The sequence below is a fragment of the Melitaea cinxia genome, chromosome 14 (genome assembly GCF_905220565.1).
Source record: "Melitaea cinxia chromosome 14, ilMelCinx1.1, whole genome shotgun sequence".
In the NCBI taxonomy this organism is placed as follows: Eukaryota; Metazoa; Arthropoda; class Insecta; order Lepidoptera; family Nymphalidae; genus Melitaea; species Melitaea cinxia.
This window is the reverse complement of record NC_059407.1, coordinates 8,660,069-8,721,016: the sequence shown is the minus strand read 5'-3', so window position 1 is coordinate 8,721,016 and position 60,948 is coordinate 8,660,069. Positions and strand designations below refer to the sequence as shown.

The window sequence follows — 60,948 nt, the reverse complement described above, 5'->3', positions numbered from 1 at the left end:
TACAATAAAAAAAACCAGTAAAGTACGTCTATAAAAATGAAATGTCGAGAAATAAAAATTTAATTGGCCATCTAGCAACCCTAGCCACCGAATACCTTCGTGCCGCAGTATCAAAGCTTTAAAACGAGCTTTCTCCTCACCTACACTTATCACGTATGTATATCATAATTATACTATACCTTGTCTGTGACGACTGATTTTCATCGTTAGTTTTAATTAACATTATGAATATAAATTATGAAAATTTAAAAATTTTATAATTGTAATTGTGAACAACCACAGTGTATACAAGTTTATTATTATAGATGGAGATGTATTGATGTTTATTATGTAGTGAATTAATATTTATAAAATAAAATAAAAAAATATATTATATATAAATGTGTATTATATTTGAGATGGCTTGGATTTATGTAAAGAATATAATATACGTTCGTTTATTATACAAAATATTATAGATGGAAATATTTTATTACCTTATTATAATTAATGTTTATCGAATTTGTTTTGGTACAAATATATATACTTTACAATTTAAATAAATGCTATAAAAATAGGCCTCATTCAGCACAAACAAGAATATTAATTTATAACTTTTCATATTTTTATCCAAATTTTGTATTACACTAACAGTATGAGAATATAAAAATGACGTCACTTATATTTTTATAAATACATACATATCTTTAGAGTTATCCTTGTTAACACATTCTTACAGTTAAATAAAGATATACAGAATTTTTTTGTATGAATGAGGACTAATTTAAAGAATAACTTATAACAGAAATAATACGAAACATTAATATTATTATCATTATTTGTCTGTACAATATAGAAAGAAATCCAAGATTTGAAGTGGTTTTTATCTTTACTGCGTAAAAACGTATGTAGCTTTTTGATACTCGTGTGAAATTTCGGCAAAGCATTATGAAAGTAGAATTTCGCCTTTTTTCGTGTAACAATAAAACCAAAATCATATCTAATACATATATCTGAACGTATCGTTAGGCTGTCTTATATAAGCCTATATGTTCCATTATTTGTTATGTGACTTTTTATACGCCTACATATTTCTTACTCAGCAAAACCTGTCAAAATTAGAACAAGACCAAGACGTCAATTACTTAAATTAGGATAAACAATTATAAAATCTTTACATGCATTTCAAAGTATGTGTATATTTTTGATCGTATTGCAATTTAATTTTTATACAGCTCACACTTTATTATCCTGCTGCTTTATATACTAATATATGAAAAGATTTTATATTGACAAATTTTGACACTGCAAAAATGAAATGTATTATTCGTTGCAAACAACTAATGAAGTCATAAATGTATTATATTTTCATAAACTATTTATAGACAAATGGTTCTTTAGTCTGATTTTTGTTTAAATAAAATATCCATTCACTTTTAACGGTTTAACAGTACTCGATTCTATATGTGAAAGATAATAATCATTGATGTTTTATTAGTAAAATTTCCTGCATGCGACTTGTTATTATTGTCATTCTTATTAATAGTGGATTTTAAAAATTGTCAGTCAAATGAGTGTACCTTTAGTGACGTGCCGTAGTATTACAATCATGTGTCTGTATTTTTTATTTGAAAAGATTGATGTGTATTGCAATCGTTATGTACATGTTCCTAGCTTTTAATTCTATATATTAATGACTAACTTTTGTTTTGCTGTGGCCAATGAATAAAAGAACAATAAAAAATATATAAATGTGATTTCGTTGTTTCCTTTCTACTCCATTATTATAAAAAATAAATATCTTTTGGTAGTGTGAGGACAATAAAATCTTTTAAAATTTGATACCGTGAGAAGGTGATATTTAGACTAAAATAAAACCGTGGGGCACGTCAATTGTCTACAATCGTTGATTAAAATGTTTGTTTTGTAATGTTACACTATAATTAGGCAGTTGTTCAACCGACAACGATGGACGTGTGATAAGTAGGGCTAGAATGTGGAAACAAGCTAGCAAGCTCGATTATAAGCGAGTTTTAGGGTTTCATAGTGGTGAGCGAGTAGTACTTTTATCATATGTTTTGTCGATTAAAGACAAACTACGAGCAGTAAAACGATTCCTCGCCAGCCAGCAGTGTGAATGTCCAACGATAAACTAGTTGAAACATCTCTTTTATTTACATGAAGTGTATAACTATTGGAATTTCCATGAGCAAGAAAATAGTAAGTAATTTCCTCACCGTCTGCGGGCCAACTGCCTATTTTAACGACGAATTAAACGATTCTTCTATCGCACATTAAGTCGATAATTTGTAGACAATTGACGTGCCCCACGGTTTTATTTTAGTCTAGTCTATGCATATGTTTATAATTCCCACGACTGTATCTATTTTATTATTTTTTGGTTTTTAGTACATTTATCTTAAACATTGCAATGTATGTTTAACATAAAACCGTTTAACTTAAAAAGTTTTTTTACCTATTTTTATTTTCTAGTTTTTAGTTTTTATTTCGCATTCTGTTTAATTCATTTAGTGCTTCATTATTGCAAGGCCCATCTTAAATATTGAGGTTGTATAGTGCACTGTATTCTTCTTGTCAAGCCCTTTTATTTGATACCCATATTGGTGGGATTGATAAAAAATTGTTATCAGACATTTGGTAGCGGCGGCCAGCTTAGATTTCAATTTTGTATAGTAAATTGTATTCTACTTGTTGAGACCTTTCATTTGATACCCATGTTGATGGGATTGATAAAACCTAAGTTATCCGCCATTTTGTAGAGGCCGCCATCTTGGATTTTAATTTTATATAGTACATTGATTATACTGGTTGAGCACTTTCATTTGATACCCATATTGATGGGATCGATAAAACCTACGTTATCCGCCATTTTGTAGCGGCCGCCATCTTGTATTTCAATTTTTTATAGTATATTGTATTCTGCTTGTTGAGCCCTTTCATTTGATACCCATATTGAGGGGATTGATAAAACCTACGTTATCCGCCATTTTGTAGCGGCCGCCATCTTGGATTTCAATTTTTTATAGTATATTGTATTCTGCTTGTTGAGCCCTTTCATTTGATACCCATATTGATGGGATTAATAAAACATAAATTATCCGCCATTTTGTAGCGGCGGCCATCTTGAATTTATAATGATAATGAATAAACATAATTGTATTGTCACCAAAATCCAAAGTGTATACAACATTTCAGATTAATCGGTTGACAGGAAGAGGGTGAAATTTGAATTACTAAATTTGACCCAAGAATAAAAAATAAAACAAACGGGGTGAGCTAAATAAAACCGTTTAAAAAAGACAAATTGCGACTCAAGCCGTAAAAATTTTGTGACGTTTATGAACCTATAATGTAGCACAAAATTGCTTTAAGCATTTTTAGTCAGGAAATTTTGATGTCAAAGATGCATTTCGCTCTAGTAGCCCAGTTACGGATAAACGTAAAACTTTTTTTTTTAAAATAAAGTACTTTTTTTTATGTTAAACGGCTTTATTACAATACAAATGATGTAGTTAGGTTATGTACTAAAAGCTAAAAATAATTCGGTAAGTCGGTTCGGTAAGGCGCAGCGTATCCAGAGTAAATATTATGATAGAAATTTCACGTGCCCAACGATTTTATATTTGTCTGATCCATATCCCAGATTTATGAGAAGATTGGTGCGATCTGTTAGCTAGAACACACCGAATTGTTTTTTAGCTTTTAGCACATAACTTAATTACATCATTTTTATTGTAATAAAACGTTTTACATTAAAAAAATACTTTATTTTATTTTCAAGTTTTAGTTTTATTATTAGTTGATACTTCTCATTCTATTGAGTTCATGTAATGCCTCACTATTACATGACGAACAAATTTCTCTGGGCACGCGTGGTGCCTGTATTTCCTGGTCATTAGATGGTAAATTCAAACTTGACGTTCTAGCTTTACATGAAAAATTGTGTGCACCGTCAAACCCTTTGATTTGACAAGTCGTAGAGCCACAATATTATCTATTTCGAAATGTCGAGCTGTATTTAGGACCAAATCCTATTTATTGCACATGTCTTGAAATGCACGTTTTGCATGCCACACTGCGACACATTCTCTGACGATCCATTCTTTTCATTTTCGTAGTTACTATTATTATTATTATAATCATCATTTCACGTACCGTACCGTAGTCTCTAATTTTTGTCTGTCTGTCTGTCTTTCTGTTAGCTTATCTTCGGAGCGGCTAAACCGATTTTTATGGGATAGTCATTAGAAGACAAAAAAGGTTGGGGGGCAAAACATAGGCTCCTTTTTATCCCGAAATTTCCGCTAAATCGGGGTTTTACGCGGGAAAAACCATGTTTACCGTGTCCGAGTACCTAACGCCCAGATAGATATGAAATACCCAAACATTTTTTATTAAATACGACAATTTTTTGCGATCAAATTCTTTTTATTTAGATAATTGTGTTGAATTTTTATGGGACAATCATTAGAAAATATAGAGATATAGTGATGAAGTTTATAGGCAACTACTTTCCTTAAATTAACGCGGGTGAAACCGCGGTGCACAGCTAGTGTATATATATATAAGACATTAGTTGACTACTTAAAATTGGAATTGGAAAATTATACAATGTGTTGCTCTGAAAAAAAAAACAAAGATTTTAGTACACAATTTTTCTTTATACATTATGATACAAAAATAAATTATAAAAACCCTTAACCTACCTATAAAAACAAAGAAACGACATTAAAGTTATTTACTAATTCCTACACATACAATTAAAATTAAATATTTCTTTTATATGTGACTGTTATGGAGTTTCAAAAATCTCTTTTTAAAACAATACATATTACTACTGCTATAAAAAAAGGTACTATACAAATATTCAAATTCAAAGGAATATATTCCTTTATATATATATATATATCGAAATTAATCAAAATTTCATTTATGAAATTAAATTTGATTCTTGTGATCAAATTAGGACAGTTAACAAAAATTCAATTTAGTTATTTTATTTGGTTATTTAAAACGAAATATGCAGTAAAGTAAAATTGTAAATATAATAATGGATTAAAATGTTTCAAAATTCATATAGCAATGTGAGTTTAAAATAATAATATATCTAGAATACCATAACCACCACAAGGGAACTAAGGACTTATTATTACAATTTAAAAGATAGTAAAATATAAGTATCGATTGAACATTGAAGTAATTAATTTGAACTTACATTAAGTAAACAGCTCTACCTTTTCAAAGCTCGTGAGTTTCAATCTAAATTGCGCATCTAACGAAGGCTTTGTGGCAAACTAAATCAGTAATGAAGTGTGTTGGTGCAGCCTCCCACCCTATATGTGTTAGATTTCGACCCTAACCAATCACAATGGACATATGAAAATATACACGACCTTCGTGGCTTGAAAACGTAAAATATATTGGAACGAAGTTCCTTACGGACAGATTCCTTTAGGCTTGACATTTGGCTGGGCGACCGAACTGAGAAAAATGTGAGGCTAAAACCGTAAGAAAAATATATAACGGAAGTGACGTAACATCAGTTACACGACTGTATAATATGACGTTTGTAAAACTAAAATATTACTAGTAATTTTTTTTAAATTATTTATGTATATACTGTCGACAAAAATAAATAAAGACACATGTTTTTTTTTATTTCACTTAGGGTAAAACCGGTATAGATGCCTCACTTTTTGAAATAGCCACTTAATTTTAAAAATATGATTTTTATACGAATATTTTTTATTAATGTAGCAAGCTCAATTCTTTATGTTAAATTATGACTATTTTTTTTCAACCTAGCCAATGCAGATTAAGCAGAAATTAGCTTTTCGTGAACCCTTTTTTTTGAGGATAGATGCCTACCTATATGGATAGTTGCCCCACCATGAAAATAGTGAGTAGGATAGATGCCCTTTAAACCGTGTAAACGAAAAACCCAAACCAAATGTAAAGTAGTTCTATTCCTAAAACATCGATTGTCTCCAAGAAACATGGGCCATAGTAATGAAAAAAAATTTGTGTTTTTTATATCTTTTAATTTTTATAATTAGAATATAATTTTTATATCACACAGATTACTATACCTAATTAAATTTTTAGAGCTTTTGTTTAACTAAAATATAAATTCTTAAGTTTCAACATGATATATATATATATAAATTTAATTAAATTTTACAAGCATTTATTCAACAAAAGTATAAATTCTTAATTGTTGGTCTAAAATATTCATATCAAGTGTCAACATGCACATTGCACAATAATACTTTCTCATCGAAAGCTGACTGTAAGGTTTTCTATAGTCCAAGAACATAATAATTATACATATAAACTTACTCTGTATATGGTGAATGAAGGGAAGAAGCCCTAAGGGCACCCTAAGCGCACCTATACCTCAAAAAATCAGGGCAACTATCCTTTGTGATTGGGATAGATGCCCACGTATATTTTAAATAAATTATAAACAAAATAGCATTTATTTACAACTATATGCAGACTCAATGACCCAGTATATAGACGTGATAAAAAATATAACGGAATTTATTACTATTTATAAAATTATACAACCTTAAATACTAACCTTTAAAACTTTAACGTGTTTGTAAATTTCGCCACGGAGACATTTACACACACGATCCAAACGTGTCCTTGCCACACGAATATCTGTGGATATCTGAGGTACGGGGTGACTTCGACTCCTACTTATGCGATTAATTTTTATTTGTGAGTTCGGGATGTTAGTTAGGTTTTTAGAACATGAGGCATCTATCCCACTGCGGCATCTCTCCCGGTTTTACCATAATAGTTTGAATGATTATTATTATTATTATCCTGAATGTCACTCCGCCCGCCCAATACATAATAGATACATATATTATTTATTATTATTATTATTATTTTGTTTGATTTATTTTATTTTACGGTATTTGTTATTTTCTAAAATACTAAATTTCCTTAATACTTTTTGGTACTTAATTAAAAAGCAATTAACAAAATTAAAAAAAAAAAATCAAGAACTAGAAAATATATATATAAAATTCAACATTTTTTTTTCAAATTGTGTTGCTTCTATACTATCCGAAGGAACTTCGTTCCTACCTGGTGTCCCATGACCATGACCACATACTTTTTTTTAATTAAAATTTATTTATTGATGTAGGCATTTTTCCAAAATTTAAAGGTGCGCTAAATTTTGCAATGTTTGTAAAATTTGTTCAAAACATATTTCTGTCTGTAAATAATTCACTTTTGTTAAAGAGAACTATGGAGTTTCTTCAGAAGTATTCTGTGACAACCATGAATTTAATACCTACGATTTTATTTTTGTGTTACCCCCACATTAGGAATTCTAAACATTTTTGAATATCATATCAAAAATTGACCGCTCCAGCGGGATTCGAACCCGCGTCTCCGACTGACCGTGTCGACGCTCTAGCCAATTAAGCTATGGAACGATATACCCGCTAGAGCGAAATTTTTGATATGATGATTTTTATTTTCGGTTTAAGCGAACCGTGGCGCCGTCTATAGTGAGTTCTTTACAGAGACCCGTAACTATTCAAAGTTTCATATTACAATGAAAATCTTTGACAGGAGACGACACCATGCTATTATTAATACCTACGATTTTATTTTTGTGTTACCCCCACATTAGGAATTCTAAACATTTTTGAATATCAGCCGTGCAGGAGCAGCGGAGCCGAGCGATTGACCAAAGCTGGTTGGAAACGTGCGAGCTTCCTCATTATTGTGTTTAGTTATTCACAGTACACATCTGCAGTGATGAATTACACCGGCGCTAGACCACCAAACATTGCCATCACTTTCTTAGGGGGTCATTTTTCGTTTAGGGCATTGTTTAGGTACTGAACCAGGATCTAACCAGCTAGCTGAGTAGTCGATTAGAATCCATTTTTCGTCACAAGCAACTATACTATTCAATATGCCTTCGTTTGTAGAGCAGTGCAAGGCACGACTTGGCGTGTATTTCGCGCTGGCGTTCATTTAATTCGTGAGGCACCCATTTGTCGAGCTTCTTTACCATGTCAATTTGACCCAAATGCACCAATATTGTTTTAGTGTCACCTTCGAAAGCTGCTGCTAATTCAGATGTAGTTTGAGAATCATCAGCCTCTACAATCGCCTTTAATTCGTCATTGTCGACCAACATTTTCGGCCGACCACGTGGTTTATTTCTAAGGTCAAAATTTTCGGAACGAAAGCGAGCAAACCAATAAAGGCGTAGTACGATCGTTAGTAATGTTCGCACCCTAAACCTCGTTTATGTTGCGTGCCGCTTCCGCCGCTTTGCTACTACGACGGAACTCATACTCCATAACCACTCGATTTTTTAACATATCCATGATGACGAAAAACGTACAAATGCGATGTAAACAGAACGCTAACCATAAAACAAATGACTAATTATAAAAAAGAATTATATATTTTTAAAATAAAAATAATTTGAAATTCGAGTTCTTAGCGATTTTTTTTTTTTTTTGTTTTGAAATAGCTAGTACGGCAAAACGGCAATTTTATAGGTAAAGACCTAATATATGCTTACTAAAAGCGAATATGTTATTACTAGTATAAAAAATAACAGGATAAGAGAATTTTTAAACATAGTACTATCAATTTTAATATAGGAAAAGACGTACAAAATGACATCATCATCATCTTCACTTCAGCCTATCGCAGTCCACTGCTGGACATAGGTCTCCACAAGTTGGCGCCAAAAATGGCGTGAACTCATGTGTATTGCCCATAGTCACCACGCTGGGCAGGCGGGTTGGTGACCGCAGGGCTGGCTTTGACGCACCGAAGACATTGCTGCCCGTCTTCGACCTGTGTATTTCAAAGACAGCAGTTGGATGGCTACCCCGCCATCGGTCGGCTTTTTAAGTAACAAAATGACATAGGTGAGTAAAATCCACATTGTGTTTCCTGAAAAAACTACAGAGATATTAATTTTTGTAATGACCTCTAGGGGGTCGTTTAGTAACAAATAACAATCTATGTAAAAAGTTAGTAACGTGAACATGTGATGGAGAAACTTGATTGTTTGATCTTTTCAGCCTCGAGATATTATTTCTTCACAATTTTTTTTTTTTTTATATATTTTCTTGTTTTCATTGGCATTACTTTATTATATTATTATTAATTAACTCTACAAATACATTGAATGGTTAAAATTCTTACGATATTTTTAATGATCATTTTTTAATGTTTAGGTTATAAAGTGTAAAAATGGTATTGACAATACCATTTGTTCGGTTAAAATGGTATTACTATGCCGTCTAACCACCATGTTTTCTTCTTTCAGACAATCGAACGAAATCCCGTGCAACCCTGATCCTGTTGATATTTAAGATTATAAGCTACGGTAATTGCTTATCACCAGGTGAGCCATACGCTTGTTTACCGACCTAGCTATATGAAAAAAAATAGTATATAATTTTATACGCCTCTTTCCCCATCTACTAAAGTATACATGTCTCAATAAGAAAATTACTGCATAAATTCATAATAAATTTACCTAGAAGTGAATTTCCTTTATAAAATATATTTAGATGAAAGCTATGCGTATCTTTAAAGTAAATTGCATTACGCTGTCGACGCCGTACACGAATATTCCTAAGATATTTTAACGAAAGATGTTTTTCTTTAAAATCTTACCTTTTTTATGTCGTTGCAAAAAAAGGTGCTTTAGTGTTGTAAAGTTAAAAAAAAAATACTAGACGTCACCAGCGTTTTTACCTACCTTTAGTTAGAATATAGCCTCCCCCTCTCTTCCCGTGAGTGTCGTAAGAGGCGACTGAGGGATAACAAAGGGGGGGGGGGGGGTTTAAAAATAGTTCAAATCGGACCACAGAGTATGAGTACGTTCCTTTAGACACTTACTAACTGCTAAACGTAAATTAGTTCCCATAGCATTTTGAAACAACTATTTTACAATTCTTTATTTGAATTAAGTAAGCAATTCATCCACGTATCTGATAATAATTATAAAGCGAAAGTGATATAAATTATGAAATTAATAATTACTATTGCAATGATAAGACAGATGAAAATTTTTATTCATTTTTATAAATTTTTATTTGTTTAGCACTTTACATACATACACGTTTTTTTTTGTCATGTTATCCTACAACGACACGTACATCATATGGCTAATATGGTTACTTATTTTACAATACAAATTTTTCTACAATTTGCATAATATAATATATCTAATTTAAGCATTTTACTTTTTATATAAATAAAAATAAATTCGAATAAAAAACGTCATCTTCTTATATCTTGAAGGAACATCATGACGTGTTTGTATGAAAATGTGTTTTATATATAAATATAATTAAAACTACAGAATGATTAAGTAAGTAGTCATTATAAGAGATAACTGAAAAAGTAATCATCAGATCTCAATCAAATTTAAATGAGATCACATGACAAGCACCAGCTTTTTAATAAAAAGAAATATCAAACGACGCACCCAGCAAAAAGTTATGAGGTAATTATGTATAATACAACGTAGGTCAGTGAAAGTCACGTAAATACGCATTATTAAATGTAATTCGAAAAGTACTTCAGATCAGATAAGCTTATTGCAATCCACTGCTTGACATAGGCCTTCCCAAGTTCGGGCCAGACCTCCCGGTTTTCTGGACTTTTCGTTCAGCCTCCACCGGCAATCTTATCGTCGGTCCAGCGGACCGGAGGACGTCCAACATTGCGTTTGCTAAGACGCGGTATCCACTTCAGGACATGTCTGCTCCAACGACCATCGGTCCTGCGTCACAGATGTGGCCCACTGCCACTTCAACTTCCTAATTCTGTGGGCTATGTCGGCTATTTTCGTTTTCTCGCGGATATTCCCATTTCTAATCCTAGCTGAGAGAAACCCCAAGCATAGCCCGTTCCATTGCATGTTGAGCGACTTTAAACTTGTGGACCAGTACCTTCATCAGTGTCCACGTCTCGGCTCCGTGTGTTAACACAGACAGGACGAAAACTTGTCTTCAAGATGTCAGATATCAATAAAATATAAATGGGACCACCTGATACGCACCACCTTTCGATTAAAATAAACCTTCGAAATCGCTCAAAAAATTTAAAAGTTCTGAGATTAAAAATAGATACAATTGACTTAAGAACCTCATCCTTTTTTAAGTCAGTTAATATATAATTATATTTGCTAGCAAACGAAAAAAAAAACGACTTCAATTACATAGATAATTAGATAGTAATCAACGTAGAAAAACGAAAAAATAGTCAAGTAAAAACGCGTTATCAAAGTTTACTCGAAAAGTATTCATCAGATCTCGATCAAATCGGTATACACAGTGAAAAGTAATGCGGTATAATACAACATATAGTTCAACAAAAAATAATCAAGCAAATATGCATTATTAGATTTAGCTTGAAAAGAACGTGTCGTGTGTGTGTCTCAATTAAATTGAAAATAGGGTTATATGACACACCGCCTTTCGATTAAAAAAAATCATCGAAATTGGTCCACCCACTCAAAAGCTCTGAGGTAACATATAATAATAAAAAATACAATCGAATTGAGAATCTCCTCATTTTTTGGAAGTTGGTTAAACATACTTATTAACGATATTAGTCATGAATATTTCAATAATTTTTTTCCAATTTCTTCACACACAATACACTTCTAAAAAAACAGACTACCAAATTATTGTTGACATCTTTGCTGACTCAAACAACGATAAAAGGATGTCAAAAACAAACGTGAACTGCCATGAGGCGGCGCCATACCTAACACATATCTAAAACAGACATCCTTTACTAAGGATAATAGGCATTCTTTTCGTTACAATGATTCAGAGAATATTGAGAACTAGTTTTTACCCGCGTCTTCACTCGCATACAACTAAACTTACATTCATATTTATATTATAATATACTAGCGGTGCTGTGCTGTGATATGCTGTATGGTTACGGGAGTAAGAATATAGCCACCCCCTCTCTACCCGTGGGTGTCGGTAGGGGCGACTAAGGGATTAACGCAGTTCCACTACCACCTCGGAACTTAAATAGCCGACCGATGGCGAGATAACCATCAAACTGCTGGCTTTGAAATACACAGGCTGAAGACAGGCATCAGCGTCTTAGGTGCGACAAAGCCAGCCCTGGCGGTCACCAACCCGCCTGCCCAGCGTGATGACTATGGGCAAAACGCGTGAGATCACGCCATTTTTGTATTAAGCTGAAACGATAATGATGATGATACTAGCTGTGCCCGCGACTTCGTCCGCGTGGAATTTAACAAAAAAGTTATTTTTCAGTTCACAGAGTTATAAAATAAATTTCTAAAATAAAAGTAGCCTAAGATACTCCTTATTACATCAGCTATCTGCCAATGAAAGTCTCATCAAAAACTGTCCTGCCGTTTTAAAGATTAGCCGGAACAAACAGACAGACAGACAGACAGACAAAAATTGTAAAAAATGTTATTTTGGTATATGTACCGTGTATGCATCCATATGCATTTAGTAAAAAGCGGTTATTTTAATATTACAAACAGGCACTCCAATTTTCTTTATTTGTATAGATATATAGGTATAGTAGGGATTACAAATTTTCTAACTAATATTCTAGAGTTGTTTTTTTTTTCTCAATTTTATTATTTTACCTTAATAACGATTACATATTATTACGAACGTAATTTACTCGGTTGAAATATTTCAGATAAATATTATCAGTTGATATTATCATCAACAAAACGAAATAATCACATCGGAATTATCATAGATTATTTTAAGTATCTGGCCTCTAATATCTAGCCTGTAATATCCCAGTACTGGGCATAGGCCTCTTTCCCCATGTAGGAGAAGGATCAGAGCTTAATCCACCACGCTGCTCCAATGCGGGTTGGCAGATAAATACCCTACTATGAGTAAAGATCGCTATCAGGTGTACACGATAACAACCGGGACCGACGGCTTAACGTGCTCTCCAAGGCACGGTGGGGACCCACAAGGACTGCACAAACACCCAGACCACGGAAAACACCTGTATGGCCAATACAAATGTTTGTCATGTGCGGGGATCGAACGCGCAACCGCCAGCGCAACAGGTACAATCCATGGCTGTAGCCGTTGCGCCAACGCGGCGTCATAATCAATAAATAATAGGATAGTGAGAAAATGAAATGGAAGAAGAAAATGTACATAATAATATTATATAATTTTATTTCAGCTGACTAGAAGAATTTATTTTCACAAGTAATTTAATGTCATGTTATTCATTTACAGTGAACTAACTTTACTACCGTTCTTTCATCACTGAACAGTATATTATTATCCTTATCAAATGCTATTCCATAACCATCATTCAATGTTAAAAGTTTTAAAGGCTGCTCGTTATCTGTGTCTATCATGTAAATTCCATCTTTAGCGATTACATAAGGATTGCCTTCCGTGTCTGTGGTCATACCACGTATATATTGTACACCGTCACTAAACCTTATTGGTGTCTTAGCATTTTTATGCATATAAAAAAGACCACCCGGATTCGCAAGAATGATATTATCATCGCTATCTATCACAAAATGATGTACTCCATATTCCTCAAGATTGGAAACAATATATTTTTTGTTGTTTCTTAACTCGTATAAATCGAGATTAGTAGTTTCAACAAAATACAAGTAGTCTTTGAAGTACATATCAAATATATCAATACCCTTTAGAATAGCTGGTCTGTTGATATCTTGGGTTTGATAGTTATACTGGTATATTCCGTCACTGCCACCGAGGTACACTGTGCCGGTATTTTGGTCAACGGCACTTGCAAATCCATTGCGTATATTGGGGACAATATTTACTATTTCTGTATTTAAATCTAAAACGACACTTTGAAAACTTTGGTCAGAAAATTTATCGGCATTTATGCAAAAAAATTGTTTGTTTTTCTGTCTATCGAGCGAAAATTTATATGGAATATTAACATCAGCCAAAATAATTTGTTTTCTATGTGGTTTTTGTGGAGCAACATACATGGTCTTTTGTTGCTTGTATTGTTATGTTTTGTTATATTAATTTTCTGTAGATTAATTTAGCAAATCTTTAATTTTTTTTTTTCATGTAATACTTAAATTTTTACATTATTATAACAGATTGAACGACAAAATGACATTTATACAATTTATATTGACTGATTTGACAAGATATTGTAATGTAGGTTTCATTTGAATATTTTGTCAAATCAGTCTACATTCGTTTTTGTTAAAGTATTAACAAAAGCCGTTTTGGCATAACCTTGTGTAATGATGTTGCATCACTTTATCTATCTAATACCTTTAAATAAGCAATTCTTTTAATAATCTGAATCTCGGAAACGGCTCCTACGATTTTCATGAAATTTATTTAGTATGTAGTGGATTTCTGGGGCGATAAATAGATCTAGGTAGGATTCATTTTTAGAAAATGTCGTTTTATCCCTGTTTTTAGGCAATGAAAAAATGGCTACAATATCATTAGAATACGAAGGTAAATTTAGCAGTTGTCTATAAAGTTATTTAAATAAAAAATCACTCGTGATTTAAAAAAAAAAACGCGATTTCCCAGCGAGTCGCCCAGGTACGTTTATTCAAATTGAGACAAATTGAAGTTGATGGGAAAAATCTTTCGCGATAGGTATATATAGCGATCAAATAAATGTGTGTGTTTGTTATACTTTGTCAGTAGTGTTTGCTTAAAAGGCAACTGAGCCAAAGAACTCAAGTTCCCGACGACATTCTTAAACATCGTAGAAAGACTTGGATAAGGCGAGAGAAAAGGTTCTTGGTAAGGTTAGGATTATTAGGCACGGAGAAATTAATATCGTGTGGAAATGTCATACATATGCATATCTTAGATAAATTCTAACACAAGTTCATCTATGAGCAGTAGCAGATAATGCTGTAGTACTGTTATTATACTTCTTTTTCCTTTAGAGAGTTACTAAAAAATACCTATATTTTAAGCTACCCAGCCATCACATTTACAATCTGGCATTTTTAAAACACAGAATGACGTTAAATTTAATCTATAAAAATAGTAAAAAGTTCCATGATATCTGTAAGTTGTAATATAACCACAACTTTCTCATGAAACAAATAACTTTACATTTTAATTATTTTAAGGTTTAGCAAAACAAATAAAAAATTAACCAAGTTAAACAATAATATAGTCAATTTATCTTACAAACATCGCTACTCTAGCGATAAGACCGCCTTTGTATACTGTTTTTTTTATTTGTAATATGTTATCGTGTTGATTGTTGTTGTGTACAATAAAGAGTATAATAATAATAATAATAATAATAACCCGGTTAGCCTCGCTCACCATCTGAGGCAACTGGGGATCCGGGACGGTTCGCTCGCAGCCAGGATGCAGAAGGCGGTGTTACTTGACTCGGCTAGGATTGTCCGCCGGTTTCTCAGCCTACAGCCCTAACCCCCGGCCGTTTGATCTCCCTGCCGGGGCGTATTCCTCCACCCGCTTATATTTATATATGTAAGTATAAGTAAATTTACTATATTATTTATATAAGTAGTTATTATAATATATGTATCTATTATGTATTGGGCGGGCGGAGTGACATTCAGTATAATAATAATAATAATAATAATACTATAAAATTTTATCCATATTTGTGCATAAATCTATTTAATTGTAGAAAAAAATATATCATAAAAATGTTATTTAATTAAATAATCATAAGTTTATACCAAATTAATATTCATATATTAATCAACGAATTTATTTTAAAATTTTACTATTCTATATATGTTTAAAATTTCTTCTTTATATGAATTAATAACAAATACTTATAATTATATAACTTTAGAATCAAGCTAGAATATTAGAAACAAAAAATTAAATAATAATTAATGTGTACAAGTTTTTATTTTACAAACTTATTTAATTTATAGTCTCCATTACTTTCATTAATTGAATAACTCTATCGAATACAAGTGATTTTGCGTCAATACCCCACATAAAGTCTATGTGACTGAATGTTGCCTGTGGAACTCTGAATTTTCCCATCGATCTTCCTAAGCCTCTGTGCAATCTATCAACATCAGCAGGATCAGCCAATGGATCACCATCAGAATAATGAAGAAAAACTGGTGCAGTAATTTGGGATAGATCATATCTTGGTGGGATGACAGAACCATACGTAATAATGTTTTCCAGTAACCCATGATCATATCGTCGAAAATCTTTGTTGGTTATACTTTGTCCATAGTGAGCAAACTGTCTTACAGCAGCTCCTGCGGGGGTGTGTCCCAATATAACCGGCACCATGGTCTATAATAAACATGAGAAATATATGACGTAATAAATTGCTAAATATTTTTTATGAATTTTCGCATGAAAGTATTTTTATTTTGATTTTAAGCATATTAAAATATTATTTTATTTAGTCTTTATTTAATAAAGCTAGGTTTAGGTATCAGTTACTTTTGAAGATATTTAAGATTTTCTAACCAACCCCTTTTCTTTGCGATCTAGTATAATCATCGAAAATATACAGTGGAGCCAGCGGACTAATAGTGAAACTTTTTTCAAAGAAATTACACAATGTTACATTATATTCACTATTTTACTCATTCCCCATAAGCAAATGAAAATTGCTTATTGAAATACCCACAGGTGATCTGTATATATGCCTCAATATTTTATTTTCCACACAATTTTTATAGGTAACTACTATAACTTAACTAATATAAAATTGATTAATATTTTAAGTGTTATTATTATTAATAAGTAGGTACTTACCGCATTATGTTGATTCTCATTCCAACCGCCCATAAAGAAAAAGATACTACTACAGATGGGCTGGGTAATGGCTTGATCAGTACAAAATATTTGTCCCAGTAATGTAAAAATTTCGCTATTAGGCAATACTTCTCCTATACCTATTAATCTTGCCAATGCCTAAAAAATTTCATTTTGTTTACTACTTAATAACTATTAAAATTAAGGGTTAAGGTAAAACATGGAAGTTGGTTCCGTATCACTGTCAAATTTTTAATTCTATATATTTTTAAGATCTCGTAGAAAAAATAGACTGGCAGCAGCGTCTTCGATGCGACAAAGCCAGCTCTGCGATCACCAACCCGCCTGCCCAGCGTGGTGACTATGGTCAAAACACACGCTTTCGCGCCATTTTTGGCGTGAGCTTGTAGAGGCTTATGTCCAACAGTGGACTGTGATAGGCTGGTGTGTGTGTGTGCGTGTGTGTGCAGAAAAAACCAAACTCGTCATAACGAACTTTACTAAACTTTCGACATATGATCGACTTACGACTATATACGGAACCGTATAAAACTTCCTTATTAGCATTCTTTGGATACGGGATGGAAAAAGCTTCAACATACCTCCAAATCATAAGCATAAGGTGCTAGAAAGTTGAACAAAAGATTCCTACTATGTTCCATATATGCTACCGGTGCCATAGCATGCATGGAGATAATTTTCTGATTATATTCTGGTCTAAGTGAAGCCATAACAAAGAATGAAGTTGTGCCCTGAGAAAAGCCAATGTAATGTAATGCTGATTTTCCTGTATGCTGAAGAGCATAATCAATCATTGCGGGCAAATCCAAATTTCCTATTTCGTCCCAGGAGAAATGCCAAAATCCACTTCTTTGGTCTTGGGGGTTTAGTGTTCTGTGCTTGCGTGAAAAGAAGTTTCCACGAGCGTTACCCATCCATACATCATAACCTTCTTCGGCCAAGATATATGCTAAAATATGCAAATCAAGCCTTATATATAGGATACAAAAACTGGCAGAACAATTACTTTTATTCATTTTAAAAAATTAGTTTTAGTTTCCCTTTATATAACTCCTCGATTTAAGAGAAATCCATCTGGTAAACCTAGTTTGCACTTTTACAAGGGCTCCCTTTTTCTATAAATTAGTCTCCCTTTTAATGTAGTTTAGTTTTCTTCGATAAAGATAACGGTACAATTTATAAAGAGAATATAATGTTTTGAGATTAGTATTTCTATATTTATACTTCATTAGTAGTTACTTAAATTTTTAGTATTTAAAAAAAATATTTAACGAAAAAAGAAAATTCACATGGAGTGTGAGACGTTTTGTATGTTGGGGGTAAAACAAAAACCAACACAAATAAATAGCCTACCAAGTCCATTTCCAGGTCCCATAATGACGTGATCTGAAGAAGATGTGGGCAAACCATGCATAAGTAATACAACTGGTTTATCTCCTACAGCGTTATTTGAATCACGTCCATGAGGAATACGATGTAATCCCAATATGTAGCCATCCTCAGTCGTCACAGAGTGCTCTTCGAAGGGGTAGTTATATTTTCTTACTAAACTAGCCTACGTAGGATTAAAACAATTATTAAACAAGGTATTTATGACACATTGTGCAAAGATCATTTAGTACATAAATTATAAATATTTTAAAGGTTAGACTTATTACTCATCCAAGTGATGTTTTTTAATAAAACTTAACGCAGTTCTAATTATTTTGAAATAATGTTTTTGCAGTTTACCAACCATATCAAGAGTTGCATCTTCTAAAATATTGTCTGAAATGCGAGCCCCGAACGCATTGTTTCGGACCAGTTCCTCGATATAGTCAGCGTTCGGCGAGTGACCACATGACACAATTGCCACACAACTTAAGAACACTGTAATTATTAACATCTTTTCTAACACTAATTATTTTCTACCGAAGCGACATAATATATTACCTCCGGCTTATTATCGAAACAATAAAAGCGTCATTTTGTGATATCATTTTAGACAATCATCAAAAATATTAATATCAATAAAATTAAAAATTATTTTTTTGTTTGTCTGACTGGAATAGAATTGCTTAAAACTGCGTCACTGGCTTTATTGCCAATAATGATTTATTATAGGTTTAACTTATAAATCGATGAACACCGGCTGCACGCACGAAAAAGTGTCACGTTCCACCTGAGCCTCAGCGTGCAAGCGAGAGGACGAACAAGCAATAGCAATTATCTCTCTTCTCACGTGACGTCAGAGTTAGTAGTTAAAATAAATAAATGTTCATTTATCGAAAAAAAATGTAAATTTGAATAAACTCCTTTGCATTATTCAAAACTAGCTATGCCCCGAGGTTTCACACGCGCTAATTTCAGAGTAATAAATAGCCTATAGCCATCTTCGGTAAATGGACTATCCAACACAAAAATAATTTTTCAAATCGGACCAGTAGTTCCTGAGATTAGCGCGTTTAAGAAAACAAACAAACATACTCTTCAGCTTTACACGTAAATCTATCGTCCGTAAGCCGACTTAACAGACAACCAATTGATTTTTTCATGACTATATCTTTCTTTTTTCTTTAAATAAACCTCGCCCTGACAATAATGAACACACAAAGAAAATAACTATATTTTCTGCAGTCGTTTGGAAGTTATGCAAAGTTATTATAAATTAATAGATTTTTTTAAAAATACACTTTGTATAAACATGATAGATAGCGTTATTATAACTATCGCTCGAAATTCGGGCGGGAAAATCGGGCGGACTGGCTTAAATTAATATACGAAACGCAACTCTCTCTTTTTAACCGACTCCCAAAAAAGGAGGAGGTTCTCAATTCGACTGTATTTTCTTTTTTAATGTACGTTACATCAGAACTTTTGACCGGGTAGACCGATTTCGACATTTTTTTTTTAATCGAAAGGTGGTGTGTGTCAATTGGTCCCATTTAAACTTATTTGAGATCTAACAACTACTTTTCGAGTTATATCTAAAAATGCGTTTTTACTTGAGGCTTTTTTCGTCGCCTACGTTGTATTATACCGCATAACTTTCTACTGGATGTACCGATTTTGATAATTATTTTTTGTTAGAAAGGAGATATCCTTAGTTTAGTACCATGATAAGGAAATAAGGATCTGATGATGGGATCCTAGAGAAATCGAGGGAAACTCTTGAAAATCCGCAATAACTTTTTACTGGGTGTACCGATTATGATAATTCTTTTTTGTTGGAAAGAAAGTATCCCTAGTTTAGTACCATGATAAGAAAACCAGGATCTGATGATGGGATCCCGGAGAAATCGAGGGAAACTCTTGAAAATCCGCAATAACTTTTTTCTGGGTGTACCGATTTTAATAATTTTTAATTTAATCGAAAGCTGATGTTTGTCATGTGGTTACATATAAATTTTATTGAGATCTGATAACTACTTTTTGAGTAATCTTTGATAACGCGTAGTTACTTGACTATTTTTTCGTCGATCTACGTTGTATTACTCGTCGATGTAATTGAAGTCGGTTTTTTTTTTCGTTTGCGAGCAAACACAATAATTCTTTCTTCACTAACTTATATCTCCCTCTCAACTTCCGTTCGCCTCGTCCGATAAGAGTTTTCATAACGCTCTCTTCGCGCATTCACCAGCTTACTCCCCAAGTGAAGCGTGAGTAAAGAAGTTTTACTTCAACAACAAAAAAGTTAATATGTACAAGATTTTATTTACAGTAACATAGGTTAAGTGTATATTGTAAGTAGAACATATGTTATAACTAGCAAATAAGTGTACATACAGACATAGATAATAAAAATAATAATATGTTCAGAAACTACGAATGAGAATAAATGATGTGTATACTTTTCCATCAAAGAGTAATTGTGAAGAAGAAAAAAAAGATTTTTATTTTACAAAAATATTTAATTTATAGTCTCCATTACTTTCATTAATTGAATAACTCTATCGAATACAAGTTTTTTTGCGTCAATACCCCACATAAAGTCTATGTGACTGAATGTTGCCTGTGGAACTCTGAATTTTCCCATCGATCTTCCTAAGCCTCTGTGCAATCTATCAACATCAGCAGGATCAGCCAATGGGTCACCATCAGAATAATGAAGAAAAACTGGTGCAGTAATTTGGGATAGATCATATCTTGGTGGGATGACAGAACCATACGTAATAATGTTTTCCAGTAACCCATGATCATATCGTCGAAAATCTTTGTTGGTTATACTTTGTCCATAGTGAGCAAACTGTCTCATAGCAGCTCCTGCAGGGGTGTGTCCCAATATTACTGGCAGCATGGTCTATAACAAACATGAGGAATATATGATGTAATAAATATTTAACTGCTAAATATTTTTTATGCATTTTCGCAAATAAATAAAGCTGACAGAGGAATATGTGAATAGTTACAAATTTTTGGTGTAAACATATAAAAATAATTAATGTCATTTTAACCGTCATTAATCAAGTCTCCGCTCGATATTATTTCAAAAAACAACTAAAATCTCCTTACAAAATAAACTGGACCGCAAAGAAAAAGGGTCGGATAGAAAATCATTAATATCTTCAAAAGTACCTGACTACATTTATGAAATAAAGACTAAATTAAAGGATATATTAATTTGATTAAATGAAAAATTAAAAAAAAAATAATTTAAGGTTTTTTTTATTTTAATAAGTGTAAAATAAATAAAAATGCGTAGTTCTTCCAAAAATTTCGTAAAAGTGGTTTGGTTACAGATGTACCACTTTGTCGCATTTTAGTACTTTGAGTTGCCTCCGCAAGGTTGCAATACTGTTGCATGCGTTTTAGCAAACTTTCTACTAGGTATTTGAGGCGATGATTGGCGGCGGATTTCGCTGACGTATGTACGTCGTCCCAGTTCAATTCATGCATGCTCAATGACATTTTAGTCGGGACTGCGTGCTGGTCATTCCATGTGTGTGAAACCAACTTCTTGAAAATAGGCATACATTACTGTATATGGGTGAGCCTTATTTTGCTGAAAACGGCATTTTTGCCCATGTCTACTCAAAATGGACCAATATATCATTCATAATAACAGTCACATATCAGTTAAAGTTCCATTTTATATCGTCACTAGCTCAGTGCGGCTTTCGGATGAAATTCCAACCCACACGTGAACAGAGCCTCCGCTGTACCTTACTTTTTCTTCTTTACATGTTATAGCGCTCCCGGTGGTCGTCTGTGTAATCATTTCCTTGCGTCACGTTTGTTACATACAAACGTGACGCAAGAAACTAGACTCATCTAAAACATAATTCTTGACCAGTCATTCAGGGTCCAATTCTCGTGTTATCTACTATAACTCAACCTTGAATTTTTGTGTTGACTCTCTAGTTTTGGGCCATTTGCGGATCTTAATGGCTTTAAATTTGCTTCAGCCAGACACTGCCTAACTGTATCCGTACTCAGATTGTTTTCTCCAGCTTGTTAATGATAATTCTTTACTTCTAGAGACATTTGGGATATCTCCTTTCCAACAAAAAAGAATTATCAAAATCAGTTCATAAACGACGAAGTTATCCCTTCACTTATATATACCTATATATACGGTCGAATTGAGTAACCTCCTCCTTTTTTGAAGTCGGTAAAAAAAAAGGTCTTTGATGTTATGAATGCACAGGATAAGCTTATAAACCTTATTATACTGGTTTCTCTTTCTGAATGTGCAAAATTGCATAAAAATCTGTCCACCCGTTTCGGAGGAGTATTTTAATTAACATTGTGACACGAGAATTTTATATATAAGATATATTGCACCTGGGTGACCGAGCTTAGCTCGGTATTTTTAGTAAATCGTGCTTTTTGTAAATCATATTTAAATACAAATTACATATTGATAAAATATAAATAATAGTAATTATAATATTTATTGATATATATATTAAATCAATTTTAATATATATATCAATAAATATATATATACCAATAAATAAAATTGAAGTATCTGTATGTAATATTAAAATAGCCGCTTTTTAATAAATGCATAAGAATGTTTTACACGGTATATATACCTAAATAACATTTTTTACAATTTTTGTCTGTCTGTCTGTTTGTTCCGGCTAATCTCTGAAACGGCTGGACCGATTTTTCACGGGACTTTCACTAGCAGATAGCTGATGTAATAAGGAGTAACATAGGCTAATTTGATTTTTGAAATTTATATTATAACTCTGGGAATCGAATAATAACTTTTTTGTTGAATTCCATGCAGGCGAAGTTGCGGGCACAGCTAGTATGTATACAGCTGGTTAACTGGTTGAATTGAGTAACCTCCTTCTTCCTTAAAGTCGGTTAAAAAAAAGCGACACAATTGATTCGGATTTTTGATACTAAATTCAAAACGAGCATTATTTTCATTTTTTTTTATACAATTATCAAAAAAATATTTTTTTTTTTAAATATTATTTTATATTCTTTAATATTTTGTTCTTTAATATTTATAATATTCTTTAATATAATTTTTATATTCTTTAATTTAGCCTTTATTAGATAAAGCTAGATCCAGGTACTTATGAAGATTTTGAAGATTTTTTTCTTACGGTCTAAGTACATAACTTATCGAAAATGTCCTCAGGTACGATGGTATTACTTGTGTTATTTAGTTGAAAAACGTTATATTTACTATTTTACTCATTCTCTTAAGGTAAATGAAATTTAGTAATTGAAATATGAGCAGGTGATCTGTATAGATGCCTCAATGTTTCTTTCTACACAATTTTTATAGGTAGGTAACTACTATAACTTAAATAGTATATAAATTGATCAAAATTTTAACTGTTATTCTTATTAATAAACAGGTACTTACCGCATTGTGTTGATTCTCATTCCAACCGCCAATTAAGAAAAAGATACTACTACAGATGGGCTGGGTAATGGCTTGATCAGTACAAAATATTTGTCCCAGTAATGTAAAAATTTCACTATTAGACATAACTTCTCCTATACCTATTAATCTTGCCAATGCCTGAAAAATAGCATTTTGTTTACTACTTAATAACAATTAAAATTAAGGTTCAAGGTCAAGTATGGAAATCGGTTCCCTATCACTGTCAAGCTTTTAATCTAAAAAAATAAATAAAATTGGAGAGTCTGTTTATAATATTAAAACAACCACTTTTTAATAAATGCATATGGATGTATACACGGTACATATACCACAATAACATTTTTACAACTTTTGTCTGTCTGTCTGTCTGTATGTCTGTTTGTTCCAGCTAATCTCTGAAATGGCTGGACCGATTTTGACGGGACTTTCACTAGCATGTAGCTGATGTAATAAGGAGTAACTTTGGCGACTTTTATTTTAGAAATTTATTTGTTTTATAACTCTGCGAACTGAAAAATAACTTTTTTGTTGAATTCCACGCGGACGAAGTCGCGGACACGCCTAGTTTTATATATTTTTAAGATCTCGCAAAAAAAAAACTAAAATCGTCATAATATACTAAAGTTTCGACATATAATCGCGTATAATATAATATAATAGCGTTCTATGAATACGGAACTGTGGAAAAAGCTTAAACATACCTCCAAATCATTAGAGTAAGGTGCTAGAAGGTGGAAAAAAATATTCCTACTATGTTCCACGTATGCTACTGGTGCCATAGCATGCATGGAGATAATTTTCTGATTATATTCTGGTCGAAGTGAAGCCATAACAAAGAATGAAGTTGTTCCCTGAGAAAAGCCAATGTAATGTAATGCTGATTTTCCTGTATACTGAAGAGCATAATCAATCATTGCGGGCAAATCCAAATTTCCTATTTCGTCCCAGGAGAAACGCCAAAAGCCACTTCTTTGGTTTTGGGGGTTTAGTGTCCGGTGCTTGCGTGAAAAGAAGTTTCCACGAGCATTACCCATCCATACATCATAACCTTCTTCGGCCAAAATATATGCTAAAATATGCAAATATAATTATATGAGACACAAAAACTGGCAGAAAAAAATACTTACCTGTATTAATTTAAAAAAAATTAAATTTATTTATGATATAACTTCTCAATTTAAGAGAAATCCATCTGATAAACCTAATTTCTAATTTTACAAGGGTCCCTTTTTCTATAGGGTTTTATATAGTTTAGTTTGATTTGTTACAGATAACGGTACAATTTATAAAGAGAATATAATGTTTTTAGATTAGTATTTCTATACTTATTAGTATTTACTTAACTTTTTATGCATTTTACAAAAAAATTATTAACGAAAAAAGTTATTTCACGTAGAGTGTGTGACGTTTCGTTGCGTTATGTTGCGTGTAATACAAAAACAAACACAAATCAATAGCCTACCAAGTCCAGTTCCAGGTCCCATAACGACGTGATCTGCAGAAGACGAAAGCAAACCGTGCATAAGGAATACAACTGGTTTATCTCCTGAAACGTTGTTTGAATCACGTCCATGAGGAATTCGATGTAATCCCAATATGTAGCCATCCTCAGTCGTCACAGAGTGCTCTTCGAAGGGGTAGTTATATTTTCTTACTAAACTAGCCTGCGTACAATTAAAACAATTATTAAACAGGATATTGATGACACATTGTGCAAAGATCATCTAGTACATAAATTATAAATATTTTAAAGGTTAGACTTATTACTCGTCCAAATGATGTTTTGTTTAATAAATCTTAACGCAGTTTTAATTATTTTGAAATAATATTTTTGCAGTTAACCAACCATATCAAGAGTTGCATCTTCTAAAATATTGTCTGAAATGCGAGCCCCGAACGCATTGTTTCGGACCAGTTCCTCGATATAGTCAGCGTTCGGCGAGTGACCACATGACACAATTGCCACACAACTTAAGAACACTGTAATTATTAACATCTTTTCTAACACTAATTATTTTCTACCGAAACGACATAATATATTACCTCCGGCTTATTATCGAAACAATAAAAGCGTCATTTTGTGATATCATTTTAGACAATCATAAAAAATATTATTATCAATAAAAGACAAATGCCAATAATTTTTTTTTTGTTTGTATGACTGGAATAGACCTGCTAGAAATTTCTGCACTGGTTTTATTGCCAATAATGATTTATTGTAGCTTGAACCATTTTGTATGAACTCTATTAGTTATAAAATACAATCTAACCCGTCTAACTTTGTACTGAATTTTTTTTTACGTGAATATATTGATTTTTAATAATTTTCTTTTACACTAACCTCGTCCTGACAATAATGAACACTCAAATAAAATAATAATCCAATTAGACGCAGTCGTTCGGAAGTTCGCGAAGTTATTATAAATTAAAAGATTTGTTAATAATAACACTTTAGTATAGACATGATAGCGTTATTATAACTATCGTTCGAAATAATGTGGGCGAACAGTGAGATTAGGATCCGATCGAAAAATGTTGTTGTTATTTTTTATGTTAACTACATTGATAAATTAAACAAATTACAAATCCATGAAACATACGATTGCAAAAAAAAAAACGTGCGAAAATAGTTAATTTTTTAAGTATTAAAGATAATATTTGAAGGATATTTTATCTAAAAAAGGTGACTGCTGCAATTTTTTTAACAAAAACAAAACAATTTTTATTGGTAGCAAAGTTGATTTATTAAATTCTAATTACATAATTATATGACATAAAAAAGCTCGTAATATATAAACGTATTTTTATCCAACTACTGGCTTTCAAATGCAAGACCAAAGACGGGCAGCAGCAACTACTGGCTTTCAAACGCAAGACCAAAGACGGGCAGCAGCGTCTTCGGTCCGACAAAGCCAGCCCTGCGGTCACCAACCCGCCTGCCCAGCGTGATAACTATGGGAAAACTCATGAGTGCGCGTGAAAAATTTTAGCACTTAGTTCCCGGCATCCCCACTATTCCCGGCAATTTTGATTACCGGTGGGGTCGGAATGTTTGGCGCGAATCTGGAGAGTCCTACGTCCAGCAGTGGACTGCGATATACTGATGTGTGTGTACTTTATAGGCTTTATAGGCATTTCAATTTTCAAATCAAGGAAGTAAAGTTATACATAAGTCTTTATAAAATGTTAGTAAGTTTTTTTTCTAAAATTAACGCGGTTGAAAGCGCGGGGCACAGCTGTTAAATAAATATATTAAGTTAACTGAGCCTAAGCTACAGTCATTTGAGTTACAATTAGCTTTTTAAGTAATGAATCGATTTAATAAAATATATAAATGTTACATCTATATCTATAGTAACATTGTTAAGATAATAAATTTTTTTGTTTGTTTAGTAGTAGATAAATTCAAAAACTACTGGACTGATTTAAAAAAATACTATCAGTGAGCATTATAAACTACTCGTATATTTTACTCGTATATTTACGGGAGAAAACGAAGCAACCAAAATCGCGTTATCCACGCGGGTGAAGCCACGGGCGCAAAGCTAGTGTTACGTGTTTTAAAACAATGAAATAAGGATTAACCTCTGTTATATCAAACAGTAGGCACTCATAAATCATAATCAAACGACACTCATATATCGCTTTAGATGATTAAACCACCAAGAATAGTTAATCTATATATATACATATAATAAAATGGTAGGAAAGTCAAAACTGTACATTGAATATTTTTTTAAAAGAATACTTGGGGTGTGATCTACAATCGATACCGAAGCCAAAAATATGGTTTTTAGAATTTTTGTCTCTTTTTCTGTTTGTCTGTATGTATGTCCGGGATAAACTCAAAAAGTACTGTATGGATTTACTTCAAATTTGGCACGAATATTATTAAGAAGTCGGATCAACATATAGGCTACATATTATCACGCTATCACCTATCACCGGGAACGAGCAGTGAACCTTTATTTCCTCAACGCATTCTGTAACAACGCGTAATCTAACGACGCATATTTGAATGTTGTTGTTATTATGTTAATAACTATGCTATAAGCTAGCTTCACACTATAAATAAAGACATTCTGTTGTATATTTAGTATCAGCATTGCACCCGTGCGAAGCCGGAACGGGTCGCTAGTAAATAAATGTGTATTGAAATGAATTTTGACAACGTGATTTAACTAGGCGCCAACAGTGCCATCTATTATGTTAGCGTTCTGTGAACCGTTGTCCGCTTTTCTATTTCTTCATATATTCTTAACATTAATATAAGTAACAACAAAATTGTAGAAGTGTAGCAACAAAATATTTAGTATCACTACCATTTCATACTATAAAGTACTTTAAGGTACGTAAAGTACGGTAAGTACCAAGTTGCCAACTCTTCTCTCTCCCATTCTATATCATGCGCAGTACATTATAAACAGGATATAATTCTACTGGGGCCGTTGAATCTGAAGCGATAATTTATTTATTTATAACAAAAACATATATATCGACTTAAAACTAGCTCAGGTATGCTTTGTGGTTTTCTATACACCCCATACTTTATTCATGAGGCCTATTCGTACAAACACATAAACAAACGGACATTTTTGAAAATATCTTATCTAGGTCCCCCAACGCGATGTATTTTTTTTTTTTTTTTGAATTATTAATACTCGTACATACTTAGGTACTTTAAGAGTGAGTATCTTTAATTATTTTTTACTTTTTAAAGGCAACTCAGGTTATTGTGTCGGGAGTTTTTTTGAATTTTAAATTTTATTTTTTATGCAAGATGTTACTAATATTATACTAAAACACAGTTTATATATTACTAGCTTCTACGCGCGACTTAGTCCGCGTGTCGCGAGGCGCGCGCAGTACTTGATCATTATTTTGCTGCGATGTTATTTTAAATCTGAGATATCTCCTGAGATACTCATTGAAATCGAATTATGCAAAAGGCTATTTTGTTTTAAATTAATTACTTGTGATTAATAACGTATTTATTTAGATAAGGATTAATATCATGTTTATAAAAACATCTTCGCAAATAATACATTATTTTAGAACAAACTTGATTAGCATAAAAAAGCTTATAGTGAGCGAACCTTAAAAGATAGATATATGCTGTCCCGGACTTTTTTTTAGAACTTTTAAAGAGGATCAATTCTGTCACACATAATTTTTGCGAAATTTAAACTGTTTTCACAGCGCACGCAGCGGAAGCTTTCAAAAATCAAATGACAATTCGAAAGTGCTCTTGGAGCCTATTTGAATAAAGCTGTTTTTGATTCTGATTTTGATTTAAAGCATACCTAACATTCCTTATTAAATAGTTTAATTTTTTTAGTTATGGATGCCGGCAAGCAAATATGTATAAAATGATGCATAATTTATGTGGAGTGATTGTAAAGTTTTTTTCTAAAACGGGAGGCAAACATCTAAACTTTAGTGTTTATATGATTATCTTACAAGCTGATCCAACAGATATTGTCCTTTCTTGTAAATGCTAATGATAGTCATCACAGTTTTTATTTCATTTCGTTAGAACTTTCCCTAAATTATTAGAATTTTTAAAATAAAACCTTAATAAAAAATCAGCTCAATTGGTCCGGCCATCTACAAGTTTTGTGCTAGTATTAGAAAACAATTCAAAATGAGTTGCCATTTTATCTTAATGAGTAAATAATTAAATGTTGTTAACATGTCAGTTCCGAAGCTACTTGTTTTAGTTTTTATTTTTATTCGTATATTAAACTTTATGGTGCAACGTATGGATAAAGTCTCGAGGCGAAACCAGGATGTTTTCTCACAAAGAGGCCGAAAAAGTTTACTGAAATAATTGTATGTTATAGTAACAACATATTACTATAATTCGCATAATATGTAAACGTGAGTATCTTAAATAATCTTAATCAAAAACATTTAATAAATTGTACCTTACGCTTATCTTAAAAGCATAAATTCCAAGGACAGCAAAATAGGAATTAATACAGATAATCTATTAGCAAATAATTCTGATTAGCTAATTGTGTAGCTTAATAAAACTGATAATTACCAAATTTTGTCAATAAAACTATCACTTTTATATTACAAGCATTACAAAGGTAATCCATATTTAAAAGTAAATACTTTTAAAATAGGAAAAAGTATCATGAATATTAATGTTTCGAAGTGAACGTAAATGTTCTTATATATTTTCTATTAAATGTGTACTTCTATATCGATAAAAGACTATTTCCTGAAACAGGCTGCGTGGAATAAATTACTTTCCAGTATTAACGCCGCATTTTGTTTAATATTTTTTTATTTCTACGTAATATATATATATATATATATATATATATATATATATATATATATATATATATATATATATATATATATATATATATTAGATAATTTTTCTATTCTACTGTATAATAAAGTATGGAACTCATACATCAATTTTAATTTATGGTAGAAATATGAATATTGAAAAACAAAAATAAATGCACAAATTTTATTCAATATTTTTTTTTCAACTTATAGCCTCCATTACTTTCATGAGTTGAATAACGCTATCGAATAAAAGCGTTTTTGCATCAATGCCCCATATAAAATCTATGTGACTAAATGTTGCCTGTGGAACTCTGAATTTTCCCATCGATCTTCCTAAGCCTCTGTGCAATCTATCAACATCAGCAGGATCAGCCAATGGATCACCATCAGAATAATGAAGAAAAACTGGTGCAGTAATTTGGGATAGATCATATCTTGGTGGGATGGCAGAACCATATGTCACAATGTTTTCCAGTAGCCCATGATCATATCGTCGAAAATCTTTGTTAGTTATACTTTGTCCATAGTGAGCAAACTGTCTTATAGCAGCTCCTGCAGGGGTGTGTCCTAACATTACCGGCAGCATAGTCTATAAAAGTAAACGAGAATTGAATAACTTAAACAATAATTAACAACTCTTAAGACTTAATAATTCTTGTATCGATACTCTCTATACAAATAAATAAAATTCGAGTACCTGTTTGTAATATTAAAATAGCCGCTTTTTATAAATTATACGGATGGAATGATTTTAATATTACAAACAGACATTCCAATTTTATTTATTTGTTAATTATTAATTATTGATTAGCATATCAAATATTTGTAATTCTTCTATACAACGGTACATATACCAAAATAACATTTTTTACAATTTTGGTCTGTCTGTTTGTTCCAGCTAATCTCTGAAACGGCTAGACCGATTTTGACGGGATTTTCACTGGCAGATAGCTGATGTGGCAAGGAGTAACTTAGGCTACTTTTATTTTAGAAATTTATTTACTTTATAACTGGGAACTGATCAATAGTTTTTTTTTTTTGTTAAATTCCACGCGGACGAAGTCGCGGGCACAGCTTTTTGCGGGCAACGATTTTCATTTTAATAAGATCACTTACTTATTTTCCACATACTACAGTTAATAATACTAACTTATCTTGCTTTTGCATATACATATAATATGTCTACGACCTGTTTATGTTTACCGACCTATATATATAATACGAACAATTCAATTTGTAAACAATTCTTTTATATCACACAGTTTCCAATTTTATCATGGATGTCTTAGATATATATGCTCTACATAATAATAATAAAAGATGAGCTATCCTGTTAGCATTCTGCTATTAGAAATGTAAAACAAAAACTATATATTTTATTCCAAATACTCACCGCATTGTGTTGATTCTCATTCCACCCACATATTAAAAATATTATACTACTACAGATGGGCTGTGTAATTGCTTCATCAGCACAAAAAATTTCTCCTACTTTCGTAAAAAGTTCGGTATTGGGAAAGACTTCTCCTAGACCTATTAATCTCGCTAAAGCCTAAAATAAAGTATATTTTTAACATAAAATAATCATTTCAATTAATGATAAAAAGTTCCATGTCATTTTCTAATATTTCAGAACGCGGAAAAAGGAGCAAATTCGAGCCTTATTAACATTTTACGGATACGGAAGTGTGAAAAGGCTGAAACATACCTCTAAATTGTTAGCATGAGGTGCTAGAAGGTGGAACAAAATATTCCTACTATGTTCCATGTATGCTACCGGTGCCAAAGCATGCATTGAGATAATTTTCTGGTTATATTCTGGTCGAAGTGAAGCCATTACAAAGAATGAAGTGGTGCCCTGAGAGAAACCAATGTAATGTAATGCTGATTTTCCTGTATATTGAAGAGTATAATCAATCAATGCGGGCAAATCCATATTTCCTATTTCATCCCAGGAGAAATTCCAAAATCCACTTCTTTGATTATTGGGGTTTAGCGTTCTATGGTTGCGCGAAAAATAATTTCCACGAGCATTACCAAGCCATACATCGTAACCTTCTTCAGCCAAGATATAAGCTGAAATTTAAAAATGAAGAACTTATACATATAACTTAGAACAGGGTAGACACTGTCTCAAATTATATAAATAGAACTAGCTGACCCCGCAAACGTTGTTTTGCCATAAATGTTATTAACCCCTTTAATCCCCCCCCCCCCTCTACTATAGCTTAGGGATATAAAAAATAGATGTTGGCCGATTCTCAGATCTACGATATGCACACAAAATTTCATAAAAATCGGTCCAGCCGTTGCGGAGGAGTATCGTAACTAACATTGTGACACAAGAATGTTATATATAAGATATAATTATGTTATTCGTTGAAGTAATCTACTATACATTCACACCTACATCAAAAAATATTTAAAACAACAAACTAAACAAACTATTAAAAATATTAACAAAATTCGCGGAGTTCATTTCCTATCATCCATTCCATCTTCTAGCCTCACTCTTTACTTCGCTTCTATGATTATAAAGCCTACTGAATGTTTAATGTAACAACAAAGATGAGTAGGTTTAAGTTAACTAGCTATATGCGACCACATACAAGTATGATTGATTTTATAATAGTTATTAAGAAGTAACGATTCTTAAAGGCTTAACTGTTAAGCTTTTTGATCTTTATCAAAATCATTCGTCACAAAATCTACATGTCGAACCAATGTTAGCTTAATATTAATTATTACGAGTATATATACTATGTTAAATGACGATTCAAACAATTTCGAAACCTACTTAAATAAGGAAATATAAGATTTCTTTTATTGTCTCCTTATGTTGATAGAATTTTCAGATAGTTGATAAAATCGGACAAAAATTAGATAAGGTTTGCGATAGGTTCACCATGTGGACGTCTTCACACTGTCATCGTGCGTAGCATGGTACTGTACGGTGCCCCCGTGGTTGCGAATGCTCTCATAGCTCAGAATAAGATCCTCCTGAAGAGACCGATGAAGGTCATTGCGGTGAGAGCTATACGTGGGCACCGCACGGTGTCATGGACGGCGCCAACACTTTTCATATATTTCTTTATATTTCGTCATACGTCAAGCACTCCATCCACTCCACCAGCATTTAGCGTCGTCCGCTCCATGCTGGTGGTGCTGATCAGCCGTGGCCTTCTTCTGCGGGAGACGCCGATATACGCTTCTTCACACACCGCAATAGAGTGAGGGCATAGCACCACCGGGGTAATAGAGCGCTCACGGTGCCCGTAAGTGCTCTTTAGGCGAAGGCGGATCGAACAGGCTGACCAAACGTCGGAGTTTCATGGTTGCATACGTTAACGATCTCGGGGTACTCCCTGTGTATTTTGTCCGCACCGGGAGCCCCACACACTCGTCACCTTCGAGCGGTGGGGCTAGTGCGTAAATGCGTTTCCCAACGTTAAAAAAAAGTTTTTTTGTAAAACGTTGGCAACACAATCCAAATAAATTAAAATAAATAACCTACCAAGTCCACTTCCAGGTCCCATAATAATGTGATCCGAGGAGGCCGAAGTCAAACCATGCATAAGGAATACAACTGGTTTGTCTCCTCCAGTGTTGTTTGAGTCACGTCCATGGGGAATTCGGTGTAATCCCAATATGTAGCCATCCTCAGTCGTCACAGAGTGCTCTTCGAAGGGATAGTTATATTTTCTTACTAAACTAGCCTAATACAAAACAGTTATCAAATATAGTAAATAGTTTATATATTTTTAAAGACTTAATTCGTTATTTAACTTTCGAAGAATACTTAATATGAAACACAATATTTAAATGGATATGATATTTTTTGAGTAAACAAACCAAATCAAGAGTTGCATCTTCCATAATATTGTCCGAAATCCGAGCCCCGAAGGCATTATTGCGGACCAGTTCCTCGATATATTCAGCGTTCGGCGAGTGGCCACATGACACAATTGCCACACAACTTAAGAACACTGTAATTATTAACATCTTTTCTAAAACTAATTATTTCCTACTGAAACAACATAATATATAACTCCTAATTCCTTATCAATAGATGTAATTAAATGTTAATAACGTCATTTTGTGATATGATTTCAGAGAAGATGAATCGTAAAAACATATCGATAAAATACAAATACACTACATACTAAACAATGAATATACTTTGAAAACTTTCTAGAATGATCTTAGTAACAAAATAACCATACACATTGGTGTATTATTGCTTCAGCCTGTAATATCCCACTACTGAGCATAGGCCTCTTTCCCCATGTAGGAGAAGGATCAGAGCTTAATCCACCACGCTGCTCCAATGCGGGTTTGCGGATATATTCCCTACTATGAGTAACGATCGCTATCAGGTGTACATGATAACAACCGGGACCGATGGCTTAACATGCTCTCCGGCGCACGGTGGGGAGACCCACAAGGACTGCACAAACACCCAGACCACGGTGTAATATATTACAGGCTAATTGAATTAATTTTTAAAAAATAAGTTATTTATTTATTTTTTATTAAAAAATTTACATTAAGGAGCTCTAAATGGCCATACCTTATATTAAACATCATGCATTATAATCAGGCGATTCATTATTCAAACTACAGATCGACAGTCCTATGACTGCCTAGTAAAGCTAGGACGTGGTCCGACGCTGACGGTATTTATCTGTTACAATATCTTTATTTATTAATTTTTACTTTACATTTTCGTGTTTTTTTGTATATAGCCTAAGCACTATCTCTGAAATACCTAAACTATAATATTTTAATAAATATTTGTTTAATAAGAAAAAAATTATTTAAACAATCTTTAAATACGTGGTTAAAACACAAACTTAAAATCCAGACAACAAATTGCGTTAAGTTTACGTTAAATAAACTGTATTTGCAACAACTGTGCTTGCAAACGAAACAACAACCGACTTCAATTACATGGACCAGTAATACAACATAGGTACACGAAAAAATAGTCATGTAAATGCGCATTATTAAAGATAACTCAAAAAATACTAGTCAAATCTTGATTAAATTTAAATGAAATCACATGACTAGTAGCACCTTTTGATTAAAATAAGAATCATCGAAATCGGTCCACCCAGTAAAAAGTTCTGAGGCAACATACATAAAAGAAATACAGACGAATGAAACCTTACTATCCGACGTACAGCCAGAATATTAGAAATAGAAATATGAATTTTTTCACATGACTTGCGTTAATTATGTAGACGAGCACTCTAATATTGTAACGTATTAAGTTTATGAAAAAAACATGTAAAAATATTTCTTACATATTTATATCGGTTTCTTAAATTCATGTCTGAGGATATATCGCGTTCCATCAATTCTGTAAAATTTTCATATTGGTATTAATTCATCAAAATTTGCCCATTGGTAGTACTTACACCAGATATTTCAGAAATATATTTAATACTAGCTGTGCTCGCGACTTCGTCCGCGTGGAATTTAACAAAAAAGTTATTGTTCAATTCGCAGTTGTAAAAAAATCTAAAATTAAAGTAGCCTAAGTTACTCCTTACTACATTAGCTATCTGCCAGTGAAAGTCCCGTCAAAATCGGTCCAGCCGTTTCAGAGATTAGCCGGAACAAACAGACAGACAGACAGACAAAAATTAAAAAAATGTCATTTTGTTATATGTACCGTTGTATAGAAGAATTACAAATATTTGATATGCTAATCTATATAAATAAATAAAATTAGAGTGTCTGTTTGTAATATTAAAATAACCGCTTTTTACTAAATGCAACAGCAGAGCACGGTATTGGGTTCTCCAGCTTTCTATAGAACCTTTACTGATCACTCACAAAGTTCCGTTAGTCGAGCTGGTCAAAGCTGACGCCTAGCCCTATTATTTATTTATTTATTTTTTTGTTGCCTAGCCCTATATTATTATTATTTTATATTATTTAGCCTTATTATTATTATTTTTGTGTTGCAAAAAAATATTGTGTCTAGATATCTTATTTGAATGACTATCCGAAGGAAAATAAATTAAGAAATTATAGCGTGTTTTTTTTAAAAGTAAAATTCTAGAATCTTTGTGATTTGAAACTCGATGAAACGAAAACGCGTCACGATAAAGAAACAAATACATAAATGTATAAGAGAGAATTAGATTGAATACATTACAATTATTGTTCTATTCTCCGTGAAAAAAAAACTTTCGTATACTACTTTTAACTGACTTCAAAAAAAGAGGAGGTTCTCGATTCGAATGTGTTTTTTTTATGTATGTTACCTCAGAACTTATTACTGGGTGAACTAATTTTGATCATTCTTATTTTAATCAAAAAATTATACTTGTATTGTAGTTTTACTTAAATGTTATTGAGATATGATGACTACTTTTTAAATAATTTTGTCTAGCTACATTGTTTTACTTGCCGATGTGATTGAAGTCAGATTTTTTCCGTTTGCGAGCAAACACAACTAACAGGAGTTTAACTTCTGCTTTGTGTAAATTACACACACACACAATTTTTTTTCACATTTCTCACACAAGCTCTGAAAGTTTGTTGTTTAAAAGTAATTACGTGCTGTTGTACCTTTGGATTTAGTAAATCTATGTTCGTTCGAACTAGGGTTACAGTATTTATTAGGGTTACTCTTTTATACAGTTTATTTAGGTCCGTAAATATATCAATCTTATATTCCCGCATGGAACTTTATCTAATAAAAAATATACCTAGTGTGTACATATAGATATAGTATTAGCGATAATACGATGTGATATATATGAGTTGTGTGAAATAAAATGATGACAATTTTGTTTGGTTCATCGAGGCCATGCTAGGCCGTATAGACCCAATTTTTAGCACGCTTTTATTAGCTTGGGTTGTATGTATGTATGTATGTATATAATGGAATCTTTGAGCATAATTTTCACCAATTTCCAGAAGTTTGATTAATTTGAAACTTTGCACACGTATCAAGGACCAATGACAATGCAATAATTCAATAACAGTTTCCCAATGCCCTTTTTAGGACCGCCAGGATTAATAAATTCTTTCGTGGATCCTCTGTAAGGAAGTAAGAGAGATAAAGCTAGCGCGCGATCTACGCATGCCTGCAGTTTCGGACTTACGCTTTCGCTCGGGCACTCGGCGCAGCAAAACGGAGGCAGATACTTTTTCAGGCTAGTTGCATTTTTATCTTGTTTATTGCTTATTAGCTGTTTCCCGCCCGCTTCGCGTGGCGTAAGTTCGTAGCTTCGCTCCATGCCAAATAGTTATTCTATTCGGATTGAAGAGCTTGATTGCTCTAAATATCTAAGTCAACAGAAAAACCCCATGCAACAGTGAAGCTTTAGACGAAATGGCTAGATTACAAAATAGTTCGTAAGGCATTTCAGCATTTTTTTTGCAGCAAATAATTAATTGAAAAATCGAACTAAAAATAAAAAATAAATTATAGTTTTAAGAAAACTAAAAAACACACTTCTATAACGATGAAATTTTAAACTATAATTTATTTTTTACTTTTTAGTTTGATTTTGCTACTTTTGTTTTAGAACCCGAAAGTTAGGTTAGGAAAGTTTCAAATTAATCAAACTTCTGGAAATTGGTGAAAATTATGCTCAAAGATTCCATTACATACATACAACCCAAGCTAATAAAAGCGTGGTAAAAAGCGTAGCCACGCGCGCAGGATACCGCTAGTGTCAATAAAATTAAAAAAAAAATAAAATGTTTAATAAAATAAACAAAATTATTATCTTTGCTTTGATCGTGCTGACGTGAAATGTGATCAACAAGTTTAATCGTTTACAGGATGTAAGCATTACCTCAACTAATCCGTCTTATGATATAACTGATAAGAGCTTAATGCTAATAACAAATTATATCGTATTAACAAATGAAACGTTTTTGAAATATTAGCAAAATCGAATTTAAATTTGTTTATTATTGACGTGTGTTTTATAAAATAGTTTAACTTGTAATGAAACGCGAAAAATAGTAACGAAAAATAGTAATTTTTGGTTGCCATATCCGTTTATTAAAAGCGTCGTAGAAAATAAAACAATTAGGTATATAATTATATTAAAACCAACGATCATCGTCTTGCTAACTCTTCTGTGTATCTAAACATATATAGGCTAAATTAATGAGTAGCGTTTTTTTAAATACCTTCTTACATTGTATAAAAACAAATATATATGTTTAACACATACAAACGGTCAAATATTTCTAAGGTTACCGAGTTTATGTCTGTGTTCTTAAAAAAAAGCCGTATGATATAATGTTGTTTTAAATTAGATTGGCAGGAAAGTAATGAGCGTTGTAAATAAAAAACAAAATTTAAAAAATATTTTTTATTTAGATTTAGTCTTGTTCATAATACACACCATTGTTATCTACAGCCCATTGCCAACATTTAGGTAAATCGTGGATGCCTTTAGCATAAAAACTTTGGGGCTGCGATTCAAAAAACTTTTGAATGAACTCTGACAACTCTACTCTGTTATCAAATTTTTTGCCTTGAACGTGATTACTTAGAGATCGAAACAAATAAAAGTCGGTTGATGCTAAGTCTGGAGAATATGATGGATGATGTGGCAGTAACTCCCATTTAAAATCCAGTAATTTCTGACGAGCGACTTTAGCAATGTGCGGCCGAGCATTGTCGTGAAGATAGCATACTTTTGAACAGTTACCGCGTTTTTTTGACATTTCTGTGTGAAGTCGGTCGAGCTGATTACAGTATATTGCAGAGTCTACTGTGGTATTTTCTGGTAATAGCTCCCAATAAATAATTCCTTGTGAATCCCACCAGACAGACATAAAACTTTTTTTTGATGTGGATCCCTTTTAGGCGTCGGCACTGGTGTTTGACTCGGGCTCAACCATTGTCTTTTGCGGGAATTGTTTACATATAAGACCCACTTCTCGTCTCCAGTAACCAGTTCATTGAGCCAATGCTAGGTGCGACGCAAAGAGAGAAGATGTTGACCCGTTGGTCTTACTGCGTGGATGTAAGTGTGGAGATGGAGTTGTGGTATCCATACCCCTTATTTTTTTTTGCATTTGATGTAAATATTCTAATACTTGCGTATGACTGCAACCAAGGTCTTCTGCCAAACAGCGTGAAGTAAAGCGGGGCTCTCTTTCAATTAATTCCCTTAAACGGTCTACGTTAATTTCAACTGGTCGTCCACTTCGAGGAAAATCTCTTAAATCATAGTTGTCATTCCTGAACCTTTCAAACCAACGCCTTGCTGTCGCGTCAGAGACCGCATCTTCCCCTTCTGCACTGCGAGTGTTTCGAGCGGCTACGGCTGCCGAATGACCCAAACGATACTCATACAAAAGGCAGTGACGTACGTGCTCCTTCAACGCTTCCATTTTTTGAAAAATAACTAATTGTCCAATTTTGAGTAACACATATTTATAAAGCTTACCCCCACTATATTACACTATATTACTCAACTACATTTCTACATTGGTTCTAGGAAAAGAAAGAAACTTCAGAAAAAATCGCTCATTACTTTCCTTCCAACCCAATAAATAAAAAAAACTAATGTTTTTAGTTAATAGTTAACACATTCTTTATTAATTTTATATTCGCAACAATTTATATCTTTAATTATTGTTTTTCAACAAAAATATTAACCTGTCATACACTAAACCTTTAGCGTCAATACCCCACACGAAGTCAATGTGACTAAATTTAGTTTATGTTACTCTGAACCTTGCCACTTGTTCTCCTAAATCTCTGAAAAGCCTGTCTACATCTGCAACCTGAGCTAACGGATCGCTTTCACAATAATGAAACATGACGGGAGCAGTAACCTTAGAGAGGTCCATAACTCGATGGGATAAGACTGCCATATTTTATTAAATTTTAAACTATACCAAAATCATATCTTCTGAATTTTTTTCCTGCTATTCCTTGGCCGTAGGGGGCAAGCTGCATCACTGATGATCCTGCAGGCGTTTGTCCAAAATAAACTGGCATCATAGTCTGTAAATAATTCATGCAATATGTAACAAATTAGTAGGCACTCGATCGATAATAATATATACCTATGAAGTTTATACGATAGTAGTTTCGTTCTTAATTTTTTTTATTAACAACCATTTATAAATAAAATAAATAAATATCTACAACATACACACACAGTCGTGTGTTCCTAAAATATGCAACTTAATGCTTGTGTTATAGGTAACACCCGACTGTTATAGCTACATATTGTTACGTGTTAGGGTTCGAAGGATTTGGAGAGAAAGACCTGCTGACTCTTTTGAAGACTTTATTTACTAGCACTAGGTTCAACACAAAGCACTAGGTTCAACTACTAAGCACTAACGATGTCCTAAGTCGTAGCCAATGTCGTAGGTTTCGCTGGTATCACTCTTGATCACCATTTTTCACTTTTGAAGTCGCCTCGAAGATCGCTCAAACTGAATTGAACTCGCTCGCCTCCCTGCGGCTATTTATATCGGCAGAGACGAGGCCCAGACCATTCTGGAAAGTTCGCGCATGTAACATAACATAACATAACAATACACTTTATTGTACACCAAAACAGAAATAATACATATTATGGACTTAAAAAGAGTATCATCAGGCATAAAGGGCGGCCTTATCGCTAAAAAGCGATCTCTTCCAGGCAACCTAGGGGCAGAGGAGATGGTATTGTGTCAGTGTAGGTGTACAAATTGAGACATAAACGTTTTAATATATTTACTTATTTACATACATACATACATAAACAGATACATAAATACATACATACGTACATACATACATACATACATACATACATACATACATACACATATACATACATATATACATAAATACAAATATACATAAACATATACATACATAAACACATACATACATAAACACATACATACACAAACACATACATACAAACATACATACATATATATAATTTTATTCACGTTGAATATCAAGATAATGCTTCCTGACAGCCTTTTTAAAAATAGAAAGCGATTGTACACGTCTAATATGCAAGGGTAAAGAATTCCAAAGTCGAGAAGCTTGAACAGTGAAAGATTTAGTATAAAAGGAAGAGGAATGAGGGGGAATTTCAAGAAGTAAGGTATTCTCAGAACGAAGACTGCGTTCATGGATATCACTAAGAAATTTAAATCGTTGCTTTAGGTAAGCAGGTGCAACAGGGTTAAATAGAATAGAGTAAAGTAAGTTAAGAATATGCGTATTCCTGCGAAAGCGAATAGGGAGCCACTTAAGTTTTTTACGGAATTCAGAGATATGATCATATTTACGAAGGCCAAATACGAATCGTATACATAAATTCTGGATTCGCTCAAGTTTATTAATCTGCTCTTCAGTAATGTCAAGATAACATGTGTCTGCGTAGTCCAGAATTGGTAATAGAAGACTATTTGCAAGAGCAATTTTGGTGGGAATTGGAAGTAGATTACGCAGTCTGCGAAGAGATCCAGCTGAAGCAAAAACTTTACGACTGACTTCACAAATCTGCGGGCCCCATGATAGATGTTGATCAAAAATAACGCCTAGATTCTTCACATTTTCATTATATGGAATTACAATACCATTAAAAATTACAGGAGGTAGTTGAGATCGATTTATACGGCTAATTAATTGAGAACTTCCTATAATTATAGTCTTAGTTTTGGTTGGATTTACTACTAATCCGTAAGCTTTACTCCATGTAGTAATGGCAAGTAGATCACCATTTATACGAGATACACATTGAGGCAAGTCACTTACAGTAGAATGAGAGTATATTTGGAGATCGTCTGCATAGAGGTGGTAGAGAGAAGTTATAATATTACAAATGGAATTAATAAATATAGAAAATAATAGAGGGGAGAGCACACCACCCTGGGGGACACCAGCAGCAACCAATGACCAGTTTGAAAATGTGTCATTCAATTTAATTCGCTGCCGGCGACCCTGCAAGTAACTTTGAAACCAATCAGTGGCCTCTGGAGATATGTTAAGAGAACGCATAATGTCGCAAAGTATATCAAAGTCTACAGTATTGAAAGCGTTACTGAAATCAAGCAACGTCAACACTGTAACCTCGCGCCTGTCCATACTAGATCGTATATCGTCAGTTATTTTGACAAGTTCAGTAGTCGTACTATGACCAGGACGGAAACCGGATTGCGAGGTATTTAGGAGACTGTGTTTCAAAAGGAATAGGTTAAGTTGATTATACACAAGGCGCTCGAAGACTTTGGATAAAAAGGGAAGAATAGAAATGGGACGATATTCGGACAGGGATGATGGATTGAGTTTTTTCGGGATAGGTATAATATTAGCATCTTTCCACGTAGACGGAAAAGAGCCAGTGGAGATTGAAGTATTAAAAATTTTGGTTAATATGGGTGTAAGTAAATTAAGGAGAGGAATGATCATCTTACGACTAATGCTGTCAGATCCGACGGAGTTGGACTTAATAGCTAAAATGTTCTTCTTAACATCACATTCAGCCAGCTGATTAAGAAAGAAAGTGGGAGTATTAGGAGTTGGCAAGGTTGAAAGTCGATTTCTTGTCAAAGATTTAGTCACACTATCAATGGTAACAGATGAGGAAAAATGGAGATTCAACTCGTTAAGGTCTAAATTTTGAGAGCGATAATTCTGATGCGCTTTGCCAACTCCCAGTGATTTTAGAAAGTTCCAGACTTTACTAGGATCTTCTGTGTGGCGTCGTTGTGCATCTCTACACACCCTATTACAACGATTCCGAGCCTTAATATATATCTCTCTATTAGCTTCACAGCTATTCAATCTGTATCGTGACTTTGCGCGAACCTTTTTCTCCTGTAATTTTCTAATTTCAGGAGTAATCCATGGAGCAGGGTGATGTCTTACCCTTACAGGTCGAATGGGTGCGTGTATATCATATAGTTGAATTAACAGAGAGTTAAAAGCAGCCACTTGGTCGTCGATTGTATCTGCATTACAAACAACCGACCAATCGATTTTCGCTGCATCATTCTGGAGTCTATCTAAATCCATCCCACCAAAATTCCGTTGCAGAAGAATTCTAGATTTAAGTTTAGGGGGCTTGATTTTGTACGATAGATACAACAAATCGTGAAAGGAGAATGCATCGGCAGAACATTGACCGTGTTTTTCGACATGGTCAACGGAAGAAACAATAATGAGATCTAAAAGAGATGGAACACTATTAGGAAAAGCATGAGTAGCAAGTAAAGGCAGGATATGAAGATTTGACGCATTAATAAGAGTTTTAAGACGGGAAGACCGGTGATCGTTTTTAAGCAGGCAGGTGTTAAAATCACCCATGATCACTGTGTTACTATACAAAGGAGTTAAATTTTGAAGTAAATATTCTAATGAGTTAAAGTAATCAACAGTAAGGCATGGGCTATAGAAGACACCAAGAAGAAGTTTTGTATGAGAAAAAATCACCTCCACAAAAAGATGCTCTGCACCACCGGTCTGAGGTTGCGAAGTGTCAATGATATTAAAAGGGATATGAGAGCGGATATATATTGCAACCCCTCCACCAGCCCGACCAATGCGGTCGTTACGGATCAGGTGGAATCCCGGTAAAGAGAAAGAAGTAGAGGGCAAGCAAGGTTTGAGCCAAGACTCGGAGACTAGGACATCATGAATATTGCCATTATTGAGAGATGACAACAAGTCTGGATAATGAGCAGGGATACTCTGTGCATTTATGTGTACTAAATTGAAGTTCTTAGGAGTATTCGCAAAACAGGAGTCTAACGTGTCGCTCAAAGATGGAATACTATAATAACTGTCAACACTACTTAAATCATCGGAAGCAGAAGATAGCGATAAAAAAGCATCACTATCATTAATGAATGACATTTATGATATTAAAGATATATAAATAAATTAATGAAATAACTAAATAAAATATTTGTGATGTATATACCAAAAAAAAATATATATATTATGATAACATAAATAAAACAAATAAATACGCATGTACCCGGTTTTCGAGACGATACTTCTATATAGTTCCACAGTAGTTCCTCTAACACCATCTAGTATTGAGTAGAGAGTTTCATGCGGTCTCTGTGTGGCTTCAATGGTTGCCGCTAGATGGCACTAGTTTCTTTGTAGGTTCGTAACACTACTCCCCTCTTAGAGATGCTCGTCCCGAGCATCGTTGTTACTGCCATGGTAACGCGCTAAACGGTCTATGTGTACCACTTTGAATGTCCCTCTAGGTTGCTTTTGAATCCTGTAAGTCATATCATTCAGTCGGGTAACCACTTTGTATGGGCCGTCCCACTAGGTCTGCAACTTTGGAGATTTCCCTTTCCGGCGGGTTGGGTTATGCAGCCACACCAGTGACCCTTTCTTGAAGCCGCTCGTGTTCGATTTCCGGTCTTATCTGGTTTTCATTTTCTTGCTTGACTGTAACCCATTTTCCCGAACCAAGGCATGTATATAGTGCAATTTTTGCCTTAAATCGCTGACTCCAGTCAATAGGTCTACTGGTATTCGTAATTCTCCTTGTCTTTTGGATGAATTTCCACCTGCCAGTATCCAGATTTTAGATCTAGGGTTGAGAACCATTTCATGCCACTCAAGGTATCCAAAGTATCGTCGATTCGAGGTAACGGGTAACTGTCCTTCTTAGAGATATCGTTGAGACGCCTATAGTCCACACAAAATCTCGTGCTACCATCTTTCTTTTTCACTAATACAACAGGTGAACACCACGGACTTGCAGACGGTTCAATAATCTTATTCCTTCTCATGTCCTCCAAAAGGCCTTCTACTTCATTTTCCTTTGCGATTGGTATCCGTCTTGCTCGTTGACGAATTGGTCTCTCGGTTCCGGTATCTATCCTGTGCTGGACCACCGATGTTCTTCCAAGGTCCCCTTCGTGACTGGAGAAGATATTCGCGTAGCGCTGTAAAAACTTCTTGGCTTTCAAGCTCTGCGAATAAGTAAGATTACTCTTGCAGTCATCGAGTATCTCAGTCACTAATTCGTAGTTGTTGCTCTTTGCCAAAACTGCGCCTGTCATCGAACTACACTTTTTCATCCAGACAACTTCTTCACACTTTCCAATGACGTCACCTTTGTTCAAGAAGATCTCGCGATCATCAAGATTCAAAACCTTGACCACAGCGTTACTGCTTCCACTAACAAGGGTCCTCGCCGTCATCAGTTTTTGCGCCGATGTCTTGGTAGGTGTGTCTTCGATCAACACGCATCTGTTTGACTTTTTCTTTCCAGCTGGCGGTAGTTTCACCAACACCCGAGCTTCCGATCTTCCAGGTATAATGACTTTCTTTACAAATGCGACTTTCCCGCAAGCGCCTCTAAGAATGAAGATTTTTTTCTTCACCACACTTGAAAACTCCGTCAGTGACATTAATTCTGCAGTTGTGTTCCTTCATGAAATCCAAACCCATGATGCAATCATCCATAATCTCAGCCACGATAACGTTATGAGAGAATGAGGACCCCCCTACATACATCGTAACTGACATTTCTCCCAGGACGGGTATTGGCTGACCGGAGGCCGTAAGAAGCCGACAGTTAATTCTCCTCTTGTGTCCCCTTACGGCTTTTACCAGCTTTGGGTTCACTATTATTCTAGAGGCTCCTGTGTCTAGGGTCATTTTGAAATCCGTCCCGTTAATAGTCCCCTGAATCGAAAGACTATTCCCGCTGCATGCCTGCGAGATAACAGTTATTGGGGCTTCCTCCGCGTCAACCAGTACTCTCCCCTTAGTCCTGGCTTTTATTCGTTCCCTTGTCCCGGGCCCTTTTTGCCGCACTTGTAGCACATGACTCCAGAGCTTTTCTTCGTAGCAGCCTTAACCTCCTTGACTTCCTCAGAGACCTCGCGGATCTTATGGGTTTGCCGTATGTCATGGCGAACAGCCTCGACCTCCAAAGCATGCGCCAATGCTTCCTTTAACGTGGTATGGTGACGAAGCCTCACTGCAGCTCTGACCTCCAGGTCTTTGATTTCGTTGACAAATGCTTGAAGAATATTCGTGTCTACCATCTTGGTGTCTGCTCCTGGGTGTGCCTTCCTGACGAGTTTTTCAATTTCCATCACCCATTGTTGTAGTCCTTCTCCTGTGCGTTGTACTCTGTCACGCAGTTGGGCACGGAACACGTGCTCCAGGTGTCGCTCCCCGTATCGGGATTCAAGTGCCTCCATCAAGTCTTGGAACCCGTTTCCTATATGTGACAGTGCTTCCAGAACCGATAAAGCTTGCCCTCTGAGCGCAACAGTGAGGGCAGTCAGGCATTGCTCTTCCGTCCATCCGTTGGCAGTAGCAACAGTCTGGAATTGTTGACGATAAGCGTTTCATGGAGTAGTGCCGTCGTACGGAGGCACTTTCACTCTTGGTCCTTGTGCCACTCCGGTACTTCCACTAGACATGGCGACTCCCATGGTTTCAAGGCGCACTACTTTCTTCTGTAATTCAGTGAAGACCGGTTTTCACATTTAACCAACAACAACTAACCCGGTAACTCTTTCTTCCACTACGTCGACATCTTTTCGAAGCTTAGTCACCGCGTCACTAACATCTGCGTTTTTTCTTGGAGCTCTTTTTGTTGCTCTTGTAATTCTTGCAAAGCACCACGAATTTCAGCCTTTTGTTGCTCTTGTGATTCTTGCAAAGCACCACGAATTTCAGCCTTTTGTTGCTCTTGTGATTCTTGCAAAGCACGAATTTCAGCCTTTTGTTGCTCTTGTGATTCTTGCAAAGCACGAATTTCAGCCCTTTGAAGGTCCATTAATTTAATTAAACTTCCTAATTGAAGAGCCACTTGAGAGTCTGTAAAAGCTACGGTGTCGCTGGTGGGCGTGGTAAGGTGGGCGTATCCAGTAGGTGGGGCTTGAGACAAAGTAGGCGGGGCCTGAGTCTGAGTAGACGGGGCCTGAGCCCGAGTGGGCGGGACCTGAGCCCGAGTGGGCGGGGCCTGAGTCCGAGTAGGCGGGGCCTGGGGCATGATAGGCGGGGTCAGTGGGCGAGGCTGGTCCACGGTCGGCGGAGCTTGGTCCCCGGTAGGTGTGGCCTCTGTAGCTCGTTGTGCCCTTGTCCTGACGCCCTTGAAGTCCTTGAAGTCTTCTCTCGGAATCAATGGCATCTCCAAATCTCACTTCCGATACCAGTTGTTACGTGTTATGGTTCGAAGGATTTGGAGAGAAAGACCTGCTGACTCTTTTGAAGACTTTATTTACTAGCACTAGGTTCAACACAAAGCACTAGGTTCTACTAAGCACTAACGATGTCTTAAGTCGTAGCCAATGTCGTAGGTTTCGCTGGTATCACTCTTGATCACTATTTTTCACTTTTGAAGTCGCCTCGAAGATCGCTCAAACTGAACTGAACTGGCTCGCCTCCCTGCGGCTATTTATATCGGCAGAGACGAGGCCCAGACCATTCTGGAAAGTTCGCGCATGGACCCGGTTTTCGAGACTATACTTCTATATACGTAGTTCCACCGTAGTTCCTCTAACGCCATCTAGTATTGAGTAGAGAGTTTCATGCGGTCTCTGTCTTTGTGTTGTTTCAATGGTTGCCGCTAGATGGCGCTAGTTTCTTTGTGGGTTCGTAACTATGTTTTTTTGTCTATAAATAGACATATAAATAATACATATATAAATAAATATATATCTTACACCCAGACTCAGGGTGGGAATCGAACCCACAACTCCCGGAGTAGAAAGCATATTCATTCAGCAGAAAAACTTTATAAATAAAATAAAAATAAATGTATTTAAAATATTAAACATACTGCATTATGCTGTATCTCATTCCACCCTCCAGCTAAAAATAGTATAGTATACTGCTGCACAAGGCCTGAATAATCGAATCATCGCTGCAGAAAGTTAAACCCACCCATTTGTAAAATTCTCTATTTGGTAAAAGTAAACCACTATTTGGTAAATCTAATAAAAGTAAAGAAGTAACAAGTAAATAAAGATACCCTATAATTACCGCTATGTCGTGTGCGTGAATTGATATTGCCTGCAATAAAGGGTTTTCATTATTAGCTATGTACCTACGCCACAGGAGCTGATGCATGCATAGAAATAATTTTCTCGTTGTATTCTGGTCTAAGTGAGTACATAACGAAGAAAGAAGAGGTTCCCTGTGAAAAACCGATGTAATGCAAAGCCAATTTCCCTGTATACCTAAGAACATAATCAATCATAGTTGGCAAATCTGTTTCCAATTTCATCCCACGAGAATTGCCAAAAATTAACGTTGGTAGGATTAAACTTATATATAGCTACGTGAAAAATAGTTTCCACGAGCATTACCCAGCCACGCGTCATAACCTTCTTCGGCTAAGATATAAGCTGAAACGAATATAAAATAAGGACATAAAGTATCAACATCAGAAAATCTACAAAAACTAAGTTTTTGATTTATGACCTGAAAAGAGAATGTATCTATTTCTTTGGATTGCAATTATATGTTTATATATAAGTCCAGGTCCTGAAGTAATGTAATCCGCGGAAGACATAACCAAGCCATGCATAAGGAAAACAACTGGTTCATCACCAGGAACATTGTTCATGTCACGTCCATAAGGTAGACGGTTCACGCCCAATATATAGCCATTATCAGTCGTCACGAAGTGCACTTCAAATGGGTAGTTAAGTATATTTCTTTACCAAATCCGGCTGAAAAAGTTTTCTTTATAATTAATAAATTTAATTTCCACTCATCTTTATCAACTATGTAATCCTACACCGAATAATACGCTTTATCTATTATTATTTTTTTAATAAACCTTTTTTATTTTGAGACAATTCAAAAATTGTGTGTGGGGTTTTATTATACATGTAAATACCATAACCCAGAAAGGAGAAGTTTACTTTACGCAGTCGGAAACTTGGAGTTACAATTTTGTTATTCCTTTTCGTGTTTACATTATGATTATTACCTACTGTTTATTTCAAATAATGAATATTCTGGTGAATATATAATATTGTTATAAATATATTGCGACGCAATTGTTAATGTCTACTTATTGAAAAACATCCCGTAGAGAAACACGAGCTCCAAGATCGTAAATGCTGCGAATAGCACTTTTTGCAAGATTATAACAGTCTCAATATCTGTAGCATTACTTACCCTACAGTAAAAGACCGTAAGACATAACACTATGGAAATAGCTAAAATACATTAAACGTGCAGTAGTAACGTCGGTCAGTTGTCGTACTTTTGTAACCGCGAATGCTGCGGAGTTGAGTCTACCATTCAAGGATGACAAATGGGAATTCTACTGAAGTTTTGAGTCCAAATGTATCCCTAAGAAAACTGTAGTATCATTGATAATAAGCCTCTCATTATTTATTATAAAATTATAATTTGGAAGCTTAACATTAAGTAACGAAAACACAACGTACTTGATTTTTTTGGCGTTCAAAACAAAGCTGTTTGTTTTCAACCAATCTTGAATTCGCGACAAAGAACTGTTGACGTCATTATAATTTACAGATTCAGATTCACGGCAGCTTTATATATATATATATATATATATATATATATATATATATATATATGCTATATATATATATATATATATATATATATATATATATATATATATATATATACTTGCTGCTGTGACTTCGTCCGCGTGGAGTTAAAAAAAATATCATTCAGTTCGCAAAGTAACAAAATAAATAAATGACTAAAATAAAAGTAGCCTAAGTTACTCCTTATTACATGAGTTATCTGCCATTGGTATGTAACTTCGAAACTACTGAACCAATTTTTATATAAAATTTTACGCATCTATAATTTGGTCCAACTTGGGAGCTAGGGGTAGTTTTTATCTCAATCCGACCTGGTAGGTGGCGCTGCTATCGGTATATAACTCCAAAACTACTGAACCAATTTTTATCAAGTTTTGTTAGCATCTGTAATTTTATCTGACTTGGAAGATATGGCAGTTTTTATCTCAATTGGACCCGGTAGGTGGCGCTGCTATCTGTATGTAGCTCCGAAACTATCAAATTTTGTAAACATCTTTAATTTGGTCTAACTTGGAAGATATAGTAGTTTTTATCTTAATTGGACTCGGTAGGTGGCGCTGCTCACGGTATGTAAGCTATCAAATTTGGTAGCTGTTTTCCGGGCAGGACAACGTCTGCCGGGTCTGCTAGTATAGTATAAAAGTATCCACCATCATCATTTAATACGAATTAGAGCGGGTAACATTATCTTTGAAGCGTTGGTTATTGCAGTGAATTTTAATGTTTCACCATCTCGGTGTAGAACACTATCAGCGCCATCTATATGATCATGATCTATCATCTATTTAATATGATCATGAAAACGCTATGCTACACGCTGTTTTTGTAAGTTTTTGCTTTTTCGCAAAATCTCGTCATTTTAATGTTTACATTGTTTTATCGTATGATTATTCCGGCAATATCACTACTTAATAAGGTGCATAAGTTGTATAGCAAGCCACGGGAACTCTTTAATTTTTCGGGATTAAAAGCATCTTTATGTTGACCAGGGATATAAGCTACCACCATACAAAATTTCATTTAAATCGGTCCAGTCCTCGCGGAGATTAGCCCGTACAAACAGACAGACAAACAGAGAAACAAAATTTTTGAAAAAATACATAAATTAGTTCTATTTCGTTTCTTACATGGCACGGTTCTTAGTATTTTTTTTCATTGTACAGAAATTCGACCTCTTCAGTTTTATTATAATTACTAGCGACCCGCCCCGACTTCGCACGGGTGCAATGCTGATACTAAATATATACAGAATGTCTTTAGTTATAGTGTGAAGCTAGCTTATGACATGGTTATTAACATAATAACAACAACATTCAAATATGCGTCGTTAGATTACACGTTGTTCCAGAATGCGTTGAAGAAATAAAGGTTCACTGCTCGTTCCCCGTGATATTTGTGCCAAATTTGAAGTAAATCCATGCAGTACTTATTGAGTTTATCCCGGACATACATACAGACAAACAGACAAAAATTCTAAAAACTATATTTTTGGCTTCGGTATCGATTGTAGATCACATCCCAAGTATTCTTTAAAAAATATATTAAATATACAGTTTTGTATTTCCTACCATTTTATTTTATGTATAGATATCCCTATAGATTATATTTTAACAGACATGCAGGGGAAAGGGACAGATTATTTTATAACCTAGCTTCAATCCGCCATCTCGAATTGGAGCAGCGTGGTGGGTTAAGCTCTGATCCTGCTCCTCCTCCTCCATGGGGAAAGAGGCCTATGCCCAGTAGTGGGATATTACAGGCTGAAGCGTATAACCTAGCTAGGAGTACAGTAGGTATTTTTTATATATTTACACATTACACATTCACATTTTATATATTCGCTACTATAAGTAACGATCGCTGACAGGTGTATATGATAACAATCGGCATGTAGTGTAGACCTTAAAGGACAGACATCCAATCCAGAAAGAAGAATCGAACACGCAAACCGCCGGCGTTTTGAGGTGTACAGAACACACATACCACTACACAAGAGCAGTTGTTGACAAATGTTATCAGGCGTTTATTATAACACATAGGAACATTGGTTTTACATGCTCTCTGACGCATAACGGTGCTATTTACAAGAACAAAAACCCAGGCATAAAATCGATATTTGTACAAATACAAATGGTAACTTCGAATAAAAATCGAATCCGTAACTGTGGGCTTAAATGAAATTATCAAGCTCGTTTAAGCTTCATATTCAGAACTGAATGTAAAAACGTAAAGCCCGTTAAATATAACTATGTGTTTACTATCTTATTGCTAGCTTACTGCCATTAAAATAATTATTATTCTGAAGTCTTGAGAAACAGTTTAAAAAATAGTAGTTTTAGAAATAGTTTGAAAAATCAGAACAAATAAAATCATATGTATCGGGTACAATACAATACAAATACACTTTATTGTACACTATCAGAGAAAAAAAATTACACCGAAAAAGAAAATATAGACATGATGACAATTAAGTAATCCAGGGTGCAAGTTCGTCTAATTGGAGCATGAATGTCGTACATCTGAGTGAGTAAGGAGTTAAAGATATTGATTTGCTCATTAACTGACCTACCATCCACAGCCCCCAACCAGCCATTTTACCAGCATCTTCCCGTAAGTGATCCAAATTCATTCCACCAAAATTGTGCTGCAGAAGTATTCTCGCTTTTGACTTAGGAGGTTGGATTTTATATGAGAGGAAAAGAAGATCGTGATAGGAGAAAGCAAGTGATGGAAATTGACCATGTTTCACAACATGATCAATAGATGAAACAATAATTAAATCTAGCAAGGAGGGATCCTTGCTAGATTTAATTATTGTTTCATCTATTTAGAAAGCAGTGATTTGCGGTAAGAGGAAGAATATTTAAATTTGATCCATTAATAACTGAAAATAAACGCAATATTGGAGCATCCTTTTTCAGCAGGCACGTATTGATGTCACCCATTATAACAGTATGGTTGTATATAGGAGAAAAATTGTCCAACAAATTTTCAAAGGATTGAAAGAAGTCAACGTTTTTCGAAGGACTATAGTATACGCCTAAAAGCAATTTTGTGCAAGAGAGGGTAACCTCAACAAAAAGGTGCTCTGGGTCACCGTCATTACGATTTTGAGAAAAGCTTATAATAAAGGAATATGACATCTGAGGTAGATGGCGACACCACCACCTGGCCGCCTAGTACGATCGTTCCGAATTTAAGTGGAATCCCGGGAGAGAGTAGGAGATTGAGGGAAAGCAAGGTTTTTAAGCCAAGTCTCTGATACAAGAATAGCGTGTAAATGCTTATTTTGAAAAGAAGATAACAAGTCTGGAAAATGTGGTGGAATACTCTGAGCTGAGATATGAATAATATTTAGATTATTCCCAACTTCATTAAAATGTGAGTCGAGGGAATCAGTCAGGGAATGGAGATAAATGGGTATACATATAATAATTATAAAATATATATTTTAAGAGTTATAGCCTCTTGTAAATCCTGATAAATATTAATAATTGACCCATTATAATTATGACAGTAGCTTGGGAAGTAGGTATACAAAACATACATACCATTATAACAAATAATCCTCTGTTTCTAAAAATAAATAATCACCTAAGTGAATTTATTTATAAATATGACAGAACTAGGGACTAGGATTAAACTGGAACTGACTTGAATCACTCTAAATAAATATCGAGTAATTCTATTTTAAATAATACTTCATATACTAAATACAAAAGTTTATTATTAAATGTTAAGCTGTTTTTATATAAAAGTAAAATTAAGATAAATACAACCCAAAAAGTAATCTTATGTAAATTTTAAGTTTAAGTGCACCTTTTAACAAATTATTGAAATAATATAAGCAAATAGTGTAAATAAAGCTAAAATAAAATTAAGGCTGTTTTACGCCGAGGCAAGAATGTGCGGCATTGTGGCATACTACATATTGTGGCGTGCGCCATCTTGTGGCATGTTACAAATTACGGCAATTGAGGCATGCGGCGGCATATTTTACGCCGATACAACAATTTTTAAGCGTCGTGCTATAAAATGTTAGTCTGCCTACTTGATTGATTGAGATGTGGTAGAATTTCTATAGACATGGCAGAATATGGCTGATCCAGAAAATAAATAATATAATAAAAACAATAATAAATATAACAGAAATCATCATCATTGGCCTTAGTCCGTCTATTGCAGACGATTTAGACAGTGTCAGACAGACACTGTGTCGCCTAGGACAACTCTTCAGGAAAACGCAGAGTTGCCTAAGCTCTGTGCCACCCTCTCCTCACTGGCTGGCACAGGAACGACGAGTCGATACATGTGGAGCCAGTTCGGCTGCAGGAGTCTTTCGCATTTTAGAACTATGCCACGAATGCTTAACGGAGATCCCATTCCAGGTTTCCAATGAAGTTTTCCTTCTCCAGGACCCTGATGATTTTAGGCCAGGTTTATCCCTCGGTCGCCTTTGACGACCCCCACGGGAAGAAAGGAGGTGGTGCTATTCTACTCGGCCGACACCACACGACAAATAATAGAAATATAATAATATAAATATATAAAATAATCAAATATTAAAATATATTATTAATTAATTATAAATATTTTTCATTGCACCACTCCATGACCCATTTATCTCATTTTGTAAATTCTAAAATAAATAAGTACAATCAAAACTACCTAGAAACTGGTTTGTCGCATCAAAAATCCATTGTGTGAATCCATTGTGCTCGGATACAAGCTGCGACAGTCTGCCACATGACGCAAAGATGTCGCCATGTCGCAAGGTTCTTGACACAATGTGCGACATTTTATGCGACAAAGCAACATTCCACAATTTCTACGTGACATTGGCGAAATCATATGTGCTCATTTGGCACTATTGAAAGCCATTTTAACTTGAAGAAGAAGAACATACCACAATAACGCACATTGTTGTCTCGGCGTAAAACAGGCTTTAAAATCTAGTGTACAAATATTACATAATTTTACTATTAATATTATGTAATAATTTTTAATAAACAAATTATTGACTATGAAATTAAATAACACAATAATTAAAATACTTGAAACAAGTTTTATTGTTAAAGATGTTAAGCTTACTTTTTCTCTGCTGCAGTGAAAACATTTCTGAAAAAAAAATTTTTTACTTTTAAAATATAACAAACACTATTCATTTTTATTAAGGAGTGACAGACATAATCAAAATCCACTCATTATTAACATCAGTTGGTCATATTATATCCGTACATACTATCATAAAAGTTTAATTATTTGCATAGTAAATAAATACTACAAATCATCATCATCAGAATCAAGTGCAGCTCTTCTTCTATCAAATTTAACAGTGCTCGTCGATTTAGGCATCTGTTGATTCAATGATTCTAACAACTGGATCAGTTCCTTCTCAGATATCTTTGTGTTCACTTGACCCGTTTGAGCTATTCTACAGATCATATTTTCCACCATTGCACCTTTCTCTGGTTTGCTTAACTTGATTGTGTTTACTGTAAAAACAAATGATATATTTAATAATTATTATTTTATGGTACGAATGATTTAAGCAAATTAATAAATTTCAACACACAATATTTGATTTTTTTTAATTTAATAAGAAGTAAAATCAACATGGGTAAAACAGTGCCTAGTGTCTAATTGATATAATAATAATAAATACTAGTGATTGCCCACTGCTCAAAATTTGACCATAACTAATTTCAATTATAAGTTTGAACATTATTAAGGTTCTGATGTCAAAAACTATACTTATATAATAATAAACATAAGATGCATGTTGTGTCAAATACTTGTTAGTGTGTGTAATTTTTTTTTATCATTATAACGATACAGATTTTTTCAGATTTGATCACAGTTTATTAAGTTTTTTAGATGCCGGACGTTTTGGATACTTTACAGTAACCATGGTCACGGGAGTATTTTTTATCGATTTAATGTATTTTTTATGCATAAATTGAAAAAATAATAGCATTTTGCATTCCTTCTCTATATAAACTATAAATGTGCAAAATTTCATATTCCTCCGTCCATGCAATTTTCGTAAAAAGGGGTATAAAGTTTTTACTTCACATCTTTATATATATATATATATATATATATATATATATATCTTGTGTGCGTGTGTATGTCACTGAACTCCTCCTAGATGGCTGGAACGATTTTGATGAAATTTTTTGTGTGAGTTCAAGGGGATTCGAGGATGGTTTAGATTCACAATTTGGTCCACTGGAAAATGTTTATTAAACTAATTTTTCATTTATAAGTAGTTGTTAATTTTGGAATGTTTTACATTGCATCGCGGCATTAAATATTATTCTATTTTAATTTCAGTTTGTCCCGACAGTTGGTGCTGCGATCAAATTGAGAAAAATATTTGAAATTTTGTGTTATGGCAAAACAACGTTTGCGGGGTCAGCTAGTATTAATATATAGAAGATAATTATGTAGTAAATATTTATATTTTTATATTATATTGTATGCCTGTGTGTGTCAAATACATGGTAGTTGTGTAATGTTTTTTTTATTAATGATTTAATATATTTTTATGCATATAAAATATTAGCATTCTGCACTCCTTCTCTATATAAACTATAAGTGTGCAAAATTTCATACTCCTTTGATCGCGCAATTTTCGTAAAAAGTGGTACAAAGATTTGCTTCACATATTAATATATAAGATAAAAGCCTAAGTAAAATGTTATAAAGAGAATAATAACAGAAATATTTACACAACATGTTGAAAAATAACTAAAGTGATATTTAACATAATAATTACATCTAGCTCTGGCATCCTGGCTCAAGACTTGAGCAAGAATTGAATGTTTTGCTTCTTCCATTGCTTGCATTCTTTCCTCCTGAGCCTTGGCTTGATTGGGATCTCCACCCTTAATAAAAATAACATTTTTAATCGGACAATATTAATACACGTAAAGCAATGGTTAATTACTTATAATTTAGAAACTATTCGTAAAACAATTATCATATGCTACACAATTGAAATGAGTTGTTTGTATTTGCAAAACAGCTATTGTTTGTTTTATTGATATGTTAAAACTTCGACACCAAATGATGAATTGCTTTGGATATTCTCTTATTAACATATTAACAATAACATCAACTGAAACAAAGTAACAAGCCGCTATTAAAATTGTATCCACATAACCTCAATAAAAAACAAAACATACCCCATGTTGAGCTTGTAGCTGAGCTAATCGTTGCTGTCTTATTTTCTCTAATTCAGGATCAGACATTTGGTTAAAATTTCTTTTTGCTTTTTAATATATCTAACTGGAATCGTTTGATCCCAAGAATAGTAGTGAATAGTTTATTAGTGAAGATGACAGATATTATTTGACAATTACGAAGACTGTCAAGTAAATAGCTATCAAATTATAGACAAGAATCAATAGACTTTTTTTGTTTATATAAACAAAAAAGCTTAGTTCTTTTGAATGTTTTTTAGTTAGGTGCCTGTCGCCTGATGCCTTCGCTTCCGCTGGAACCACAATGAGACAATACTGCTACTATATACGATACTAAGCTTAATGTAAGTAAAATTAAACTTGATTCTGGCATCCTGTCTGATGAGTTGCGCAATTCGGGTCAGGGCGGACCGCTCGACTCTGGATGATGCTCTGAGGTCTCTCTCTGCGGTAACGGTGGACAGTGGAGATATACTCCTGGCCATCTCACTGGACGTGGTGAACGCCTTCAACAGTATTCTTGTTGAGACGATTGTCGAGGCACTGATGTTCCATGAAGTGCCCCACAACAGTCAACAGTCGACATAGACCTCCACAAATTCACGCCAAAAATGGCGTAAACTCATGTGTGTTGCCCATAGTCACCACGCTAGGCAGGCAGGTTGGTGACCGCAGGGCTAGCTGTGTCGCACCGAAGACGCTGATGCCCTTCTTCGGTCGATGCATTTCAAAGACTAGCTCATTAATGCAGTTTGTAGTGACCTCAGTTGAGCGTTTTGTGCTTTTTGCTCTGGGAGCTGTGAGTTCGATTCCCACCCCGAGTCTGGGTGTAATCATCACTCATCATCACTTCTGCCTATCGCAGTCAACTGCTTGACGTATGCCGATATAGTCGGGGCGTCGCGGTAGTATATATGTGAAAGCGATCCCGTGGCGCCCCGCTATGGCGATGAGGGCACCGCTGGGTTTTAGTGGGTAGTCTGGGTTGGCCAGGAATCCGACACTCCCGCCGGCCTCGTCAGCGGGGTGCTTATAAGCTTTCCTCGCAAAAAAAAAGCTCCGCTAAATATTAGTTCGCTGGGAAGGTTGGCTGTCTTTTCATGTGTTTATTTGCATTCGCAAAAAAAATCTGCATCAATTTATGCTTAAGCGGATACGAATGTATATGTCTAAATCAGTGTGGATATGGATATTTTTAGTAATGATTAGTAAAATAGGCGGGGCTTAAGTTGAACAATAACCTTCGATGTGCAGTCGAATCGAAGTGCGGGACGCGGACACAGTGCGTAACCTTAAGAGGAAATGGTACCGAAGAGACTTTTCAAAAATAGGTATTTGAATAAAAAGTTTCTGTCTCGCTGCATGCCGTTACCGGGCCCCGCGCCATCTCCGCTTCGTTTTTTCTGTGTGTGACTGTCGTGTTGTTAGTGTGCGTGCGCCGGCTATTCAGCTATTATAAGGCCTTCTACACGGTCGGGATCGACCGCCGGCTCTCGTGTCCTTGGTCGGGTCAACCAATTTTTGTATTCATTCTACACGGTCGGTGGTTGGCTCAACTTGTCAGTTCTTCTCTGGTATTTGAAGCGATGGCTCCTTGCATTTTTAACCGACTTCCAAAAAAGTAGGAGGTTCTCAATTCGACATTTTTTTTTTTTATGTATGTTACATCAGAACTTTTGACCGTGTGGACCGTTTTCGACAATTTTTTTTTTGAATCGAAAGGTGGTGTGTGTCAATTGGTCCCATTTAAATTTATTTGAGATCTAACAACTACTTTTCGAGTTATATCTAATAATGCGTTTTTACTTGACGCTTTTTTCGTCGACCTACGTTGTATTATACTGCATAACTTTCTACTGGATGAACCGATTTTGATAATTCTTTTTTTGTTGGAAAAGGGATATCCCTAGTTTGGTACTGTGATAAGGAAACCAGGATTTGATGATGGAATCCCAGAGAAATCGATGGAAACTCTCGAAAATCCGCAATAACTTTTTACTGGGTGTACCGATTTTGATAATTTTTAATTTAATCGAAAGCTGATGTTTATGTGCTGTGTGGCTACGGGTGCTGTGTGGCTACGGCACTAAAGAATTTAGCCACCCCCTCTCTTCCCGTGGGTGTCGTAAGAGGCGACTAAGGGATAACACAGTTCCGCTACCATCTTGGAACTTGAAAAGCCGACCGATGGCGGGATAACCATCCAACTGCTGGCTTCTCAAATGCACAGACCGAGGACGGGCAGCAGCGTCTTCGGTGCGACAAAGTCAGCCCTGCGGTCACCAACCCGCCTGCCCAGCGTGGTGACTGTGGGCAAAAACCCCCATGAGTTCGAACTTAAAAATAAGGCCCTCAGTTCCCGGCAGCCCCACTATTCCCGACTACGGCAGCGGCCGTGGTAACGGTGGGGTAGAGGGTGCCAAGAATCACCGGGGTACGGGAGGCTGCCATAGAAAAATATTCCTGGCTACGTATAATGGACGCACGCTACGGTTGGACCATCACCTCACCGAACTTGAGGTAGAACTTAGTCAAATTAAGTGGAGCATACTGGGGTTGTCTGAAGTCCAAAGAGAGGGAGAGGACACGATGATCCTGGACTCCGGGCACTTGTTCTACTTCCGTGAAGGTGATGGGCTTTCCCAAGGTGGCGTCGGTTTTCTGGTTCACAAGACTCTCACTAACAACGTTGTGGAAGTCAGTAGTGTGTCGACCCGGGTACCGTACCTTGTACTTAAGCTCACCGACAGGTACTCCCTGAAAGTGATACGGGTATATGCGCCGACCTCGGCACACTCTAACAAATATTACAAGGGCCATACATGGCACTACTTCGACCTTCTACAGCGTTGTTATGGGAGACTTCAACGCTAAAGTGGGAGTACAAGGCCGCGACGGATCGAGCATCGGACCACACGGATTGGGGCACAGGAATCACAGGGGGCAGACGCTTGTCAACTTCCTCGAATCGGAGGGGCTCTTCTTGATGAACTCATTTTTTGAGAAGAAGCCAGCAAGGAGGTGGACATGGCAAAGCCCCGATACTGTGACGAGGAACGAGATAGATTTCATCATAGCGGATAAAAGGCATATATTCAGAGATGTCTCAGTGGTTAACAGGTTTAACACCGGCAGCGACCACCGGCTAATACGGGGCACTCTGAATATATGTCTCCGAAAGGAGCGGACCCGCTTGATGAAATCTACTCTCCGACCTACGCTGCCCCAAATACTATGTGGCTCCGAGCAGTTTCAGTTGGAACTCCAAAACCGATTCGATTCGCTGGAAACTACTAGCGACGTGGACGAGATAACCGACAACGTGGTGAAGACGGTGTGTACACTGGGTTTCAGGCACTTTCCACCAACAAAACCAATGAAGCAGAACAAACTTTCTCCCGAAGCCTTGGATCTGATGCGGCAGAGGCGCGAGTTGCCGGCTGCTTCGCCAGAACAGAGGGCTCTTTCCAAGAGGATACGGAAACTTATCCGCCGAGACCTCCGCTGCTCAAATACGAGAGAGGTTACTACTCTGATTGAGCAGAATAGGGGGTCCAAAGTTTTCCAAAGACCATTGGGGAGAAGCCTTCTTGCGAAGCTTAAAACAGCAGATGGCAGAACCGTCTGCTCTCGCCCTCAGGTCCGAGAAGAGGTTGAGAATTTTTATGGACAGCTGTACTCGTCGAGCGCACGCAAGCCAGCGACTTGGGACACCGAAGATCCACGGGCACCATTGTTGCGCCATTATTCGGAGTGTATCCCGGACTTCGAAGAGGATGAGATTGGTGCAGTGCTCGGGCAGCTTAAAAACGGCAGGGCCCCGGGGGATGACGGAGTTACCACTGAACTCCTTAAATCCGCAGGGCGACCAGTCCTGAAAGCCTTGGCAAGACTATTTAACGCCGTCATCCACCGATGTACCACGCCGGAGGCGTGGTCCAGGAGTGTGGTGGTGCTGTTCTTTAAGAGAGGCGATAAGTCTCTGTTAAAGAATTACAGACCGATCTCACTTCTGAGCCACGTCTATAAGCTGTTTTCGAGGGTTGTTACGAATCGTCTCGCTAGAAGATTCGACGAATTTCAACCACCAGAGCAGGCTGGGTTTCGAAATGGCTACAGCACCGTGGACCACATCCATACTGTTCGGCAGATTATCCAAAAGACGGAAGAATATAATCAACCGCTGTGTATGGCATTTGTGGACTACGAGAAAGCCTTCGACTCTATCGAGACCTGGGCTGTCCTGGACTCTCTG

At 34.8% G+C, this 60,948-nt stretch overlaps 5 protein-coding genes and 1 pseudogene across 5 annotated transcripts; all 6 read right to left on the bottom strand.

Moving 5' to 3' along the window:
* Nucleotides 1-13,270: 13,270 nt before the first annotated feature.
* On the bottom strand, nucleotides 13,271-14,023 carry LOC123659922 (ommochrome-binding protein-like). The gene has a single exon (XM_045595086.1). It carries the CDS (start codon nucleotides 14,021-14,023, stop codon nucleotides 13,271-13,273), a length of 753 nt encoding a protein of 250 aa, XP_045451042.1.
* A 1,906-nt stretch (nucleotides 14,024-15,929) lies between these two features.
* Nucleotides 15,930-18,696, bottom strand: LOC123659921 (lipase 1-like). The gene is made up of 5 exons (XM_045595085.1): nucleotides 18,547-18,696; nucleotides 18,165-18,366; nucleotides 17,393-17,760; nucleotides 16,791-16,949; nucleotides 15,930-16,319 (listed from the first exon to the last, which is right to left on the bottom strand). The coding sequence occupies exons 1-5, from the start codon at nucleotides 18,694-18,696 to the stop codon at nucleotides 15,930-15,932; spliced, it is 1,269 nt and encodes a 422-aa protein (XP_045451041.1).
* A 2,004-nt stretch (nucleotides 18,697-20,700) lies between these two features.
* LOC123659920 (lipase 1-like) lies at nucleotides 20,701-25,639 on the bottom strand. The gene is made up of 5 exons (XM_045595084.1): nucleotides 25,490-25,639; nucleotides 25,106-25,307; nucleotides 24,345-24,712; nucleotides 23,623-23,781; nucleotides 20,701-21,090 (listed from the first exon to the last, which is right to left on the bottom strand). Exons 1-5 carry the CDS (start codon nucleotides 25,637-25,639, stop codon nucleotides 20,701-20,703), a joined length of 1,269 nt encoding a protein of 422 aa, XP_045451040.1.
* A 4,480-nt stretch (nucleotides 25,640-30,119) lies between these two features.
* On the bottom strand, nucleotides 30,120-33,954 carry LOC123659919 (lipase 1-like). The gene is made up of 5 exons (XM_045595083.1): nucleotides 33,805-33,954; nucleotides 33,467-33,668; nucleotides 31,661-32,028; nucleotides 31,346-31,504; nucleotides 30,120-30,541 (listed from the first exon to the last, which is right to left on the bottom strand). The coding sequence occupies exons 1-5, from the start codon at nucleotides 33,952-33,954 to the stop codon at nucleotides 30,152-30,154; spliced, it is 1,269 nt and encodes a 422-aa protein (XP_045451039.1). The 3' UTR covers nucleotides 30,120-30,151.
* A 5,460-nt stretch (nucleotides 33,955-39,414) lies between these two features.
* On the bottom strand, nucleotides 39,415-54,283 carry LOC123659917 (annotated as a pseudogene).
* Nucleotides 54,284-54,530: 247 nt separating this feature from the next.
* LOC123659594 (programmed cell death protein 5) lies at nucleotides 54,531-56,888 on the bottom strand. Its single transcript, XM_045594801.1, has 3 exons — nucleotides 56,676-56,888; nucleotides 56,267-56,375; nucleotides 54,531-54,980 (listed from the first exon to the last, which is right to left on the bottom strand). Exons 1-3 carry the CDS (start codon nucleotides 56,739-56,741, stop codon nucleotides 54,766-54,768), a joined length of 390 nt encoding a protein of 129 aa, XP_045450757.1. The 5' UTR covers nucleotides 56,742-56,888; the 3' UTR covers nucleotides 54,531-54,765.
* Between the last annotated feature and the right edge of the window lie 4,060 nt (nucleotides 56,889-60,948).

Bases quoted from the DNA above. Each gene is read 5' to 3' on its own strand.
- LOC123659921 (XM_045595085.1), bottom strand. From the start codon at position 18,696: ATGTTAATAATTACAGTGTTCTTAAGTTGTGTGGCAATTGTGTCATGT. The intron at 16,950-17,392 runs GTATGTTGAAGC...GAAATTTTTTAG, and splicing joins CTTATGCTTATGATTTGGAG to GCATTGGCAAGATTAATAGG. The intron at 16,320-16,790 runs GTAAGTACCTAC...TGTTTATTATAG, and splicing joins ATGAGAATCAACATAATGCG to ACCATGGTGCCGGTTATATT.
- LOC123659594 (XM_045594801.1), bottom strand. From the start codon at position 56,741: ATGTCTGATCCTGAATTAGAGAAAATAAGACAGCAACGATTAGCTCAG. The intron at 56,376-56,675 runs GTATGTTTTGTT...ATTTTTATTAAG, and splicing joins AGCTACAAGCTCAACATGGG to GGTGGAGATCCCAATCAAGC. The intron at 54,981-56,266 runs GTAATTATTATG...TTGTTTTTACAG, and splicing joins CCAGGATGCCAGAGCTAGAT to TAAACACAATCAAGTTAAGC.
- LOC123659920 (XM_045595084.1), bottom strand. From the start codon at position 25,639: ATGTTAATAATTACAGTGTTCTTAAGTTGTGTGGCAATTGTGTCATGT. The intron at 25,308-25,489 runs GTTGGTTAACTG...AATTGTACGCAG, and splicing joins AAGATGCAACTCTTGATATG to GCTAGTTTAGTAAGAAAATA. The intron at 21,091-23,622 runs GTAAGTACCTGT...TGTTTGTTATAG, and splicing joins ATGAGAATCAACACAATGCG to ACCATGCTGCCAGTAATATT.
- LOC123659922 (XM_045595086.1), bottom strand. From the start codon at position 14,023: ATGTATGTTGCTCCACAAAAACCACATAGAAAACAAATTATTTTGGCT.
- LOC123659919 (XM_045595083.1), bottom strand. From the start codon at position 33,954: ATGTTAATAATTACAGTGTTCTTAAGTTGTGTGGCAATTGTGTCATGT. The intron at 33,669-33,804 runs GTTTGTTTACTC...GTTTTGTATTAG, and splicing joins AAGATGCAACTCTTGATTTG to GCTAGTTTAGTAAGAAAATA. The intron at 32,029-33,466 runs GTAGGTTATTTA...TTTAAATTTCAG, and splicing joins GGGACCTGGAAGTGGACTTG to CTTATATCTTGGCTGAAGAA.